This window comes from Cajanus cajan, chromosome 2, assembly GCF_000230855.2.
Source record: "Cajanus cajan strain Asha chromosome 2, NIPB_CcT2T_4, whole genome shotgun sequence".
NCBI classification, from domain to species: Eukaryota; Viridiplantae; Streptophyta; class Magnoliopsida; order Fabales; family Fabaceae; genus Cajanus; species Cajanus cajan.
This window is the reverse complement of record NC_138518.1, coordinates 57,705,300-57,777,388: the sequence shown is the minus strand read 5'-3', so window position 1 is coordinate 57,777,388 and position 72,089 is coordinate 57,705,300. Positions and strand designations below refer to the sequence as shown.

The 72,089-nt window shown below is 33.9% G+C and overlaps 3 protein-coding genes across 7 annotated transcripts; 1 reads left to right on the top strand and 2 right to left on the bottom strand.

Moving 5' to 3' along the window:
* Positions 1 to 88: 88 nt before the first annotated feature.
* On the bottom strand, positions 89 to 1,674 carry LOC145955069 (cyanidin 3-O-galactoside 2''-O-xylosyltransferase FGGT1-like). The gene is made up of 2 exons (XM_083069775.1): positions 1,520 to 1,674; positions 89 to 479 (listed from the first exon to the last, which is right to left on the bottom strand). Exons 1-2 carry the CDS (start codon positions 1,672 to 1,674, stop codon positions 89 to 91), a joined length of 546 nt encoding a protein of 181 aa, XP_082925901.1.
* Positions 1,675 to 17,371: 15,697 nt separating this feature from the next.
* On the bottom strand, positions 17,372 to 21,663 carry LOC109817197 (uncharacterized). Of its 2 annotated transcripts, none has more exons than XM_083068504.1 (6): positions 21,177 to 21,663; positions 20,171 to 20,282; positions 19,898 to 20,069; positions 19,629 to 19,810; positions 18,926 to 19,070; positions 17,372 to 17,778 (listed from the first exon to the last, which is right to left on the bottom strand). In XM_083068504.1, exons 1-5 carry the CDS (start codon positions 21,524 to 21,526, stop codon positions 18,945 to 18,947), a joined length of 942 nt encoding a protein of 313 aa, XP_082924630.1. In that variant the 5' UTR covers positions 21,527 to 21,663; the 3' UTR covers positions 17,372 to 17,778; positions 18,926 to 18,944. The 2 variants fall into 2 exon arrangements, with proteins under 2 accessions (XP_082924630.1, XP_020238006.1); XM_020382417.3 differs by having other exon boundaries at positions 17,372 to 17,730; positions 21,177 to 21,662.
* A 12,674-nt stretch (positions 21,664 to 34,337) lies between these two features.
* On the top strand, positions 34,338 to 61,184 carry EDM2 (ENHANCED DOWNY MILDEW 2). 4 transcript variants are annotated; one of them, XM_020366934.3, is made up of 19 exons: positions 34,339 to 34,540; positions 34,854 to 35,312; positions 35,408 to 35,504; positions 40,176 to 40,235; positions 40,354 to 40,499; positions 40,682 to 40,778; positions 40,883 to 40,981; positions 45,028 to 45,275; positions 45,364 to 45,456; positions 45,543 to 46,070; positions 46,283 to 46,430; positions 46,517 to 46,618; positions 46,885 to 46,977; positions 56,320 to 56,361; positions 56,941 to 57,051; positions 59,156 to 59,227; positions 59,317 to 59,435; positions 59,596 to 59,659; positions 59,777 to 61,184. In XM_020366934.3, exons 2-19 carry the CDS (start codon positions 34,897 to 34,899, stop codon positions 60,905 to 60,907), a joined length of 3,666 nt encoding a protein of 1,221 aa, XP_020222523.1. In that variant the 5' UTR covers positions 34,339 to 34,540; positions 34,854 to 34,896; the 3' UTR covers positions 60,908 to 61,184. The 4 variants fall into 4 exon arrangements, with proteins under 4 accessions (XP_082924627.1, XP_020222523.1, XP_082924629.1 ...); XM_083068501.1 differs by lacking the exon at positions 46,885 to 46,977 and having other exon boundaries at positions 34,338 to 34,540; XM_083068503.1 differs by lacking the exons at positions 34,339 to 34,540; positions 34,854 to 35,312; positions 35,408 to 35,504 and adding an exon at positions 36,040 to 36,062.
* Positions 61,185 to 72,089: the final 10,905 nt, after the last annotated feature.

The window sequence follows — 72,089 nt, the reverse complement described above, 5'->3', positions numbered from 1 at the left end:
GAACCTTTTCTTTAAACCCTTTTTGGAAAAGTTGATTCCACACACTCAAAACCTTTAAGGGGTTTAAGTGTTGCCATAAAAGGTATACCTAATAACTTAAGAAATTAAGAAATTGGTATGATTCCAATTTGCACTCACTACTACCAAAAGCACAATAAACCATAGATCCAACTTCAAATTTTCCTGGCCATTTAGCCAAATTTTCATGCAAATGAGGTGCTGTTGCATTTGGTTTAACATGCCCTACAAGCAACACATGCTTCCTATAATAATCAACATAAATCTTTCTCCAAACTTTGAGTCCTATTGCATAAGATTGAGTTAGACTATTAGTACAACATTCAATGCAAATAGTGCCTTTAACATACTCATTTTTTGGTTCATGGGCATGAAGCATGAGGTTATGTTCAGTTATGTTGCACCATTCTTTGGACATCCTTAAAGGGTAGTATGACAACTCATAAGCCAAGGATGAAGGGCTTATAACATAATAAACTAAGGATTTAATTCCTAAGCATTGCGATAATTATGGTGATAGAGAACCATCTTTAAAGATCATAGGACCTTTGACAAGGTATATGGTTAAGAGGTTAGAATAAGCTACAAGAGAGGATGTGCTTCTTAAACTTGTATTTATCATAAGTATAGAGTATGTGTTTTCTTCCTAGTTGCTCAGTCTTTTATTGTATATTCCTTGTATACTTTGTTTTCCATTCTCTTGTATGTATAGTAGTTAAATGCATAGGTTTTTTTTTACCTTTGTATTTAGGGGTGTGTGTTTCTTTGTTTGTAGGTCATGTCTTTAGGATTTAGAGGCATGTTCCTTATTGAAATGTATTCCTATTGACCATGCATTCACGGTCATCATTTTTTTTTTTTTTAGTTTAGTAGTTGGAATGGAAATAGTCATTTTAGTGGTGTGACAATAGCCACTCTAGATGGTGTGGAAGTAGTAAAAGTGTGGAAATAGCCAAAAGAGATCTTGGGCTTGTTTTTCTTCTCTTGGCCCAAGGAATTGATTTGGCTTAGTTTAACCTTCATTTGGTTAACCAAAGCAAACCAATTCCTTGGTTTTTGGTTTGGCCAAGACAAGTCAAAAGCCACCTTGGCCGCCCATTTTGGCTACTCTTCGCCTTGGAACTACTTCTCCAACCACCTAGAGATAAGAGGACACTTGGCACTTGTTCATTGGTTCTTCTTGTAACGCCTAATTGTATTAATCTTAACCTCAGTAATATATGTATATATATATAGATGTAGCTAAAAGAACACATGTATGATAATATTATACATTATACCATATCATAAGTATTTATCATTACAATATTTTACAAAACGCGCGTAGTTGCTTTTCTTACCTATATACATCGTACAGATTATAGCAAGCCTATTTACACATCATATTTTTATTTTTCTACTTCTATACTAACTACATGGGTGGCTGGAACAAATTTACGATCGGGTTCACGTGATTAGCTGGAGGTAAGTAAAAAGTCATAACGATGGATCCATCTATCACCTGGGAACTTCCTGGTATGGAGAAAAAGTGAACGACGACACTGCGACCCCGTTGAAAGTTACAGAGTTAGCGAGAGCATCGAGGCTCCAGGTGGTTCCAGAGAAAACAGCAGATATGACTGCAGGGAAAGGGGCAGGTATCGCTGGCACATCCATCTATATTTATTTAATTTTTACATTTTCAAAAACAATAAACATAAGGAATAAGAACATTTTTCAAAGAAATATTTATAATCATAAAGCATGCGTAACAATAGTTAATATTAAACAATATATGTAAAATTTGAATTACAATTGTAGAGACTAGTCAGGATAAATGAGCATTATAATATCAATCAGTGCAAGAATTTTTAATCATGATTTCTTACTCATTTAAATCCCTAAGGTCAAACCTCCAGCTACAAATAATTCAAACTTTATCTTCTATGGTCATAGAGCAATATTTATTTTTTTAAAAACGAGTCAAATATATTTTAACAACATTATATTATAATCAATTTAAAAATAATAACGCTAAATAAATTTGAGAATTTATTATTATTTAATCTTTAATTAAATAACATATACGTAATTAAAATATATTAAGAGCACCAATTAATTAAATAATAATGATAATTATTACAGAATAAATAAACAATATAAAATATGGACATATTAATAATTATTATGAATAACAATAAGCATAGAATAAACAAATAAATGAGGTTAGGGGCACCTCACTAGATAAAAATAACATAAATAAATAAATATAGGAGTATATAAAAAAATTAAAGAGATAAAGTTCTCCTAGCCCTTACCTCGAAATGTAGGTTTATAGAAAAACAGTAGCGGTGTAAAAGTGTTTCCTTTCTGCTCTCTTTCTTTACTTCTTTCTCCTACTTCTCTGTTCTCTTTCTTTCTCCTTATTTTTTCTCTCTTTTCTTACGTTTCTCTCTTGCTCTAGTTTTGATATCTCCAATTTTTACCAAGTGAACCTATTTATAGCATTCCCGGTAATGATTATTTTAGTTAAAATAGAATGGTGATTTAATTATACTTAACCAAGTTTCATATAGATATATAAGCATTCAATTTTTGCACTCAGAGAAGAGAAGATTCTTCAATTGAAGAATTATCCGTTGCCACGTAACCCACTGCAGATACATATATATTTACGTTCCTTTTCTTTTCCTTTTAATTATATGTATAAAAAAATATATGACCATGTAGGATTTGAACCCAATACCATGCACTTGAAGTCCCTAAGCACAAGGAGTGAAACCACTGAACTATTTTATTTTATATTTCTATAACATCATGTAAATTTATAATAAGTTATTTCTCATGAACAATATTTATAATGTAATTAGTTAGTATATATATATATATATATATGTATATGTATATATATATATATATATATATGTATATGTATATATATATATATGTATATGTATATATATATATATATATATATATATATATATATTAATTTTAATAAACATCAAATAAAACATTTATTTATACTGATTAATTTAATTATTTATTTAATATATATGTAATTATATTAAATAGTTTGTTATAATATTATAAATATCTATAATATCATTGAATATATATATATATTTATATATATTTAATAATTAAAATATTATTCTAAAAATATGAATTATAACTAATTTTAAAAATAATAATACAACCATTTTATTTATTTTAAATAAGGTAATTGAAATTTAAAAGAAGTATTATTTTAAGAATATATATATATATATATATATATATAATATTAATAATGTTGTATCAAAAATTTAGAATATTACAATTCTTCCCCCCTTACAGAAATTTCGTCCTCGAAATTTTTATTACTTAGAAATAAATAAGGATAGTTTTTCCTGATTTTCTCTTCCAATTCCCACGTAGCATCTCCAATAACATCATTCCAGATGACCTTTACCAGTGAAATCTGTTTGCCTCTCAACTGCTTGATCCTCCTGTCTGTGATCTGTACAGGCATTGTTTCAAATGTAAGGTTATCCTTTAACTGTACTGTATCAGGCATTATTACATGAGATGTATCAGAAATATATTTTCTTAATTGAGACACATGAAAAACATTGTGAAGATTAGAAAGAAACGGAGGTAGAGAAATTTGGTAAGCAACAAGACCTATTTTTCTGAGGATTTGATAAGGACCAATAAATCGAGGTGTGAGTTTCTTTGATTTCATTACTCTACCAATTCCAGTTGTTGGTGTAACTTTCAAAAATACATGATCACCTTCCTGAAATTCAAGAGGTCGTCTTCTTTTATCAGCATAACTTTTCTGTCTGCTTTGAGTCTTCTCAATTTTTCTTGAATCATTTTGATCTTTTTCGTGGTTTGTTGTACCAATTCAGGTCCTAAGATTAAATTTTCTCCTATCTCAAACCAACACAAAGGAGTTCTACACTTTCTTCCATATAGAGCTTCATAGGGTGTCATACCTATGCTAGAATGAAAACTATTGTTATAAGTGAATTCAATCAGAGGCAGATACTTATCCCAACTACCTGAATCCTCAAGCACACAAGCTCTCAATAAATCTTCTAAAGATTGTATGGTTCTTTCTGATTGTCCATCTGTTTGAGGATGATATGCAGAGCTAAGGCGAAGCTTAGTTCCTAATGCTTGATGTAAACTTTCCCAAAATTTTGAAGTAAACCTAGGATCTCTGTCAGATATGATACTAGATGGTACACCATGCAATCGTACAATTTCCCTTATGTATAGTTCAGTCAATTTCTCTAGGGAATACCTAATGTTAATGGGTAAGAAGTGAGCAGATTTTGTCAGCCTATCCACGATAACCCATATGGAATCAAACTTATGAATTGTTCGTGGTAAACCAACTACAAAATCCATTGCTATACTATCCCATTTCCACTCAGGTATATCTAAGGGTTGTAACATTCCTGCTGGTTTTTGGTGTTCTATTTTGGCCTTCTGACAAATCAAACATGTAGCCACATATTGTGCTATTTCCTTTTTCATTTTGGGCCACCAAAACATTCTTTTGAGATCTTGATACATCTTTGTGGCCCCAAGGTGTATACTCAACTTGTTCTTATGTGCCTCACCTAAAATTATTTTCTTAATTTCAGAATCGTTAGGCACACATATCCTATCATTAAATCTCAAAACTCCTCTTTGATCTATATTAAATTTTCCACCATTCTTTTTACCCAACAATTTCTTTTTCTTTTGAATGAATTTATCAACTGCCTGAGCCTCACCAATTTGTCCATGTAAGTCACTAGTAATTTGAACCGCATGCAGTTGTATTCTATCCTGACTTACTGTAGTTGATAAATTCATATCTCTAAATTTTTCTATCAAATTCATCTCATGAATCATTAATGAAGAGATATGTAAAGATTTTCTACTTAGCGCATCAGCCACAACATTGGCTTTCCCTGGGTGGTAATGTAATTCAAAATCATAATCTTTCAAAAATTCCATCCACCTTCTTTGTCTCATATTCAGTTCCTTTTGATCAAACAAATATTTTAAACTCTTATGATCACTAAATACATCAAACTTACTACCATACACATAATGTCTCCATATCTTGAGTGCAAAAACAATGGCAGCTAGTTCTAAGTCATGAGTTGGGTAATTCTTTTCATGAGCTCTCAATTGTCTAGAAGCATATGCTACTACCCTTTTATCTTGCATAAGAACACACCCTAATCCTATTTTTGAGGCATCACAAAATATGACAAATTGTCCATTAGGATTGGGTAAGGCTAAAACTGGTGCAGTAGTTAATCTTTTCTTAAGCTCTTGAAAACTATTCTCACATTTTTCTGTCCATTCAAAGGGTTGCCCTTTCTTGGTGAGTTGAGTTAAAGGCATAGCTATTTTAGAAAATCCCTCAATGAATCTCCTATAATATCCTGCCAAACCTAAAAAATTACGGATTTCTGTTACTGTCTTTGGAGGTTCCCATAGTAGAACTGCTTCTACTTTAGACTGATCCACAGACACTCCGTCTTTCGAGATCACATGACCTAAAAACTTAACCTCCTCTAACCAAAATTCACACTTAGAAAGTTTGGCATACAATTGTTTATCTTTTAGGATTTGGAGAACAGTTTGAAGGTGTTCTCCATGCTCTTCATGAGTTCGAGAATATATGAGGATATCATCTATAAAGACCACCACAAAATGGTCTAAATATGGACGAAAAATCCTATTCATATAATCCATGAACACTGCAGGTGCATTGGTTACTCCAAAAGGCATCACTTGATATTCATAATGACCATACCTTGTTCTAAATGCAGTTTTCTGTATGTCTTCTGCTTTTACTTTGATTTGATGGTATCCTGATCTTAAATCTATCTTAGAAAACACAGTGGCTCCTCTCAATTGATCCATCAGATCATCTATCCTAGGAAGAGGGTATTTATTCTTTATGCTAAACTTATTTAATTGCCGATAATCCACACACAGCCTAAAGCTTCCATCTTTCTTTTTAACTAACAAAACAGAAGCCCCCCAAGGTGATACACTAGGGCGTATGAATTGTTTTTCAAGTAACTCTTCTAATTATTTCTTCAACTCCGCTAATTCAGAAGGTGACATCCTATAAGGTGCCATTGAAATTGGTCCAGTTCCAGGTACTAAATCAATCGAAAATTCAATCTCTCTGTCAGGTGGCAAACCAGGTATATCATTAGAAAAAACTTCAGGAAAATTTTGAACAACGGCTATGTTTTTCAAGTTGACTTCCTCTTTAGCTTCCATAGAAGATAAGATGAGAAGGACATGATTGGAAGATAACCAATCCATACCTAAAATCACATCTATTTGTGATAAAGGTAAGCAGATCAAATTTACAAGAAATTTTCTGTCACTAATAAAAATAGGACAGTCTGAACAGACTTTGTTGGCAATTACAGATTTGTTCGTAGGGGTTGAAACAATTAGATTATTTCCTAAAGAAGAAATTGGTAATTGGAGGTGTTGAACACAATCATTGGAGATAAAAGAATGAGTTGCGCCTGAATCATACAGTACATTTAAAGTTTTGCCTTTAATGAAACATTTACCTTGTATTATATCGTTGTTTTGAGCAGCTTCCGTTCCGGTCATGGTATAAACTCTTCCAGTTGTAGGAGGTCTCGGCTTGGGTCCAGAAGCATTTGCGTGCGCCTTTGGTTGTCCACACTCAGAAAACACATGACCAGGTTTTCCACACTTGAAACAAACAGGTCCTTTGAGATGACAGTCCTTAGTGTAATGACCCTGTCCACACTTAAGACACTTAGCTTGATTATTCATGGGTCTACTAGAATTTCCTGCAAATTGAGAAGATTGGGGTTTCTATTGTGGTCGATCATAAGGTTTTCCTTCATTATTCTTTTTCTTATTAAACTGATGGCCAAAGGATTTTGGTCTGTTATCCTTATTATGATCAAAACCTTCCAAAAATCGACACTTGTGTATTAATGTGGGAAAATCATAGATTTCTAATATTCCCACTGCCTTTCTTAATTCTGGTCTAAGTCCATCTTCAAATTTAATACACTTCATTCTCTCATCAGGGTGATAAAAGAAAGTAGAGTATTTTCCCAATTCCTCAAACTTAGAAGCATATTCCCCCACTGTCATGTTTCCTTGTTTTAACTGCATATATTCTATTTCTTTATCCCTCCTAACATCATTAGGAAAATATTTTTCAAAAAATTTGGCTCTAAATACTTCCCATGTAATGATTATTCCCCCTCCTTGTAATAATCTCCTGGTACTATCCCACCAATATTCTGCTTCTCCTACTAACATAAATACTGCATAGTTTACTTTTTGGTTATCGGGACAGTTCATAGCTCGAAATATTTTTTCTATTTATTTAATCCATAATTCAGCTTTTTCAGGATTATATCCTCCATCGAATTGGGAAGGTTTATTGTTTCTAAATTCTATTAGTCCCTAGGACTCCCCCATTCTTTCCGGTTGTTGATTCCTTAACAAGGCGGCAGTCATGTCTCTAATAGCCTGCACAGCCTCCGTCAGTTCTGTATTTCTCCTTCCTGCCATCTGAAATTTATAGATTAGTTATTATACTAAAAACATGGTTAGCACATTTCCCCAAGTTACACATGGAACGTTGCTCTGATACCACTAAAATGTAACGCCTGATTGTATTAATCTTAACCTCAGTAATATATGTATATATATATATATATATATATATATATATATATAGATGTAGCTAAAAGAACACATGTATGATAATATTATACATTATACCATATCATAAGTACTTATCATTACAATATTTTACAAAACGCGCGTAGTTGCTTTTCTTACCTATATACATCGTACAGATTATAGCAAGCCTATTTACACATCATATTTTTATTTTTCTACTTCTATACTAACTACATGGGTGGCTGGAACAAATTTACGATCGGGTTCACGTGATTAACTGGAGGTAAGTAAAAAGTCACAACGATGGATCCATCTATCACCGTGGGAACTTCCTGGGATGGAGAAAAAGTGAACGACGACACTGCGACCCCGTTGAAAGTTACAGAGTTAGCGAGAGCATCGAGGCTCCAGGTGGTTCCAGAGAAAACAGCAGATATGACTGCAGGGAAAGGGGCAGGTATCGCTGGCACATCCATCTATATTTATTTAATTTTTACATTTTCAAAAACAATAAACATAAGGAGTAAGAACATTTTTCAAAGAAATATTTATAATCATAAAGCATGCGTAACAATAGTTAATATTAAACAATATATGTAAAATTTGAATTACAATTGTAGAGACTAGTCAGGATAAATGAGCATTATAATATCAATCAGTGCAAGATATTTTAATCATGATTTCTTACTCATTTAAATCCCCAAGGTCAAACCTCCAGCTACAAATAATTCAAACTTTATCTTCTATGGCAATAGAGCAATATTTATTTTTTTTAAAACGAGTCAAATATATTTTAACAACATTATATTATAATCAATTTAAAAATAATAACGCTAAATAAATTTGAGAATTTATCATTATTTAATCTTTAATTAAATAACATATACGTAATTAAAATATATTAAGAGCACCAATTAATTAAATAATAATGATAATTATTACAAAATAAATAAACAATATAAAATATGGACATATTAATAATTATTATGAATAACAATAAGCATAGAATAAACAAATAAATGAGGTTAGGGGCACCTCACTAGATAAAAATAACATAAATAAATAAATATAGGAGTATATAAAAAAATTAAAGAGATAAAGTTCTCCTAGCCCTTACCTCGAAATGTAGGTTTATAGAAAAACAGTAGCAGTGTAAAAGTGTGTGTTTCCTTTCTGCTCTCTTTCTTTACTTCTTTCTCCTACTTCTCTGTTCTCTTTCTTTCTCCTTATTTTTTCTCTCTTTTCTTACGTTTCTCTCTTGCTCATCTCCAATTTATTTACGTACTCAGAGAATATTTACGTAACCCACGTATGAGTTTCAAACTTGAATTTTGACTAATAAAGAATTTCAAAGAATCTCATCTTTTTTTAGTTTTATCTTTTCTCCTACCTTCAGAAAAAGGAAGAAAGCATTCGAATTAACACCCTCATTCTAATTTTCTGAAAAGTAACTATCTCGATTATATATATATCATATATTTTTCTATATGATATATCCATTTCTATAGAATCTTGGAAAAAGTATTTTCTTTCTTATAAAGAAAAGGCTTTCTATCTTTGGGATTTGATACTACACTGCTGCGAAAAAAATCAGGGGATCCACTTTATTACATAAGCGGCTGCATCTGTTGCCACGTACCTGATGCATATATACATAAATCTATTGCCACGTTCCTTTTCTTTTACTTTTAATTATATGTATAAAAAAATATATGACCATGTAGGATTTGAACCTAGTACCATGCACTTGAAGTCCCTAAGCACAAGGAGTGAAACCACTGAACCATTTTATTTTATATTTCTATAACATCATGTAAATTTATAATAAGTTATTTCTCATGAACAATATTTATAATGTAATTAGTTAGTATATATATATATATATATATATATATATATATATATGTATATATATATATATGTATATATATATATATATTTATTAATTTTAATAAACATCAAATAAAACATTATTTATTTATATTGATTAATTTAATTATTTATTTAATATATATGTAATTATATTAAATAGTTTGTTATAATATTATAAATATCTATAATATCATTGAATATATATATATTTATATATATTTATAATATTAATAATGTTGTATCACAAATTTAGAATATTACACTTCTAGATCTAGATGGCTCCTACATACCTCAAACATGTCTCCTAGAGTTTGTTTGTGATTGGTGGAACTAGATCTAAGTGTCTCCTTGTCTCTTAGATGTCTAGCTTCCTCTCCAAGCTATTTAAGCTCTATATATAGGTGTTTGGAACCATTTGTACATAATTTTGGAGCATCTGATTGAGTTAGCCGAAATTTTCTTTCTCAAAAGCTTAAATCTCTTTTTGATTTACTTTCAATTCTCTTATCCTTTTCCTAAGAGTGTGGTGAGATTTGAAGTGATTTATCTTCTTCCTTAAAGTGACATCACTTGAAGAGAGTTCTTCACCATTGAAGGTGATTTTAGAGGTTTCCACCTCTATTTGATACCTTAGAGAAGCTTGAGGAGTGTCAAGAAGGAAAAGATCTAGGACGAAACTTGAAGGAGATAGTTCTTCTTAAGGTTTCCATCATGTGGTGCTTGCACCAAATATGCATGATCCATGAACATAATGTTTGGTTTTATCTCAAGGAGGTGCACTTCAATGTCCTTCTCACATAGGTGCATTAGGTTCACCAAAAGTGGCACATTGTGTAACACTATGGTTTTGATGTTTTCATGTTATGATATTTATGATCATATTATTATGTATGTGATTTTACATGCACGTTGTAGATTATTTAGTTGTGGGTAAGAGTCTGGTTAGACTATAATTTTGATTGTTTGCTGTGCAATAATTTTTATTGTTGGTGGTGATAAAAAGTGTTTTGAAGGTGTTCTTACTTTTTGTTGTTTTAGAGCTCTAGGGGTTATAAATATCCTTAAGAGTTTGGTTATTTGGAACTATAGGAGTTAAGGTTCAATTTGGTCAAAAATGGGAAAGGGCTATATGTAGGGGTGGGCAAAATGAACTGAACTGAACTGAACTTATAAAAACTATACTGAACTTAAAAATAGTTCTTATGAACTGAACTAAACTAAATATTAGTTCAGACTAACTGAACTGAACTATTTTTTTGTGTCATTGAACTGAACTGAACTATACTATAAAAACTTGAACTGAACTGCAGTTTAAACTGCACTGAACTGTTATGATATTTTGAATTGAACAATTTTGACTCATTGATCTATCAAAATAAGACACATTTGCCAATATTACTTTATTTTCCATTTTATTTAAATTTTTCAAAATATATATATATATAATTAAGTCAAACAAACTCATTGAATTTTAAGCCTAAAAATAAGTAGTCCAACATAGCTCAATTGATCCGTTAGATTCAACAAAATTGATACAATTTTTTTTGGATCACTTTTTTTTTTTAAGTTTTGGTTATTAGACTATCGAGTTAATCCATTAAGACATAACATGTTAGACACATTTAATTTTTATCCTTTTATAAAAATAGTTCAATTTTTATAATTCAGTTCAGTTTTATAGTTCAATACAGTTAACTATCCAACAGTTCAGTTCAGTTCAGTTTTTTTTTAAACAGTTCAGTTCAGTTTTTTTACAAACAGTTCAGTTTTTTATAGTACAGTACAGTTCAGTTCACCACCAGTTCAGTTCAGTTCAGTTTTTTTTTGCCCACCCCTAGCTATATGAGAAAATTTAGCGTAGAGAAATTTCATAAGTTAAGAAATATCAGTTTTTAGAAAGAGAAAGTAGAGAGAGAGTTTGGATTTTTGGTGGTTGATAATTTGATCTGAGTTCATAGATAGATTCATCTTAATTTCCTAAGGAATAGTTGTGAAGGAAGTTTGTCAAATTTAAACTTTAAGAGCTTTGAAATTTAGGGAGAAGGTTACCTTCAAGTTGTGTGGCTATGCTCTATTTTCTAAGAAAGATCCATTTTCTGAGGTATTTGAGGTAAGCGAAGTTCTTGTAATTAGATTATCTTATGTTGTTGGTGTTGTCTTGCCCATTGATGGCAAATTATGTCAAAAATTTGAGTTTATTGGAGATTTTGAGGTATTTGGGGTTTGTGGGGAAAAATCTTGATTTTGTATCCAAATTCTTGTTATGATTTGTTTTTGTCATTGGGATTGGTATATTCATGTTGTTTAGATGATTTTTAATGGTTTGGATTTGAGTATTAGAGCTTGTAGGTGAGTTGGAATGGATTAGAAAGGATTAGAAACCCCAAAATCGCAAAAAACCAATGATGGTCGATTGAGCGATTTATAAAAAACTGAGTGGATTTTGGGACTCGAATCAGGGGTTTCTTTGGAGGCAAAAGGCTAAGAAAAATTGAAAAGGTTGAGTGAATTTAAAAAGGTTGAGCAATTTTTAAAGGGCTGAGTCGATTTGAGACAGAACTATATGATTCAAAATTTGTTGAGCAGATTTGAATGTGATGAGTGGATCAATTTCCTTCTGATTAGGTTTTCTGATTTTCATAAAAATTGTAGCTTTAGATGTTAGCTTTCTAATGACACTAAAAACACCTAAAAAGGAGGTCTAGAACTCAAGTTATAACCTTTTTAGTGAGCAAAGATCAAATTGTTAATATAAGGCTAAAATGTTGCGACTTTTATAATTTTAAGTACAGTAGATGTTAGATTTAGAACTTGAAGTCTTCTTATATTTCATATGAGATAAATTTTAGCTTGATAGGATTATTAAGACTCCTTATATGTTGATTTTTGTCGAGGTTGCTTGTTGTAAAATTGTTGAATTTCTTGTGATGAGCTCTCTCGATGAAACCCTTGTTTCAGAAATTGATTCTTTTGTGTTGTTTATATTGAGATGTTGTAATACATTTGATATATGTGTGATTTACATTGTATTGGTATGTATTATAGTGAATGAATATGCTATGTCATGTAGTGAACATGTATGTGAAGCATGTTGATTGTGATAGGTTGTTATTATAAGTTGAGATGTTATGATGTGAATGCATGAGGTATGATTTTTGTGATATGTGATACTTAGAACTGGAGGAAAATATTTTAATTTGATAGATCTCGGTGTGAGGATAAAGGATATGGTGCTTTGAGAGACCATGGATGAAAAACCCTTCAGGTAAACAAGTAATCCCTAAAGTGGAAGGTTTTGTAAGATGACTCTTCTAGATTCTTAGTTTAATTTATACAGTATGGGGCCAAGATCGAGTTATATTGTTGTGGTGAAGTAACCAATATATCACTGAAATACATGATGACATATTTTAAATTTGTGTACACCCATATATAAAGAGATATGCATAATTATATATATAGATGATATACATAGTATATATACACAATAATGTATAGAGATGTATACACCATTTTGTAAAGAGATGTATATAGTTTATATATATGTGCGTGTGTGTGTATAGTTTATATATAGTTTATATATATGTCTATGTGTGTATAGTTTATATGTGTGGTGTGTGGTGTGTGTGTGGGGGGGGGGGGGGGAATATATAGATGTGATGATTTGCATATTGGGATGTTAATATGCAAGGTAATTGATTTGCATATCGATCTAATAATATGCAAGTTATTGATTTGCAATTTATTTCAAATTGTATGGATGTTGATATATATGGTTATATACATTAATTGAATGATGTTAATATAATTAGCTTTTGCTTTTTATGTTATTTTGTTGTTGGTTCTCTTTTTACATCTTACCCTTTACTTTCCATGATGTGGATTGTGATAATCATACTTTGTATAGGAGCAGATCAGGATTAGGTGGAAGATGTATTTCTGGTGGAGAACTTTTTGTGGTGTAGTTGTTTTAACGCAACTAGTATATAGAGTTTGAGCAATACCTACAGTTTATGCTTTTAGTTTTTGGGTTGTTTAGTAATTATTGTATATACATATTCTGGGTGATTATAACCTTAGGAGGGAACTTATGATTATACAAAAGTTTTATACTTGTGAACAAGTTTTAATTTTAAGTTTTCATGTACTGATTATATATATATAATTGTTGAATGAATATCTAGGAACTGATGCATGCAATCTTAATGTAGCTGATTGTATGTATGTATGTATGTGTTTCACCAGTGTGACGGCTTAACGAATGGGTCATTACACTTTGGATTGTGAAGTGATGCTAGCAACAAAATGGGAAAGGCCATTATTATCATTCTGAGAAACAAAGATTGGAACAAGGTGATGAGATTGGGGTGGTGACTTAGGTGTTGTAAGTTTGGTTGTGTCTTTTGGGATGAAGAAAGAGATTTTGTGTTCTATTTGTGCTAGATTGTTGGAGAGGTAGATAAATGGGGTGATGTGTCCCATTGCAAACATTGGGAGAATTATAATGTGCAAAGAAGGTGAAGCCATAGTGGCAAAAATTGGAGTAGGAAATCTAGGAGGGGTAGCTAGTTTTCTATGTGAGAATCAACTTGTCTACAACAATTTCTATTAATATTGTACTTCTAAGTTTTCTTGTTTTTATTTCCACTCCAACTTTTTTTCTATACTTCTTTTTATTTATAATTTTTTTTTCTCTAATTTTTTTCTTTCATCATCTCTCTTTTCATTCATAAACTCCAAAATATAATGAATATATTAATATAAATATGATGACACATATTAATTGAGCATTTTCTATCACAAATTAATTAATTCAACGTTAAAATTATTGATATCGTGTGTACTATTATGCATAATTACTTTTTACTTTTTATCATTTTTATATACATACATTTAAAAAATATTTTCTAAAACAGGATTCTTTTTTCTTATCTTATTTGAATGCTGACAAAAAAAAATTTTCCCATAAGTTATGTTGGACGCATTTCACAAATTATCCCTTCTATCCAATATTTTTAAATATTTGATGGGAAAAATACAAGTAGGGAGAGCTCAAAAAATTATTTTTAAACCTATTTACTTTATTTAATAGCTTACTTTTTACATCAAATTTTAATTATTTATTGTTGAATTAAAAGTTCATAGATTAAATTTATAAATTTAAAAAAAAAAAAATATTTAATATTTTGTTATATAAATTCAAATTAACATATAAAATATTTTATAATTATCCATTGATTTTAATTAATCAAAATACAGTTTTTAAATTTTTTAAAAATAATATATTTAATTTATTAATTTAATAGTTAGATTGTTAAAATTTAATGTAAAATATAAGTCATTAGATAAAGTAAATCTATTAAAATTTATTTTTAGAATAAGTAAATCCTTTCAAATATAAATATATATATATATATATATATATATATATATTAGTAAGAAAAATTATAATGATGATAATGTTTCTAACGTTATCATATGTAATTGAATTGTTTGTAAGGTTTATTTCATTTGTTTAATATATTTTTTTTTACAAGTTTAACAAAATTGGTTTGCAAAAAGATTTTTAAAAATCTCAATTTTTATTTGATTGATAAAGTATAACTCTTTTTCACAAAATCTATTCGATAAAATGTATTTCTAATCACGACTTCATAAATAGGATAGAAACCAAACCTCGATTCTTAATTAAAAATGTAAGTAATTTGCGTATTTAATTAAAGAGTAAAAATATCAAAATCACTTCTTGTTTAAAAAAAAAAAAACTCAATTTTAACCAACTATTTGACAACATCTTTATATCTACAATTTTTGTAACAAGTAAGCCTTCTTTAACTCCAATTGTTCTCCCTAAATATGGGGCTAAGTACATGTCTACTCATTTATTTATTTGGTGAAACTCATCCTTATGCAATTGTTAAGATATTTTAAACTCAAAAAAGTTAATTTTTATGTGCAAAGAAAGTGAACCCATAACAATTGGGGCTAGAAATTGCAGTTACGTGAAGTTGAACCACTGGAGAGCTAGCTAGCTCAGTATGTGCTACTGCTAAGCAACCTCTTTCCAACAAATTTATAGATAAAGAGTGCAACTACCTCTCGTAAAGGACATGTCCCCCTAAGCTGTCTTTTTGCAACACACCACAAGTTCCATGAAGTATCCCTTAGTTAAAAGAATATATATATATATAAAAAGACATGCAATAGATATATACCACACTATTCATTCTTTCTTAAATCAGTTAAAATTATTATAGATAATGTAATTACATATTTAGGACTTGAACTAGAGATACTAGCTAAACTAAACTAATATTTGCTTGTATTATTTTAATATATATATATATATATAATTTAAGTTAAATTATATTTTTAGTCTTTATTTTTTATCAATCCGTAATTTTGATCCTTTATTTTTAAATAGGTACAATTTAATACTCATTGATCGTTAATTTTTTATGTTGATCAATAATCTATCATTACTTAAACAACATAATATTTAATGATGTGATGTATATAAATAAAAATTAAAAATAACATACAAAATATTTATATTTATATATATATATATATATATATATATATATATATATTAACGATTGATTAATATTTATTTTATTAATAAGTCTTATTTACATTATTTTTATCTCCAAATGTCATTCTAGTAAATGATATATTACTTAACTATGAAATAATAATTTAATAGATTGACCAAAATTTTATATTTTAAAAATTAAATGAACTAAATATTTCTATTTTAAAATGAAAAGACTAAAATTGTAAATTGACAAAAATAAAAAGACCAAAAATACAATATATTAAATATTTCTTTTGAAAAAACAAGTATATATCAATAATTATGAATGTTATCATGCTAATTGCTAACATATATCTACTTAATTTGCAAAAATATAAAATAGCATTACACTTTAATTTAGTTTATTGAAACAAAATTCAAAGGGATTTCTTCTGATTTTGTTTTGTTTTGTTTTATTATTTGTGTTGTTTTTTTTTTTACGAGCATTTGGGATATTGACCCAAAATATTTTTTTATATTTGTTGCTTGACTTTTACTTTCTTTGCACCTCTATTAATTTTTTATAATTGTTTTTAAAAATACACTTTTTAAAAAAAATTACTTATGAAACATTTTTTATTGATTTTAGATGTTTCAAAATTTAATTTTAAAAAGTATTTAATACATTGCTAAATTTGAATTCAGAGAACATTAAACGCCCAAAATTTTGCCAAGGTATCTTCTTTGCTGGTGGTGTCACCGCAATGCAACAAGTCATTGCCCAAAGACCAGAATTTGTATCAACATCCAAAAAATATTCCGGAAACTAGTGTAGAGAAACGAGAATTTTTAGCATATTTAATATTTAATGACGTGTCATTAAAAATTCAAGTTAATTGTTTCAATGACATATCATCAAGTTTTATATCATGAAATTGATACTCAAATTAAAGAAAATGATATCTGATTTATTTGGTCTGATTTAAACCAAACAAATTAAACTCAACCAACTAAATTTAATTTTTAAATTTTATCAAGTAGGTCCAAACTAATAGACACTCAAAATCAAGTGCAATCAAATTCAAGCCCTTTCTGGTTAAATAGTACCACAGATAGAAATCTAGCGCTTAGATAAAGTTCTCTCTGCTAGTTCTCTCTGCATGTATTACTTTTTAAGCACCACATTCTCCTTTTTGAAGTTCTCTCTCTGAGTTGAGATATAAAAAATAGTATTGGGAACGTTACCCATAAGCACAAATGTTATCTAAGTTTTCTCCAAAATCATACATGTACATCTGGAAAGCTGCATTTCATTAACTACACATAAATGGCATGAGTCATGTTTGAAGGAAGATACCTTGTACATCATTTTCTTTCCTATTGTCAGAGCATTTTGCAGGTGTCAGAATACCCACAGGTCATTCTAACCTAAGTGCCAAGTTTAGACAAACAACACAACCTTAGGACCTAGAAACACATAGCCACTCCCAAACTATTAGTTTAGTTGTCCCTATTACATCTTCATTATGCTAATAACTTATAAACATGAACTAAGAACACAAATCTGATCAGTCAAATTACATAACCATATCAACATGTGGTCAATATCAGCTTGAGCTATACTGGAATTAACACCATGCAATCTGTCACTGCAGACAAAAGACGATATTTCATCAAGTTCTATGCATAAATATCATCTGAAAAAGCAAAAAAGAAATACATGAATCTGGAAAACAAAACAATCCGATCCTAACTAGGATAACTCATTGTTTTCAAAAGTATTGCATACATAATTACATATAAAAGGCAGCATAAGTGTCTTTTAAAAGTGAGTGAGGTTTTATAAAACTGGCACGGGAGTTATTAGAAGCTGGACTTCTTTAAAGCAACTGGACTATTGGGCTGACTTAACTTAAAAGCCCAATAGTCATTTACAAAATTTGATTTCCCTCGATCTCTTTTTTTTTTAGTTTCATTCTTCAGAAGATAAAGAGTCAGGTAACTTCTTCTCCTTCAAACTCTCCATTCTTTCTCCCATCAACTTTGTATAATAATTTGAGATAAATAAGATTGCTTTTTCTTTTTTCCTTATCTATACTCTGTTCTTCCTTTTCAATCTTTTTTTTAATCTCTTTTTCCTTTTCTTTTTTTTTTTTTGTCTTCTAAATCTTCAAGTTCTTTTCTAAAATTTTCTTCTATTAAAAAATTATTCATTTCAATTTTTTTTCTATATATTTGTAATTTTTTGCTGCTTTTTTCCTTTTCTTTAATCTTTCTTTTTTTAATTATATTATATTAAGTATTAAACAATTTAACTTTTGAATTAATATCATGTTATGTATGTCCAACTTATTTTTATTTGTATATGTCTTAATTATTTGTGTATATATATTATATATACACAAATAGATGTATATCATATAGCGGATTTTTAGCTCGCAATCGACAGCATTTTAATGGTATATTTAAATGCTCTTATGATGGAAAAAAATGAGAGAAAAAAATAATAGTCTTTTTTCCTACTCTTGTGATTACAAAGGAAACCAATAAAACTAAGACTATAAAACTAAATTTCAGTTTACTTTTAGTTTATAATTTCTGAATTATCATGCTGAGATAATAACCAAATCCTTTCTATGAGATAATATTACACCTAAATAAAAACAAATCATGGAAGCAGATATTCAACACCAGCAGATAACATGTTGAAACATCACATGATACAATTTGACTAAACAGTTAAATACCATCAGTAGGTATGGTGAAACTTGAAAGAAGTTAGAAAAAAGAAGTGCACGGATGGTTTTGGAAAACAAAATTGCTATGCTTTTAAATTCTACTAACCATAGAAATGTTGTCAGCATCATGAACTCCTAAAAATATGATGACGGCCCAAAACTTCAGGTATCCCCAATGCCGAAATGCTTTCACAGCCAAAGATCTCCTGAAGTTTTGCATCACATACAATTGCCATAGGATTCACAGGATCCTGGGAATACATAGAACTGTAAGTCAACAAGTCATGTCCCAACAAATTTTATCGTACAGAATTTGTTAATCAAAAAATCAAACTATATTTTATCTTCTTCTTGCAATAACCATGTTAGCCTTCAATGGTCCATTGGAATAGAAGCTTGAGCACCTATGTGCTTGTGCTATAAAAAACACGGTACTACGAGTCTGGTACTAAGACTAAAACTTAAAGTTTAGATACTGTATTCAATTATACTAGGTAAACAGAAAATAATCGCAACATAAGATGTATAAAAATACTAGTAATGAATTACAAAATGCAAAAAACAAAAAATTAATAAACAAGGAAAGAAAACCCCATAAAATTAAAAGACAAAGATGCTAAAGTGGGGTAGAGCTGCAAGAAGAAAAAGCATGGAACTGTTATAGAGTTTAGTAGTTCACAAATCAGCATTAGTCAGCAAAACTATCAATTATCAATAGTTACTATTATTATCATGATATTAAACTTTAATGCACCAATGCCACTGTCAAGTTAGTACAAGTTTTAGGCTTTTAGCTCTCCATTGCTTACCTCTAGCTGATTGACTTTTATGTACTCCCAGATACGTCTCAAAACCTCAGACTGTAGCATCTCCCTTCCAGTAATGCCAAAAAAGTTAGCAAGTGCATCAGATATTATCACAGAGGGAGTAGGTGTAGCACTTTTTGTTCCCGATTCCACGTCTACCTTCTGTTTCTTTGGAACACGCGGTTCTAGAAGTGCACAAACATGAAGAATTTAAAGTTTAAACAACACATTAAACCAAAACTTCATATAAATACCATAATCAAGATACCTACTGGATGGTTCAAGGGGGATAATGTGCTTAGCTAGCAACTTGTTCATCTTAAACATATCAGTACAATCCGTCTCAAACACCACGCGCAGCTCATCATTACAAATTATTTTCCTTTTGTTGCTGGAGTCTTGGAGATTGTTTTTCTTAATGTAAGCCCACAGTTGCTTCACAATCTAAACCACGGTTATCCTAAATTTTAGAAATCTTGCTGGAAAATATATCATATACAAAATACATAAAGCAAATGACAAGCTTCAAGAATATTGGTACAAACCTGTGTCCTTGGCAATACCGGCTGGCCAACAATGACCTGAAGTTCAGGCGAAACACCACAAAGTTTGATGAGACCTCCAGGGCCACCTCTTCTCTTCACCTTAGTTTCAGCACTACATGGCACAAGAAAAATAGCATTACTTACCTGTTGCCATAACCAAACATCAAATTTAATCCTAATGGTAATTAACAACAGAAAAGTAAATTTAGCATGACACAGATCTAATATTTGGTTTAATATTCGGTTTAAAAATACGATACAAACAAATTTGAATTCAAACACAAGCAACCTCATTGACCCTTGTTATATCAAATTATAACAACTACATTGTTGACATCATATGCATCAGTTCTTGAGCTTAATCTTCGGACAAAGTCAAGTTCGGTCTAAAAAAATCACTGTTTTCATTTTTTATTTTGACATATCGCAAAAATGCCTCTTTATTTTCACTGTTTCCACTAAACAGTGAAAAACAACACTGAAATCATATTTTCATGTGCAAGTGACACTTTCGCCAAGTATATTGCGGAAAATAAAACAAACACAAAAGAATATTCTCTGCTTCCAACAATTAATTTAGTAGTATTCAAAACTGTAAGTCCAAAGTATAAATATTTTTCGAATACATAAATTATATTTTAAATTTCCAATCATCATTTTAAATTGTAAAATAATATTATTTTTAACTTTATAAAAATTTATTTTAAAAAAATATTAAAACTCTATTTAAAGAAACAGATAAAAAGAAACAGACGCTTAAAACAACTAAATATACAAATTTAAAAAAAAAAAAGATAATATGAGATGTGTGAAATTAAATCTTAAAGAGAATCGAGAGATTCTTAAGAATGTATATAATTCACAAAATTTAGGGAGCCAGAACATCACTCTCCCAAAAACTCACTGTCCATTGTTCACAGTTCAAGCAGCACTAACTACTCCAATCCTCTTCCACTAACCCTAATTTTCCAAAATTTTCAACAAAACATCTTCAATTTCATCTAACCTTTCCTTGGGAGCCACGCTGCCTTCAGCAGCGGGAGCAGGGGGAGGAGCCTCGGAAGCGAAGCTCCGAGACTGAAACTCAGCACTGACAGGAGCAGGGCGGAAATTAGGGTTTTCCGGAAGGGCAAAATGGTCCTTCGGCAGCGGCGGAGTGTGCGGCGGCGGCGGCTGGGAGGCGAAGAGGAGGTTGATCTGCGCGGCGATGTAGTCGACCTTGTGAGTGAGGTCGTGGCCGAGCTTGGCCTGAAGCTCCTCCACCACCTCCTTCAGCGTCGTGAAGCTTCGGCTCCTAGGGTTCGATTCGCGGAACAACCACGAAACCGCTTCGGATATTTCTTCGTCTGAAACCATAGCGAAGTTTTTTTCTTAAATAAAAATAATAAACTCTCTCTTTCTCTTTCTTTCTTTCTTTCACTCTGGTGTTGTTTTTTCTCTCTCTACGCCACAGTGCTTTCTCTCTCTTCACTCTGTGGTGTTGTTTTGAATTGAGACGGAAAATGACAGAATTTAGTTGGGGTTGTTCGAGTGTAGGTTGCCACGTCATCTTCTGCCAGGTTTTGGTAAATCTGAGTAAATATTTAAATAAAGTGTCAAACTACAGTACTTTTGGTTTTGTGTTTTGTGTTTTGTCTATGCCATTAAATTAATTGATTTTGAACTTTGGAGAGTTTTTTTTTTCATTCTTTTTAATAACTATTTTTGAAGTGTGTATTTAATTTGTGCCCAAAAAATATTACTACCCAAAAAAATAAAATAGATATATCATTGATCTTATTAAACTCGACTAGCTAGTGGATTTCAACAAAATGAGTTACTAGTATTAATTATATTAATGGAATGTCCATTTTTGGATTTTTTTATAGGCAAAAAAAAATCAATTACATAAAATACAAGAAATACTATGACCCATTATAAAAAACATAACTACCAAAATTTTAAAAAAGTCAACTCAATAATAACAACTTTATCAATTTAATATAACAAAAACCAAGTACAATCAATGCACTCCTACTACATTATAATGAGTCATTTAAATCCCAAAAACATGCACAATAGCACCATGTAACCGTAAAATAAACCAACACAATAAGAAGAAAATGCCTCCCACTAAAGGAAACAACCTTATCAAGGAATAGAGCTCATCAATTAAAAAAGTTGTCAAGTTAGACGAAGTAATTTTCAGTAAGGTTTTGAATATGACAAATATAATACATATTATTATTATTAACTTGTGTAGTAGCATTTCAGATATATGTAAGAACAGGCAAAACCAGAGCATGAAGCTTGGTCGAACAAAACAAGGGTTAGACAAATCAAGTCAAATGATAGAAGGATCATGAATTGTGCACCAGACGATAACGAATATCAAACGAATATATGTCAAGGACAACCTAGAGCGCATCATAAACAAGAGCAAAACTAGACCAAGTCAAAGTTGGTTCAACACCAAATAAACATCAGATGAAGCTCAGTGGTCAACCACACAAGGTCAACAAAACAAGCATCAGTCGTTGTATAACACAAGACGAAGAAATATTCCAGACGGAATAAAAGTCATTCACCTTCGCGACTGACCACACGAAATGAAAAAGTCAAAGTCTAAACTCTTAGACAGAGACTTAAAATTCCAGATGCAAATGAAGCATGTTGAAAAGTGTTTGAAGTCCACTACTCACATCGAAAAAGATCATAGATCGTCTCCATTCATAAGAAAAGCACACGGAGTTATCAAAGAAATAAAAAGAAAGAAGAAAAGTTGAAGAGCGCGAATTCACAAGTCAAAGCTACGTGTGTCAGGGTAAGTACATCTACTTTTCAAAAAAAGGCAACACCTTTGCAGCTACAATGACGGAAAAAGGACAAACATACATAAGTCATGATTGAAGTCAAAAATAAAAGGGAACAAATTATGCAAAGGACTTCACGTAACACAGATTTAACAAGCAAAGCATTTAATGCAAAATCAAACGCATTAAATGAAAAAGATCTATGTAGTCATGAACGAGCGATCATCTGCACCAATAGAAAGCTCTGCCTCAACAAACACATTCAAATTCAAACAACGGGCTGATTTATTACAAGGCTATAAATATCAAGACCTGAGAAGAAAAGAAAAAGAGGAAGAGAAGTAACAAGCAATAAGAAAAAGCAAGCGTCAAAACAATCACACATCTCTTCTTGTTCAGATTTGAATATCCGTGTAAAGCTAAGATAGTTTATCTTAGTGAGTGTAGAAACTACCTCATCCTCTCTGTGAGAGTTACATACACACTTTAAAAACATTCTTGTAAAACTAAGGTTGAATACCTTAGTGAGTGTAGAAACCATTCTATCCTCTTTGTGAGAGTCACATACACACTCAAATATCCATCGTCTGTAAAGCCTGAAGAGGCTAAGTAAAAGAATACTTGAAGAATCAGAAGTGGTTTAAGAATACTAGCGTCAACAAGTAAAGTTGACGAACTAGGAGTGGTTGAGAATACTCAAGTAACCATAAGTGGTTTAAAAATATTACAGTCAGCAAGTGAATTTGACGAACCAGAAGTGGTTAAGAATACTTGTAACCCGTTGTGATTAGTGGAACTATGACACCCTTACTACCCCAACACATATATTGTAATAATGTAAATAAACTAAGGAAATAAATTTTTCTACATCGGTAAAAGGGTTCACATATAAACCTTTAGAAACATTCTTCAATATCCAAAATATTTTGAAAATGAAACTTGAAAAATAAAATATAAGAGGTCACAAAATGTTTTCAAAATAATAAGTTCAACTCCATATACAAATAAAATTCATGTCCTAAAAATTCTCTACCCCAATGTCATAATATCATAGCATACCCATAATTCAACTGTTGACATACTAGATGTCACTCAAAGCCAGATCTTCCTCACCTAAAACATCCATCAATTGTACGATGAGAAAAGAAAACATCTATATATAAAGCACATAAGGAAAACACAACATAATATCATCATTACTCATTACTTAATGAAATATTCACAAGCATTTATATATATCATAATTTATCAATCATTCATCATCTTCACATCTCAATTCACAATTACATCAATCTATCAAAATCCGCACAAATCTTACAATTAACATTATGCCAAGGCCACGCCACATCTGACATAAGTGATACGAGTTAATTGCCTCACTCATCCCACAGCATGTCAAGGTCATGCCGTCATTGTAGCATCACTTACCCAAGGGTCGTGCCATCCCTAGTCATTAGTGTGAGGAACCACAATCACAATCAATCCACACAAATCTTGCAATTAACCTTATGCCAAGGCTACGCCACATCTGACATAAGTGATACGTATTAATTGCCTCACTCATCCCACACCATGTCAAGGTCACGCCATCCTTGTAGAATCACTTACCCAAGGGTCGTGCCATTCCTAGTCATTAGTGTGAGGAACCACAATCATATCACATCAACATCTCATTTCATGTCAACATACTCACATCATGTTATCAATTCAATATTAAAACAGTAGATCTTAACTCAAAATAATAAAACCCCCAATTTTTCCAAAACCTAACTCACAAGCATTTTTCTACAATTTCGTTCTTTCTCCCAGATCATCATTCTTACAAATTAAATATATATTTCTAATCCTCAACACATACAAAATCTAATGGGATCATCAATTCCTCAAACAGAAATAATTATAAAATTACTCATAATCTTAAGAGACTCTTCTTCTACCCAATTTCCTCATGTAACTCTACATACAAATAATCTCATTTTCCCCTGTACCTGGATAAACAGTAGCTGAAACTAAAACAAAGATCTCCTTTGTCTCCTCCTCTGAGTGCCCCTCGATCTTTAGAGAGTGTAGAAGAAAAAGAAGAGAATGTAGAAGAAAGGAGTCAAAATTGAAAGAAGTCAGAACTGAAAGGTGTGCTTTTTGGGAGTGTCAGAGCTCTCTATTTATAGGCATCAAGCATCGCCGGAATGACCCATTTTAAATCTGGAACGGCCCGTTCTGGACCCTGACGGCATGTGGAAAATTCATATCCAGAACGGCCTGTTCTCAAACCAGAATGGCCCGTTCTAGGGTTACATTTAACCCATAACGTCCATATTTGGAACGGCTCATTCCTAATTAGGGTTATAGCCATTTTTGGTGGTTTGGAACGCCCCGCTCCAATTTCGAAACGCCCCGTTCCCATGTAGAATTTGTGGGCCATTTTAGTAGTATGGAACGACCCGTTCCAGTTTGGGAACGGCCCGTTTTGGGCTACTAAATCACTCTCATTTTAGTAGTTTGGAACGACCCGTTCCAATTTGAGAACGGTCCATTCTAGGCTACTAAATTACCCCTATTGGGCTTTGGACCCTCGTACAATCTATTAAAATCGGGCTGTTACAGGAATCCTTTAGTTGAAGGAGACTGGACGTAGCTCAGGACGAGTGAACCAGTATAAAACTCTGTGCATTGTTATTTGATTCACAAATGTCGTTTTACTTATATTAATATATTACACTGAAAACCATCGTCTACTACTACTTATTTTTCTAAACAATATTGAGACGAAATTATATTTGTTTAACTTAAGAAACTACTTTCAAGCAGACAATAGATCTTCAGACGCAAAGTTTCTTTTAACCAATCTTGCACATCCTTCGTTCACACACATTTAACCCTCCCTTTTGTGTGTTTTCTACTAAAATTCAAAAGTAACCTCCTAAACAAGAGCAAAGGATATTAGGAACTAACATCACTAGCAAAGATCAGATTAAGATAAATTTAAACAGACAGAAGGTTGCTTAGTCTAAGCGCAAAAGTGATAAAAAAACTTATGATCTTTCACTTTTAACCATTTACATGAACGGAGTTTTACTAGCTTAAACACATCTAATATAGATAGAACATGTCCTGAAAAAATTATTGCATTTCGAGCTAACCAGATACTCCATAGAGTAGACAACCAAATCACAAACCACCTATATCTCATTTTTTAATTACAAAGAGGCATCCACAAAAACTAGTCAAGATGAGTGATAATGTTAGTTGACAACACAGATTGGAAACCACACCACTCCAAACAGAGCATCCACACATGATAGGAAAACTGACATTCAAAAAATAAATGTGAAGAAGTCTCCACCCTTTGATTGCACCATACACATGAAGCATGAGAATCATGAAGCACTTGTCTCTTGGCAAGATTTACTTTAGTAGGAATTCTGTCTAACATTACCCTGCAAGTAAAGCAAGAGACCTTAGAGGACACCAAACGACACCAAATAAACATATTCAATGGTATTTATGCAAATAATGAGTTATTAATAATAACACAATAAGCTTATTTGACACAAAACATGCTGCTTGGATTAGCTTTCCAACACCAAGTATCCTTAGTCCTCTCTTGAATCCAAAACCTACTTAGTTCCAACACTTACAAATCTAATTGTGTCAATTCGCACTAAAATAAAGGTCTTCTCTACCCTCAATTCCACTCAACTCCACCGACACTACTAATATACATATATGCAACAGTTGCCTCTTGATTAATAGCAATAGTGAAGAGCCTACTATACCTCATTGAAAAAGAAGTTTACTACACTAAGAATCTCTCTAGAATGAAGTGTTTTCCCTATTACCCACAACTCTAATACACCTTGTTGAAAACCACTCCCAAGAAATACAATCACATTCATCAATGCTCCACAAATCTAATCACACCTGGACACACTACCCCTGCTGCCAACCTTAGTCAAAGATGACACATTATAAATATAAGTTAACACTCTATTCCATAAACTACCTCTCTCAACTAATAATCGCTATCTCCATTTCCCCAATAAAGCAAAATTGAAAGCCCTCAAACCTACACCCCCAAATTGTTTTTCTCTACACACATTAACCCAAGAAATCTAAGCTATTTTCTTGTGTTCATCATCCCTAACCCAAAGAAAGTTTCTAAATAAAGATTTAAGATGAGAAATGATACCTTTAGGAGCCTTGAAGAAGGAAAAAAAAAAAGATAGATCAAGATGGAATGAAGGACAGATTTCAGTAGGACAAGTCTACCACCAAAGGATAACAATTTACTCTTCCATTTTGAAAGCCTTTTCTCCACCTTTTGCACCACAGGCTGCCAAGTCTTCAAGCATGTGGGATTTGCACCAATTGGTAGCCCCAAATAATTACAAGGGAAAGACCCGACTTTATAATTTAGAAACTGGGTCATATACTCCAACCAAAGTAAATCAACATTAACTCCCAAGAATTGGCTTTTGTGGAAATTTTCTTAGGCCAGCTACTAACTCAAACATTAGTAAAGTAGCTTTAATAGCCCAAACATTAGTGGAGGAAACATCATCCAAAATAACGGTGCCATCAGCATATTGAAGATGGGAGACTAAAATTACATCTCGTCCGGCAAAGTATCATGCAAACACACCCTCCTACATTTATTTAACCATCAAAGAATTCAACCCTTCGGTAGCAATCAAAAATAAAAAAGGAGCTAAATGATTTCCTTGCCTCAATCCTCTACCAACCTTAAATTCCTTAAATGGACTACCATTAATTAGAACAAAAACACTAGTTGTGGTTAAACGCTCTGCAATCCATCTCCTTCACAATGTAGGAAACCCCATTTTCTTCATAACAAATAATAAATAGTCCCAATTAACAAAGTCGTAAGCCTTCTCAAAATCAGCCTTAAACATCATACAAGGTTTTCTCATTCTCTTAGTCTCTTCAAGAATTTCATTAACGATCACCACATTATCAAAAATTAATCTACCTTTTAAGAAAGCAGATTTACACTCAGAAATCACCTTCCCAATGACTTCTTAATCTATTTTCTAGCAATTTTGCCAACACCTTATACATACACCCAATTAAAGAAATAGGTTGGTATTCCTCCACTTTTTGGGGATTGTCTATTTTAGGCACAAGAACAACAAATAAACTGTTTGAGCCTTTAACTAGCTTACCGTTAACATGAAACTCATTAATGAAAGCCAAAAAAAATTAGATTTAATATCATCCCAAAAATCCTTGATAAAAGTGAAATTGAACCCATTTGGACCCGAACTTTTGGCTCCCTCACAATCCCAAACAACAATCTTCATTTCCTCACTAGAGAAAGGTAAAATTAAGGTCGCAACATCTATTTCCGACAATGTTTTAAAGATTGAATTATGGAGGACAGGTATACATTGATCCTTCTCATGGAAATGATCCTCAAAAAATACCTTGACTACATCTTTTATTGATGTTGGCTCATTAAATCTTTCATTAGACACCTTTAAACTCTGAATTTCATTTCTGATCCTTCTCTACTTGATACAAGCATGGAAGAATTGTGAGTTAGCATCCCCACCCTATCCACTTTATCCTAGACTTTTGAAATAATAATTTATCATTCAAGGACATAGATGCACACAACTTAGCTTTCCACTCCTTCCTTTTTAAAAACTTCAACTTCCAACAAGGCAAACTCTTCACTTTTTAGATCCAACAAATTAACATTATCCATTGCTTCAACTATTTTGCTATCTAAATACCAAATGTGTCTTTATTCCATTTACGCAAGCTAGATTTTAAAAGTTCAATTTTCTCCTTCAATACAAACACAACTCTACCCTCCATATTTAATTCCTTCCATTGAGATTTCACAAAATCAACATATCTTGCATCACCCCTCCAACAATCGAGAACTCTAAAAGGATTTGGGCCCCAATTAATGACTTCATCTTTCAACAAAAGTGCACAATGATCAGATACATCACTACTAAGACTCCATTGTGGTATGAGGCCAAAGAGACAGCCAAGCAAGTGATACTAAAAATCTATCCAATCTACTCATACATTTTCCACCAACTTTGTACCAAGTATATTTTCGTCCAAGTAAAGGTAAATCCACTAGCTCAGCCTTATTGATGAACCCATCAAAACACATCATATCATCTTCTCTCCAAAAGGAAGTCACCCCTTTCTCTTACCCTTGGACCTTACAACATTAAAGTCACCTCCCAAGCACCACAAATTTCCACCACGGCACATCAAAACATCCAGTAGGCATCTCCACAACTCATTTTTCCTTTGTAATTCACAAGGTGCTTAAATGTTTATAAAAGAACACTCAATCTTTTGTTCACCTCACAACCTTTTCACGCCAATGAAATGATTCCCATAAAAAGTTTTAAGCAATGAAAATTTATCTTTCCTCCATAGAGATAATAAACCTTCAGACATACCAATAGTCGATTTACAAACCTAATCAAAATCAGTTCCACCCATTAAATTAACACAAAACCTATCCCCAATAACTTCCTTTTTAGTTTCTTATAAAAAAAATGACATCAACATTTTCAACATACACTAACTTCCTCACCTCCATCTTTTTTAGCCTCCCCCCTTATTTTCCTTATGTTCAAAGAAGCAACTATCATTCAATGTAGATCAACACCTTTATAGCAAATCTTTATCATCTAAATAACCTACTAACTTCCTCTACCAATAACCACCTGATCTCTACCCTCCATACTTTTTCAATTTTTGAATAATCTCATCATCTAAGCTTATACCTTTTATTTCAAACTGCTTCCCTATCGCCCAAACATGACCATCTATATTATCCACACCCAATTTTAACATCCTATCAGCATGTTGTAAATAAAAAATAAGACCAGGAACACTTACAGGTTCAGACCTTGTCTTACTCGGCCTTCCCCTTCTTTTTTGGTTCAAAGACTCAAATATCCACCATATTTGCTAACAGAATTGGAACCTTGCACAATCAATCTTCACATAGACCATCCCAACAAGATTTGGATCTAGGAAACTTAGAGCAAAAAGATTGAGTTTCCCCTTTTGTGCCCCTTTTACCACTTTCTGAATTTGCAAGTTCTGCTTGCAACTCACAAACCACCTTTCCCAAATTATCATTAAACACTACCTTGGGTCCCCTACCATCAGAGCCATGTCGAATAGCATTGTTACTTACATTACTTTGGGCCACTAAAGACAAACCAAGTCTCTCATCACCTTTCTTTGGCTCACGGCCCATGTGCTAACCACATAATACCTCAACGTCAATAAAAAAAGACGCACGTAGATAGACATCACAAGGAGACATTGCACGACCCAATGAAGAAGTGGATATGCCACCTGATTGCGCCTTATAACTTACAACACATTGGGCCATTGAAGTAGATTGTAAACCTGTGCCAATTTCCTCATGGGCCATAAAGGTTGCTTGACCTACAACTTGACACCTAGATACTTCTTCACCATTTTCGCATGAAGTATGGGCCAATGTACTTGTAGTAAAGCCAACATTTGTTGTGTTCACATCACTCCTCATGATATTTTCCCTAACATTAGAGTATAAACCAACCAAGGCCAAGTTACCATCATTATTAGTACACCCATTCAATGTCCCACCATCATATATATATATATATATATATATGGAGATACCAAATATATACTACCTTGTTTTATATTAGTGTTAACTCCCAAATCAGACCCCTTATATTGCGAGATTAATTCCCCATGATTATTGACCAAATTGAACTCCTCCACCTCCTTTTGAAATTCAAAAATATCACCATCCTGCAATTCTCCTTGACAAAAACTTGCCCACCCACTTCCTCCACTAGAATACTCACCAGAAGAACATTGGTTAGACCACTCTGATTGTGAATTAAAAATTTGGCCTTTAAGTGTCACTCTCCAAGGATGAACAAAAGGGCCTTCAACCATCTATTTACACTCTTTACTAAAGTAGTTTAAACCCACATCCATGCTACATCTAATTTTTCCATATTCTTTGTTCTACTATCAATGCACACATACCTCCCAAATGACATAGCTATTATTTTGAAAAAAACGCTTCAAACCAAACATGTGTTGGCACACCAAAACATCTTACCCATACATATCGAGCACGTGGTACATCTTCTTGACACCAATGGTGTATTGAATCAAACTACTAAGAGAAAACATCTTCCAGCTCCTTCAATAACTCATCAAAACTATCATCTTTATTTGGTTGAATTAAGACCAAATCACCACCCATAGGAATGACCTTGACAGTTTGAATTCCTTCTGCAATAATCTTGTCTTGGAGCATAAATACTTCATCAATTTGGTGCACTTGTCCAATATAGCACTTACTTAACCACTCCATTTCATCTTTCGCAAGATGAAATTCCATCCCATTTCAGGTATCGTCATTCTTTGAGATTTGACATGCATTTGGCTTCCACATCTTCCTTACATTCTCTCTAGCCACATCCAAATAAGACTTCCCAACTACAATACCTGTTACACACTTTTGGTGACTCATTTCCCCCTTTACCCTATCAATTTTTATTCAACGTAATTCATCACCCACCTCCTTCCTTGCATAACAAGATACATTTACATGGAGTTTGAATGTACCAATCCATATTTGACATAGCCTTTTCTCCAACCAACTCGGATTCGCATGCTCCACAAATTGGACAAAACCAAAACAACCTCCTCTTTTATCTCATTTTTTAGGAATATAAACATCAACAACCTTCCCTCCCCATTTCATGAAGACTTCCCACATATCTCAGTACCAATCTTCTGGAAAATTTGAGAAAAAGTAAGTAACACAACCAGAATACTTTTGTTTTACCTATGTCCAATCCCGATCGCAAATCATTCCATCTTCTTGATCTCACCAAGGTCCACTCTCTCTTTTTATCTCTCTCGCCCTCTCTCACCCATCTTTTTCTTCCATTTTTGGATTTGGCATTAAGTTTAATAAGAATTTTTTTTTTCATTTAATAAAAGGTAGTTTCAACATTTATAAAATGTTTCAAAGGTATTTTTACTTTTTAATACATTAAAAGTAAGGTATTTATTGAGAGAATATATTATTTTAGTAAAATTGTATAAAAATGATATATTTTTTTTATTGTTATTTAATGGAGAACATATTTGATACATCCTTTTATATATTATATTAGGCTCATTTGACTTTTATGAGTGTTTTAAATTGGTAATTTGGTTGTGATTCACTTTAGTAAATCTTATTAGTTTTAATTTTAATATTTTGTCTTGCACAAGTCACATCTTGAGTCGTTAAACTCGAAATTAGATGCTTTTAATGACCGTAGAAAATTAAAACAGGTCTCTTTAGGTGTCTATCAATAAATGTTAATAGCTTGTGTAGTACACTTGATCATCATTTTTTTAGATTTTACACTTGTTTATCTTGTAAGTTTCTCTAGATTATCTCCGCCCTCCCGTCCTTTCTGATTTTTTTTTTCTCTTTCACAATCAACTAAATGTTTGTAGGGTAGTGCCCGGTGTAATCTAGATAGAGAGCACATGTTGCTTTCTGAAAGAATTAACACCCTAGGTGTGACTACATTCACGTTTGATAAAGAAGTACCGGGGAGCCCTTAGAGCTCCCACACTCAACATAGACCATCCCATGCTTAGCGTAAGTGGCATAGATAGCAGCCTATGCTCCTTGTCATTCCCACGCCTAACGACCCTTCACAGTGCTCGACGCCATATAAGAAATTTTGACATTGTAGAAATGCGAACATCATGTAATACATATGCAAGACTCAATTTATTAATTTCAATCAGTGCACACTTTCTAAAGTCCTACTCATGCATTAATAAATCATTAATCACATGTTTTATCGCACATGATTAATTATTTCTTACTAATTTAGTTTAATCTATCCTTAGGGTTCCTATAAGAACCTATTGACACCCTATGATCCACAATCACATAAATTAACATTAACTTAAACACTCATAACTATCAATCAAAATAATTAGATTGCATACAAAGGACACAAATCATTAATTTATAGATTACACAACATGATTGGGGTTTCTCCCTCACCACATACATATACAATCAACGGGATTAGGGGCTAACCTCACTACCCTACAAATATCTCACACTCAAGAGCAATTCTATTCACTCCCTTTTACCTCAATAAGCAATTGCAAATAATCGCATGCCTCTAGAGTAGTCGTCTTCTAGATCTCCTAATAGCTCCTTAGTTTCTTCAAAGCATAGAGGGCAGAGCATAAGCGTTAAAATAACAAGTGTAACCCTAACATACTTAAATCTAAATTTATAAATTTGCTCCTATCCTTATCTTTTTTTTTTAAGATAAAAAGATAAAATATTCTCAAATAACCTATAACCTAAATCATATATTTTCCCAATACAGTTAATTAGATAATTATTTAAAATACATACATAATTAAATAAATTAACTACATTATTCCTAAAAAAATCCTCTTAATTAATTAAAGCCTTTATTAATTATTTAGAAAAAATAAAAAACTCAGGTGTTACACCAAAGACATTAAAGATTGGCAATTCGAATTCAACAATAAATGTAAGTGAGATGGAGACCACATCACAAGATTGCTACAAACTTAAAACTAATGAGAGCTCCATGGACAACCCAGAAATATTAGGTTTTGATGGAGTTACAATGAATACATAATCTAATTGGGTAGTAGGTTTTGTTGGTTTTTGTGAATACAATAATAATGGATGATGAACTTCATGCTATTCACCAGGGTCTCCAACTTGCTTGAGATAGAGATATTCACAACCAAATATGCGAATCAGATTCTAAATCAGTTCTAGTATTAATCACTCAAGATTTGGTTTCATCTCAGTAATATGCTTCCTTATTGAAAATGATAAAGACTTTCACTGCTACAAAATGATCTTTAGTATTCCAACAAATTTTTAGAGAAGAGAATAATATTATAAATTCATTGACAAAACTTGACATATCTCAGGAGACTGTTTATTTAATTTTTAATATTTTTCCATAACATCTCACTATCCTTGTGTTTGCTATGCTTGTTTTTTTTATTAGAGTTTGCTAACTTTTTTTTTTCTTCCTTATTTGATGTAAAAAAAAAAAACTAATTTATAAAATGAAATTTTAATTATAATTAAAACTCAATAAAAAACACACGTAAAAACTACATCAAACTTGCTATTTTTTTACCCATCCACAAAATCAATTCTTTTGCACCCTATAATTTTTTTTGTCAAAATTAGAATAAATATCCATTTTGTCAAAATTAGTCCTGAAATTAAAAATTATAAAATCAAGAATCCACATAGATTTATACTTTGCTTTGCTTGCGATTCATTCGAATTTTCCGGAAGAGTTGAAGCATGGAATTTACGGTATCCAAAAGACAGGAAATGTTCCGGTGGAACGCTCCCACATATTAACAGTCGTACGCACGCGTCTCTTCCCTTCCCTTTTCTTTTGTCTGGTACTCGCACTAAAAACTAGAAGCCATCACCATAACCCTCGCAACGCTGTCTTGTTCATCATCACAGAAGGTACACAACTCCATCCTTCTCATGCAACGTTGCATTTCTTCCCGTCGTTTTTTCATTTTTCGTTCTTTTAAAACCCTCGCAAATTGCACTTTCTTAGGGTTCTATGTTGCATGGATATATCCCTCAGTTCCACGTTTTCTCATTATTACTCGTATCAGAATCATTAAATTTGATTTTCCTCGAGTTCATTTTTTGTCGCTCTTGATTATACAATTGAATATTCAAATCTTCAAATTGTGCATTTAGTTAGTGGTTATGTGAATTTGTTGCATGTGTTACGACATTACATATGTTTTGTGTTTTTGTTGCTTAGGTGTTGAGTGGTTAGGGTTTGGGGGGGTTGAAAAAGAAGAGAAATGGCTTCTTCAGATGATGAGGGAGAGGCTCAGCCATTATCTATAGTGAATTACCATTTTCAAGATGACGACGAAGGGCCTGTGTCTTTTTCTGTGTTGCCAATTCAGTGGAGTGAGTCTGAGAGTCCAGTTGGTAAAAAAAAGCAGGTGTTCTTGAACGGTTATGTGGATAACGGACTGAAGAAATTTTTCACTCAAGTTGTTGCGTGGAGGTTTGATCTTTCCTATGTAAGGCCGGAGATATCGGTGCTTTCTAAGGATGTGAAATGGATTAAACTTGAGAGGCCTAGGAAGAGCTATGAGGATATCATAAGGACTATTTTGATCACCATTCACTTCCTGAGTTATGTGAAGAAGTATCCTGACACATCTGCCAAATCTTTGTGGGATAACTTGAGCAAGAAAAAGGAGTTTAGGTAATTTTCAGTGTTCTGAAGTTCTTTCTCTCCTAATTGTTGTGGAAATTGTGGAAATATGTATCGTGACATTTTTTCAAATAAATTATTTGCAGATCTTATGAGGTTATGCCTTCACAAAAAGATTTATTAAATCATATGGTTTTAATGGGGGAAGCTGCCAAAAGAGATGATGTTTTAGCAAAGTCCAAGGTTTGTATTTACTTTAACAAATATGCTGTGGTGGAGAGCTAGGAAATTAGTATTTGATATATTTTTTTCATTCCTAAACATCCTCTAGGGAATATTGATTCAAAATATGGTTTGAAAATATACTGGTATATTTTTGTCTTTTTTACATTAAGTTTTTTTGTGATAGCTGATGGAATACCAAGAGGATTTAAATTTAATTAGACATGTTTGGAAATTATGTGTCTATTTTTTGCTCTTTCTTTTTAGTTTCAGGAAACAGGTAGTCTTATTATACTTTATTGTACTTTTTGATGAACTCTGATTAAAAATTTAGTATTAGAAAGTAGGATTACATTTTTGGAGTGGATTTTAAATGTTGTGGCATCTATTAAGGGATTCTATGAAGGATGAGGTTGTTAACTGGTTTAGTTCAGGAATGTAAATACGCTTGTTAATTGTGTTGATTACAATTTTACAGAATTTGTAGGAGAGGATGAATGAATAAAAACCAAGTAAATTGTACAACTCTTTCCCTTCATCCATTCCTCAGCAAATTATGTACTTCTCTCTGCCAGATATGTGAGTGCTATGGTTAAATTTTTAGGTTTCACTTTCACCTCCCCTCTGATGAGATGCCTAATTTCTTGGTGTGGGTATGTCCTTTTTTTTCACTCTTGTTTGTGAGCATTTCCTTGTTTCTGTCTTGAATTTGCAATGATGGGATGAATAGCCATCTAGAAATGCTGAATGAAAATAAAAAAGAAATATAAAAGTCTTAACATTCAGAAGGAATGCTGCTCTCAACAAAGAACTTTTTTTTTTTTGATGATATGCTGCTATAGACATTTTCTTTTATAACAAAACAAAAGATATTGAGAAACTTCTTTGACTCTGATTTGGATTAAATCTTTGTTGAATTTGAATCGATGAAGTACCATTTATGCTTATTGTTTCAATGGTTATATTTTGTTAATTTATAATTGTGACTGGAGGAATTACTATGAATTTTATACAATATTTTTTTGCCCATATAAATCTACATCGAAATATTTTATCAACGTGCTTTGATCCATCTCTATCATATATTTTTAGGAAATTGACATGTCTGTTATCTGGCATTATATAATCATCATATTAGATTAGAAGCTCGTACATATAACTGCTTAACATAGCTTATATTGTATTGACTCTTAAATTTCATTTAAATTGATTGGGAATACATGATCTTTCTTTGTTATTTGAATTAATTAATTTGTAAGATTTCTAGGCCAAGAATATGAAGTTCATGAAGTGGTTTGTATGCAACATAGAGCTAAATGAGTTGTATGATCTTAATACTGCTTTATAACATAGTAGTTAATAGCGGGCGGAGCGGCCGCTATCGCGGCGCTCTGGAGCGGAGCGGCCTGACCCCGCAATCTCGCTGCTGTCACGTGGCGGATTTGTGTCGCGGCCGGAGCGGCTATGTCGGTGGCGGAGCGGAGCGGCAAAAAATCGCGGAATCGCGACGCGATTTTGACATACCCTTCATTAAGGGTAAGTCAGTCTTTTCAATTGGGCTTTTTTTGCCCTAATGCTCCCTTCTCCTTCTCGCGGTTTCTCAGTTCTCGCACTCCCTCTCCTCTCTCTCTCTCAGATTGTTTCTTTCTTCTCTGGCGATCGTGGACGCGCAGTCCTCCATTTTGGCGACGAACTCCAGCTCTGACGCGCCTCCAGCTCCGACGCACCTCCAACTCTGCGTGCCTCCAGGTTCGACGTGCCTCTAGCTCCGACGTGCCTCCAGCTCCGACGCGCCTCTATCCGCTTAGTCTGTCTTCTGTTCTCATGTCTTCGACTCTTCTCTCTTTTATGCAACATAATTTTATTTTTAATTTTTTATTAAATTATTTCAGCTGATTTTATTTTTAATTTCTGATTAAATTTAATTCAGCAAATTTTATTTTTAATTTCTGATTAAATTTAATTCAGCAAATTTTATTTTTAATTTCTGATTAAATTTAATTCAGCTGATTTTATTTTTAATTTCTGATTAAATTTAATTCAGAAAATTTTATTTTTAATTTCTGATTAAATTTAATTCAGCTGATTTTATTTTTAATTTCTGATTAAATTTAATTCAGAAAATTTTATTTTTAATTTTTGATTAAATTTAATTTAGCAGATTTTTTTTTCTGATTAAATATAATTCAACAATGTTTTTTTAATTTTTTGATTAATTCAGCTGCTTTTCTATTTCTATTTCTAGTGGGGGTGATGAATTTGAGGGAGAGGAAGACTTTAATCTTGATGAGGAAGAAGATTAAACTATAATGTTTAATTTTTTTACTTAGAGCTTTAGCACTTTGTTTTGGAGACATTTTATATTATGTATTGTTTGAGTACTATGAACTTTTATTTATTAAAAATGTTTAATGCATGAATTTAGAGTTATTTTTTATATTTTTTAGCTTTTATATATATATATATATTATTAATTATTTAATATATATAAATTAATATTAAAATAGCGGTTATCCCGCTCCGCGTCATCCCGCTATCCCAGTTTTAGGGTCGACCGCTCCGCTCCGCTATTCGGGATTGACTACTATGCTTTATAATACTGTGTACTATAATGCAGTGGTAGTTGATTCATCTCTGTTTATATTTAAATCTTTCCTAGTTAAATATATAAATTGGTCCCTATATGTGTCACTAATTGTCAATTTGGCCCCTATACATGAAACTTATTGAATCGGTCCCTATATGTGCAAACAATACCGGTTTGGTCCTTGCTGTTACACATTGACATTTAACTCCCTTATGCATTCTTAATTTGGTCCCTATACATATATAGTAGTGTATTCTTAATTTGATCCCTTGTAATAAAATGTAGCGCATTCTTAATTTGGTTACATATAGGGACTATATTAAGAATGCACTACAATATAGACATGTTTGTGAAAATTGAGTTTTAACTGTAAGAACTATTGAGTTTACAAGTTCAAGGACACCAACCTCTATAACTCGGTTGCAAAATCGTTTTTGAGAGAAATTGTGCAAACTCGAGCAAGCTCAAGCTGACACGTACACATCGCGAGTGTATACGCTATTTAGTGTGTCTACATGGGTGACTAAAAGAGCCCACAAAAAACACAAAACAGGGTGTTTCATGATAGTTTTTTTCTCCCATGATGTGTGTTTCTCGCATAATCTGAAGTACTGAACGAATGAACCCCAAACACAAAGGTTGTAAGCTCTTGTGGAGTGCGATTTGTGTGTCTGTGCTGTGCTCGTCAGGCTTCTGTTTGGCGTTCTCTGTTCTGTTCGGCATTTGGGTCTCTGTTCTCATTGGTATTGGGGTTCACTGTTGCTGCTTTGTTGTGGTTCCGGGATTGTTTTCATGGTTTCATGGTTTCTGGGATCTAATGGTTTCAGGGTACACATTTAAAGACATTAGTTTTTTTTTTGTTTTTTTTTTATTTTATAGTTTTTTAAATGTTGTCATTTTAAGAACTTGTGTTTTATATGAATTTAAGTATTGATTTGGTGTAGTTTAAAGTAATGCACTACTAAATTTTGCTACTTTATTATTGTAATTTTCTATTTTGCTTTAATATGGTGTTGAAATGTTAATTTATTATGTTATTTCTATTTTCTAGATATTTTAATTTTTTTTTATATTAAGTAAACTCTTGCGAGTTTATAATTTGAGTTTACAATTCAAGATTACGAAGTGTCAAGGAGTTTATGTAAACTCTTGAATTTCACAACCTTGCATATGTAGACTAAATTAAGAATGCACTAAATTTATAGAGACCAAATTAAAAATGTTTTAAGGGGGTTAGCCGTGATAGGAATCTAACCAGCTACATTTACACATAAAGGGATTGATTTTACAAGTGTTTATGTATGTTCGAGATCCTATACCGACTAGAGATAAGGTTATAATAGTGTACATGAGTGGGGAGTAATCCTTATTTTACAAGTTAGTTTTGTAAGGTTAAGTTAGACCTATAATTTATTTTCTTAACGTGGTATCAAAGGCAATCCTTAGCGATTATTTGTTGTTGAACTTATTAGGCTACAAGATATCGGGCCGTTATCAGGCCATCCGTAGATGTCTGATGTCTAGTCCTACAAATCTTACACTTGAGATGTCTAGTCCTTGACATGAGCAAGTGTGTTGGAGATCCCACACTGATTACAATTAAGACCAACAAAGAATATAATATATAAGTAAAGATCAATTCTCACCTTATAAATTGGTTTTGTAAGGTTGAGTTAGGTTCAAATCCACTCCCTTAAGATCCTATAAGGAGCAAATTGAAAATTTATGACATGTACAAGGACTAAATTATGTGTTTAACCAATCCTTTCCTGCCTTCCTTCTCTCCTAATTATTCTTTTACTTGCGCTAAATATGTACTCCCTCATAAATTGTAATTAATTATTGGCTTATGCACCTATTTGGTGCCATTAAAATTTTTTTTGCTTGAGTTATGTTAGATTTAGTCTCTCGTTGGTTTTGTCATAAAGATAAGGATTTAATTATCCTTTGACTTGTTCTTTTATTTCCTTACAAAATTAAAATTTCAATTTCTTTTGATTAATCATTATCTTATTTTCTTAGAAAAAATGTTTAATTTCATTTCTTCTATTCTTATCAACATGTGTGCCTCACTCACTTCAATGACAAGTATTTGATTTTAACAGCTTTTGCTCATGGTTCTGGAAGATAAGGATAAGCCGAATATTAGGAAACTATCTGATGAGGTTTGTTAGATATTCAGTTTTCCTTTCTTGACGATAATTTTGCTCTTGATATATTTTCTCCCATTACTTGCTTTTATTCATGTCATGTATTATTTGTAACATAATTTGTTGATTTCAGGAAGTTAAAGATTTAGCACGACCTGGATTTATAATTGATGATATTGACAATGATATGATTGATGAAGCTGTTGAAGATTCAGATGGAGAGGAAGAGTTGTTTGATTCTGTTTGTGCAATTTGTGACAATGGTGGTGAACTTTTGTGGTATGATTTTTTCGTGTAGGTTAATTTAATGTGATGTGATTTCTCTGTGCGGTGTATTTAGTTTTGTTTGCATAATTTCTCCAGAGTATTGTATAATGTATATGTTTTTCCTGCTTTATTTTACAATTACAGTTTATTTTTTTTCTTTTTAAAATTTTGAAGTTATTAAATGATAAATGCAGTTGTGATGGAAAGTGCATGAGGTCTTTTCATGCTAATGAGGAGGATGGCGAAGAATCTGCTTGTGCCTCTCTTGGTTTTAGCCAGAAGGAAGTTGATGTATGTTGATTATGTTCTCATATTTATTTGACTTGTCTTTTTCCATTTACCATTTCATTGTATACTCGGATAGAAATTTAATTGCTTAAGACACTTTTTTGCAGGAGATCCAAAACTTTTACTGCAAGAATTGCGAATATAATCAACATCAGTGCTTTGCATGTGGCGCACTAGGCTGTTCTGATAAATTTTCAGGTGCTGAGGTATAACTATGTGCCACCCAATCCTTGGTTGTTTATCCGATACAAATATTATCAGTTCTGTTTTTGTGGAGAAATAGCTTTTGGCATATTTCACGCCGCTCCCACTTTTATGTATGATTTTGATGATGACGTGTCTAGTGTTTTTTGGTAACTGAATATCAAAATACCAAGGGAAATTGATATCCTTAGTCTGGTTCATGCTAGATTTCATTTGAAATAGAGCTCTCTGTACTGTGTAAAATAAGAGAAATTGGAAAATCATACCTATTGAACGGATAGAAAAGGAAAAATAATATTTCTGATTTTATTGAAATGAATTGGATGATTGAATCAGAATACAAACTGGTATTTATACAAGAGGAAAACTAACTCAACTGATGAGCTTGTACAGCAAGCTAGATCAGTCTTATACAAGAAGCTATTACAAATTGAAAGTCAGCTGTCTTGTAGACAGCTGAGATACAACAGGAGTAATATGCTCTTATACCCCCACATGCTCAAGGGGGTTCAATCAGCAGTAGAAGGTAGATTGAACACATTGAGCTTGGATTGAGATGCATAAACCGAGTAGGAGAGAGTGGCTTGGTGAGAGAATCAGCCCATTGATCTTGAGCAGGGATATGCATTACACAAAGTTATTTAGCAAGAACCTTTTCTCTAAAAAAACGTATATCTATCTCTATATGCTTAGTGCGAGCATGAAGAACTGGATTGTGAGCCAAAGAAACTGCACTTTGGTTGTCACAAAAAATTGTAGGTAGTGTGTGAGAAACTCCTAGCTCTTTAAACAGAGTTTGAACCCATAATAGGTCTGCAGTAACTTGTGTAAGCCTGTGATACTCAACCTCAGTGCTGGAGTGAGCAACAACTTGTTTGCGAGACCAGCAACATATTATATTAGGACCAAAATAAATAGCTGTACCAGAAGTGGACCTGGTCATCTGGGTCAGCAGCCTAGTTAGCATCACAAAAGGCTTTGGTACCGGCAAAAAGAGGAGAGAGAAAAGTGTGTACACGACAGCGGTGGCTGACATGGCAGTGACGGTGGCGGTCGTCGAAAATATTGTTGGAGTAGGGTTCTCACCAAATGGAAGCGAACCGGAAATTAACACAGTTCGAAAAAAAAATTGTTCTTCAGAACTAGTGGGTCTACCGGGCAAAAGAAGGTTTCAAAAGTGAATAGAGAAGAATCAGAGAATAGAGAAGAATAATTGACTGAAACAGTGTCTCAATATACACAGGATGAATGGTTATATAGATTTATTTCATAGATTACACATGAATATAAAAGATATGATTTTCTATAATGTCTAAGATATTATCTCTACATACTATATTTAATATCAAAGTAAGATAATATCAAGATAAGATGATATATAAGATTCTTATTAGTCTTGAATAGTGGTGGCGAAGAAGTGGGAGTCATCAAGGATCGAATGCTCTTGATACCATATTGAAGAGTGTGAAAAGTGAAAATAATATCTTTTATTTTATTGCAATGAATTTGATGTTTGAATCGGTATACAAACTGGTATGTATACAAGAGGTAAACTAACTCGATTAGCTTGAACAACAAGCAAGATCAGTCTTGTACAAGAAGCTTACACCAGAAGCTATTACAAAATGAAAGTCAGCTATCTGCCGAGATACAATAGGAGTGCTGAGATACAATAGGAGTAATATACTTCTAACATCCAATTTAGGCTAAGATCTTGTAATATATACACAATAAAATGTAGTATAGACAACAAAGTACTTATAGTAGTGCTAAATACATAAATTATGCATGAGGTTGTTAAAATTGAGATTTTTACCTAGGATTGGGAGGAGGATGAAAGATCGTAACTCGAATCATAAGATCCTACATCCCTACATAAGATACTTATATATATGTGTATGTGTGTGTGTATGTTTACACACATACATAAAAAACTACATTCATGATAGATAAGGAAAACCTATAAATAACAAAATTAAACAAATTCATCATCGTAGTAATAAGTCATAACTCATAAGTTCATAACAACATAATTTCCTAAATAGTGAAATACATAACAAAACACAACTCATAAATAAAGTTCAGAAGTCATAACATATTCCAAGTAGACTATTTACAAAAAAGTTCAATATAGTCCTCCTCCTATTAGTCCATCAATTTGTCATTATTGTGCATCCAAATTTCTTCCAATAAGCTTTGTGATATTTCAAAGAAAGATTTGTCTTTTCAATGTGGTGCTTCATGTATTTCACCCTAATCTCATGGTAGGTTGGTGTGCCAAATCTTGGATCTTGTCGGGCAATTGATTCAAATATGTGCTCTTAATTGTTGGCCACATTAAAAGGGTGAAATTCTTGTAGAAAAAGTAGAGTGATTTCTTGGCATGCTTCCTCCATCACATCCTTCTTGAAAATCTCGTTGATTGTCATTTGAAAGCTCGCCTTTCTCTTGAAAAGATTTTGAAGCAACAAAGCTACTACCTACTCCATCAATGTCACTTGATTGTTTTAGGGGCTTTTGTTGCAATGATAAAGCAATACCCAACATATTTTTCTTATCATCTTCACAGACAGCCTAGCAAACTCCAACATCTTTGGCCATTCCTTCCAAATGATGCTTCAAACGATAAGCTCCTCCTATTAACACCTAATAGTATTTGCACTTGACCTTTCTTGCATCCATCAATTGAAACAGTGTTTTTGTGCCTCAATAGTCCTCATTTCAACAACATTTTTATGTATTTTTGGTGGAGGTCCACTTGCACCACTTCCCCCACCTTCACCACTTGTGCTTTCGTTTGTAGACATTTTCTCCAACTCTTGAGCATTGACCAACATAGACACAAGAATAAAAGATTTGGAAACAAAAAGTAGAAACAAAGGCATAACAAGAGGCATCCCATGAAATTGCAAACAAGAATTGGAAACGAGAAAGAAAGGCGTAATAAAAGAGAGATCGAGATCTGGAGACAAGAAACACCAAATTGAACTAGGGAGAGAAGAAGATGCTAGAATAGGGTCTCACTTTGATGGCAACGAGCAACCAACTCACTTTTATGTTCAAATTGTTTTGTTCACATTTGCAAACAAAGGCATGTGCAAAAGCGATAGTGAGGTTTGGCGGTTGCAATGTGGTGGTGTCCAACAGTTGCAAGTAGTATTTTAAAAATTGGCTTTTTGTGAACCGATTGGATCAAGAACCGGTGAAGCAACTGGTTCAAGCCTCTTAATGTACTATATATGTCATTGAACCAGTGTAAACTGGGGTAACCCAATTGATTTTCCTAATGAACCAACAAACCATTGGTTTGTTGTGAGCCCGAATTTGTATTCTTTATACATGAGAAATATTTGAAGTGAAACATGATAAATAATTGAATTGAAACATGAGAAAAGCTTGAGATGAGAATTTAACCCAAGTACTTTGAATACTTAAAAGTTTAGTAACCACTGCACCATTGCATCCAATTGTCATATATATATATATATATATCTATAACTAACATAATTTTTCTAGAATATCTTTAATTTAACATTATATACACACACACACACACATATATATATATATAATAAGATATCAATTAATGCGGTTCTACCCAAATGACCCAGTGAGCCCAACAATACCTTGAATTGATCACCGGTTGGAGTTTTTGAACATTGGTTTTGTAGGGGTTGAGCTATGATTGAAAAGGGGGTTGCAATGCTTTGGGTTCTCAGTGCTTTTGAGTGACTCAAAAATGGAAGAAAATGATTAGGGTTTTTGAAATTGGGTCAATGTTATCCAACCTGGTTTTGGCCAAATAGATTGAAAGGGTTCCATATCTCAAATCCCACAATTTCGTGGGTAAAATTGCGATCTTACAACAATCCTATTGTTGCCGGATCCAAGCACGGAGATCTTGTCGTGGATCATAAAATCCCATGATCTTATGATTAAGATTGTGATTTTAACAATGCACAATAAATGTGAAGGTTTTCCTAGAAATAAGAATGTTTTCGTAGAGCTTTGTTTTGCATGAGACTAAGTTGTGGATTTTCTCCTTTAGGTCTTCAAATGTGCTTCTGCAACCTGTGGCTTCTTTTATCATCCACATTGTGTTGCAAAGTTACTTCACAAACTGGTTGAGGATGCCCCAAAGGAACTTGAGAGAAAAATTGCCGCGGGGGGACCTTTTACTTGTCCAACTCATTATTGCCGTGTTTGTAAAGAAATGGAAGACAAGAAGAAACATGACTCACAATTTGCTGTTTGTAGGCGTTGCCCCAAGTCTTATCACCGCAAATGTTTGCCAAGGTTATTTCACTCTTTTGGGTTTGTGTTGCTATTACTCATTTAAAGTTTCTAATGCATGGAGGGCTGATTCTAAAGTTGCATGTATCAGAACAATTGCTTTTGATGACATTGAGGATGAAGGTATTATAACAAGGGCTTGGGAAGGACTTCTACCAAACAATCGGATTCTTATATATTGTTTGTAAGTGTTATAGTATACTGATGTTTTTGTTCTCCAATTTTTATTTGTGAACTTCAAGAAATGTATTTTTCCACTCTTTGTACCAGAAAACATGAGATCGATGATGAACTTGGGACTCCTATAAGAGATCATATAAAGTTCCCCCAAGTTAAAGCTGCTACTGTTCGAGAAATTAATACTGAGGAGAATGTAAAGCCTGGTACGAAAGAGAGAGTTATATTGAACAAGAATGATATAGACTCAGAAAATTTATTTGGCAAAAGAACTATTGCTAAAGTTTCTAAACTGTCTGGTAAAATTTCTTCTGGGAAAGTTGGTGACAAGAAGTCTGTAAAGATTTCTGAATCAAATATATCAAGGAATAAAACAAATGAAGCATCAAGAAGGTCTTTGAATGAAAGTAAGAGGTTAATTTCAAAGGCAACCAGAAAGTCTGATGCTGTGGAAAACAGGCCCTCATTGGGTGAAAAATTATTTGCTTTCTATCAGAGCAGATCTGAGCAAATTAATTCTGCTAATCAGGTTGAGGATGTAGCTAATAGTACCCTGCCTATTAGGCCTGCTAAAAAGCTGAGTAGTACATTGCCCCCATTAGATGCAGATTCAGAGAAGAGGTGAATCTATTTTCTTGTCCTTCTTTTGAACTGGTTATTTTTCTGGTGTTGCTGTTCCCCTCCCTTCTGCCCCTGTCCCCCCTTTTATTCCTTAAAGGTCTTTTATAGTATTTAGCATAATAAATAAAATTCTGTTGGATATGTTTGAAACTTGGAAGTTATTTTTATGGTTATTTATGATGATATTGTTGAGATGCTTTCTTCTGATGTAGATTGTTGGCTTTGTTTAAAGAAGCTACTTCATCAATTACTTTGGAGAATGTTATAAAAGAGCACAAATTTGCTTCTACTCATACTCACTCATTGAAAAATGTTGTGGAAAAGACCATTACATTGGGGAAATTGGAAGGCTCAGTTGAGGTACGTATGTATCTATATTTATTACTCTATGATGTTTATATTAAGGAATTTGTTTTGAGTTCATGTATTCTGTCTTGTGTATATAGGCTGTTCGAACAGCCCTAAGGATGCTAGAGGATGGGCACAATATTCGGGATGCAGAAGCTGTATGTGGTCCTGATGTTCTAAACCAGATATTTAAGTGGAAGGTACTCTGCTATTCTTTTCAAAATAAAATCTAGGATTTTGGTTCTAAGTTCTAAATATTTATTTCTCTCTTGTATATTTTACACCATGATATTCTTTTATTGTTTTTTAAGTCTTAAATTGTTCTATGCCGTGTCTGGTTACATATCTAATAAATTATTTCCTAAACTTATTTTTTTCTTAATTTGCAATTCAAATAGTGCATTTATAAAGTTGTAGAAATGATTCAGTGTAGTTGTCACAGCTATATTAAATGAATTTTTTGTAGGACAAGCTGAAAGTATATCTTGCACCTTTTCTAATTGGTAACCGCTATTCATCATATGGCCGCCATTTTACACAAGTTGAAAAGCTGGAAGGGGTATTTATTCTTGCTCAACTTTTAGTGTTCTAATTTTAGTTATTCTGTCAGATTCCTGTATATATTATTTGTTAGAATAGCTTGTTTAGAAAGCTTCTTCTTATTTAAATATTTATTGTATTTTTCTGATTGGTCTTTTCTCCTGGTGTAATTGCTTAGGCTTCTAGGCTCTGTAGCCTACTCTGTAGCCTTTTTCTTCTTGTAACCCTAATCACTCTTTATATAAGGAAAATATAAAGATCAGTATGACTGATCCTTTTTGGCCATTCTGTTTCAATATCAAGTTGGTATCAGAGCGGGGTCGATCCCGCTCTGCCGTCCGCCGCTGTCCACTGCCATCCGCCGCCGTCCACTGCCGTCCGCCGCTGTCTGTTACTCCGGCGAACCTAGGGTTTGGTGCGCCTTGTCAAGCGCGACCTAACCCCATCAACTCCGGCGTTGTCAGAGTCCCCACGCGCTCTCACGCGCCGTTTCTCTCTCCGGTTTTGTCAAGCGCGTAATGTTCACGCGCCGTTTCTCTCTCCGGTTTTGTCTAGACTCAGTTTTGTGATTTGACCACTATTTAAGGTGTGGGCCTGCGTTTCTCTTCTTCGGTTCTTCTCTCTTAATTCCTGTTGCACGACCCATCTTTTTATGGCATCTCCAGGCCCTATTTTGTCTATCTCTGGCACTCCGACCATAACCACGGAGAAACTCAATGGAAAAAATTATTTATCATGGGCTGCCTCTGTGGAACTATGGTTCCTTGGTCAAGGGTACCACGATCACTTAGAAATGGAAAACGCTGAGGGTTCAGATGAAAGTTAGGCTAAATGGAAGAAGCTTTATTTTCAACTGTGCTGTGTTGTGGCAGTCGGTTGAGCCCAATATTTTAGGGACCCTTAGAGCCTTCAAAACTTGCTGTTCTTTCTGGAAAAAGGCTCAAAATATTTATGCAAACGATATTCAGCGATTATATGATGCTGCTCAGAAAATAGCATCCTTGAAACAAATTAATCATGAAATGACGTCTCATATTGCTGAAGCCCAAGCTGCTGTAGAAGAACTAAAAATGTTCGTGATAGATGATTCATTAGAGGGAATAAATAAGAAACTTGATAGGCTATATATGGTGCTGATCCTGAGAACATTGCACCCAGACTTCAATCATGTTCGTGACCAAATTCTGACCGGCCACGAGATTCCTTCAATGGACAACCTAATAACTAGACTTCTTCGTGTTCCTACAGAAGTGAAGAATGAAAACTCTGGTGGAATTGTTGAAGCTTCTGCAATGGTTTCAAGTCAGGGTAGAGGTGGTCGTGGAAATCGAGGAGGAAGAGGAGGTAGAAGTGGTCGTCCTCAATGCTCATACTGCAAGAGGATGGGTCATATCCAAGAGAAATGGTTTCCAGAGAAGATAGCAAATCTGTCCAAGTCTGAGAAATTAGGAAAATCTGAGATGAAGGTTCCTGAAGATGACTATCATGAATATCTTCAATGGAAATCTATGAATCAAGCTCAATCTTCCTCTACCACTACTGTTTCTACAGCTTGTATTTCTCATTCAACTGCAAATCAAAGTCCATGGATCATTGATTCAGGAGCCTCTGATCACATAACTGGTAATAATTCTGTTTTCTTCCATGTCCCCACTTAAATCACCTTACCTTATTACCTTAGCAGATGGATCCAGAATTGCTCCTAAAGGAATCGGTCAAGTCTCTATGTCTTCCTCATTAAATTTAAACTCTGTTTTGTTTATCCCTAATTGTCCTTTCAACTTAATCTCTTTAAGCCAGTTAACCAAATCCTTAAATTGTTCAGTAACCTTTAATGCTGAATCTTTTGTTATTCAGGAACGTGGTACGGGTCGGAAGATTGGCGCAGGACATGAATCTGGAGGTCTCTACTATTTTGAAATGCAACCACCTGTATCTTGTGTTGCTGTTTTGTCACCCAAGCTTTTGCATGATCGTTTGGGTCACCCATGTCTATCTAAGTTGAAACTTTTGGTCCCTAGTCTTAAAAAATTAGCTGAGTTAGGTTGTGAATCATGTCAATTAGGCAAACATGTTAGGTCGTCTTTTCCCAAGCAAACTGATAAAAGATGTAACTCGATTTTCACCACCATTCATTCTGATATTTGGGGTCCAAGTCGTGTAACATCTTTTGGTTTCAGATATTTTGTAACCTTTATTGATGAATTTTCTCGATGTACTTGGGTATATTTAATGAAAGATCGTACTGAGCTTTTGTCTATTTTTATGTCCTTCTTCAATGAGATCAAAAACCAATTTGGGAGACTAATTAAAATTTTTCGAAGTGACAATGCAAAAGAATATTTCTCTTATGAATTATCCTCTTTCCTATCCTCACAGGGTGTCTTGCATCAGTCTACATGTCCACATACACCCCAACAAAATGGAATAGCAGAAAGGAAAAATAGGCACCTTGTAGAGACTGTACGCACCCTAATGCTCAATACAAATGTTCCTGTACATCATTGGGGTGATGCAATTCTCACTTCTTGTTTTTTAATAAACAGGATGCCCTCTTCTTCTCTTGAAAATAAAACCCCTTACTCCATTATTTATCCAAAGGAACCCTTGTTTCATGTCTCACCTCGAGTCTTTGGGTGTACATGTTTTGTCCATAATGTCTCTCCTGGTTTGGATAAATTATCTGCTCGAGCAATTAAATGTGTTTTCTTAGGCTATTCTCGTCTTCAAAAAGGGTACAAATGTTATTCCCCAAAGACCAGAAAATTTTACATGTCTGCAGATGTCACCTTCTTTGAACAAACTCCTTTTTTCTACTGCACCACTCATGATTCTCTCTCAATACAACAAGTGCTACCAGATTGTTCTCATGATTCCTTTCCACCTTAACTTTCAATTCATGACCAAGAGGTTACTCAATCTGTTATTCCCACCACTACTCCTATTCCAGCTACCCCCCTCCTCTTGTTACATATCATCTTCGACCACGACAAATCGGCCCTCCATTACTTGAAGAGTCACCAGATTCTTGTCCTTCACCATCAGATGCCCCTACTGCAAATCCTAGTGAGGATAGCTCTGAATGGCCCATTGCTCTTCAAAAAGGTATCCGGTCTACTCGCAATCCTCATCCTATTTATAATTTTCTGAGTTATCATCGATTATCTCCCTTGTATTTCTTCTTTGTCACTTCTATATCTCCTCTTACTATTCCTAAAAATGTTCATGAGGCTCTTGGTCATCCTGGATGGAGACAAGCCATGCTTGCTGAAATGCAAGCTCTAGAGCATAGTGGTACATGGGAGCTAGTTCCCCTCCCTCCTGGGAAATGACCAGTTGGATGCAGATGGGTCTATGCTATTAAAGTTGGCCCTGATGGTATAGTTGTTCGGCTCAAAGCCAGATTGGTGGCCAAGGGGTATACTCAAATTTATGGGCTCAACTATAGTGACACTTTCTCTCCTGTGGCCAAGTTTCCTACTGTTCGTCTCTTTCTTGCTAGCCATTCGTCATTGGCCTCTCCACCAATTAGACATTAAAAATGCCTTTCTTCATGGTGAGTTGGAGGAGGAGATTTACATGGAGCAACCTCTTGGATTTGTTGCTTAGGGGGAGTCTGGTTTAGTTTGTAAATTGAGAAGATCTCTTTATGGCCTCAAACAATCTCCTCGAACTTGGTTTGGAAAATTTAGTCATGTTGTACAAGACTTTGGGCTTAAAAGAAGCGAAGCAGATCACTCAGTTTTCTATTGTCATACTTCTCCTGGGAGATGTGTTTATTTGATTGTTTATGTGGATGACATAGTGATTACAGGAAACGATGTAGCTACAATTTCTCAATTGAAGAAACATTTGTTTAGCCATTTTCAGACCAAAGATCTGGGACATCTAAAATATTTTCGTGGTATTGAAGTTGCCCAATCAAAGGAAGGCATTGTGATCTCTCAAAGGAAGTATGCTTTGGACATTTTGGAGGAAACAGGCATGACCCATTGATAGTCCTATGGATCCTAACCAAAAGTTAATGACTGATCAAGGTGAACCGTTCATAGAGCCAGAAAGGTATAGGAGATTGGTTGGGAAACTCATTTATCTTACAATCACGAGACCTGATCTCTCTTTTGCAGTAGGGGTTGTTAGTCAGTTCATGCAGGCTCCTCATATTGATCATTGGAATGCTGTTCTGCGTATTCTTAGATATATCAAAAAGGCTCCAGGACAAGGATTACTATATGAAGACAAAGGAGATAATTGAATTTCTGGATACTGTGATGCTGATTGGGCAGGATGTCCTATAGATAGGCGTTCTTCTACTGGATATTGTGTATTCCTTGGTGAAATCTCATTTCTTGGAAGAGTAAGAAACAAAATGTTGTTGCTCGATCTAGTGCTGAAGCTGAATATCGAGCTATGGCCTTGATTACTTGTGAATTTATATGGATTAAGCAACTCATTCAAGAGTTAAGATTTTGTGAGAATCATCCAATGAAATTGTATTGTGATAATCAAGCCGCTCTTCACATTGCTTCCAATCCAGTATTTCATGAGAGAACCAAGCACATAGAGGTTGATTGTCATTTTGTGAGAGAGAAGTTGCTGTCCAAGGAAATCATTACTGAATTTGTCAATTCCAGTGAACAACTTGCAGATGTTATGACTAAGTCATTAAGGGGGCCTCGAATTCAATTTTTATGTTCCAAGCTCGGTTCATACAATCTGTATGCACTAGCTTGAGGGGGAGTGTTAGAATAACTTTTTTAGAAAGCTTCTTCTTATTTAAATATTTATTGTATTTTTCTGATTGGTCTTTTCTCCTGATGTAATTGCTTAGGCTTCTAGACTTTGTAGCCTACTCTGTAGCCTTTTTCTCCTTGTAACCCTAATCACTCTTTATATAAGGAAAATATAAAGATCAGTATGACTGGTCCTTTTTGGCCATTCTGTTTCAATATTCAAGTTTATTTTTACATCTTCATGTGTTTCTGTGTTGGAAAGATACAAAGCTAGCTTCAATATCCTCCTTATTCATTGGAGATATTATAGATCTAGGAGCTAGGGAAGGCCTTGGATGTGGGTTATATAGATTTCTCAGTGAGGCTGATGTCACAGAATAGAAGAAATAGTTAAGCTGATGCTGTAATAAACAAAACAGATTAATGGTAATTTTGATGCTTTTGAATTTGATTATCTATTATTTACCAAGATGGTGACTTAAATGTGGCAAGTAGCTTAACAAAGAAGCATCTATATTGGTAGTTTGTAATTTTAGTTAATTTGATTATATATTATGTAGTAAGATGGTGGCTTAAAAGTGCCAATTAGCTTAACAAAGAAGCATCTATATTGGTTGCTTGTAATTTTAGTCCACAACTATTGGTTGTCACCTATTGGTCATTCTTGGTTTAATGGCTTGTCTTAGAATGTGGGTTATAAGCCTAACTCAATCCTATAAAACTAGCTTCTGAGGTGAGCGTTACCCCTCACTTATGTATTCTTTAATTGCTTTAGGTTTTTTCCAATATACCCTCTTATGTCCAACACTATTGGACATGGTACATGTATGCATCAATGGTAGATGATCCTTTAAGAATGAATCTAGATAGCTCTGATATGATCTTAGAATGTAGGTTATGTACTTTACTCAATCTTACAAAACTAACTTGTAAAGTGAGTGTTGCACCCTACTTATATATTCTTTAATTGTCTTATTTTTAGTCGATGTAGGATTTGAGTTTTTCCTAATAGCTTGAATGGTGACAATATGACAAACATTCACATAAATGATCTTATTAGGAGGCTTGAGAGTAAGGGTGGGTGGTCGGGGAGGCCATGTATTGCAAAAATTCCAATACCAACTTACATCTATTGTTGAAGAACAACTTCACTTAAAAGCCTACATGGTCTATCAAATGCCAACAAATGTCTTTGTAATCTTCATAAGCTTGTGTGGGTTTTTTTGGCTTTGAAGTAGAGGTGAAGTATTGGCATTACTATCTCATGGAATTTGATATTTTGTGGCACTTAAATATCTTAAATATTGGATGGAGTTGGTAAGGACAATGTTTACATCGTAAGTTTAATTGTGAAATTGCATGAGTATGCTATTTTTCTGCTGCCTTTCAAGCTAATTTGCAAGCATAATTGTCGGAATCTGAAATCATAGTGGAATTGCGGAGTTGGATCCCAAATTCATTGGATTGGAGCAGTTAGCATGATTACTCTAGATGTGGGTTACCTTTCATGTTTTTGACCTGGATGAAACCTGGAACTTTTAGTTTTTCTGAATCTAACTAAAAAGGTTTCAAACCCACCCTAACTCCATTTGCACATCTCTGCCTCTTCTCTCCACCCTCTTTCCTTCTCAAACAGAACATGACCCTAATCAGATCAGAGAACCTTTGCACATCACCTCGTTTTTTACTATGTTTTCTCATGCCTCACCCTTGCACAGAGAAAGCCATGCTCAGCAGAGCTTGCAACAAAGAAGAGAAGGTTCTCTTCTCTTGCATCAAGCCTTTTTTGTCTTTAAGATTTAGTCAAGGTAGTCAAAATCAAATTTCTAGTTAGACTTGAGAAAGGGTCATTAAATCGTAACATGAAGTGTAAGATTCTACAAGATTTATAAAATCCAAATTCACGCATATAAATTCTTATATATGCATGTGACATAGTATAAAGAAGAAGAAAAAAATAATAAGACATGGAATACTTAATTAAGCTGAAATTCATAATTATAGATTTATAATTTATAAGCATAATAAAGTCAATAATAAACTCCAAACGGAACTGAAGAAAACAACTAAAAATACTGCACTACTATAGCAAAACAGCTTAAAATATCTAGTTTAACTTTAAGTCTAAAATAGATCATCCAAATTTAAACTGTAATCACTCAAGATATCCTTGTTTCTTCCATTTTCTCCATCGTCTTGTTGTTCATTAACCATATTAGCAGTATGAGCCTTATCTAGAGGCGGCACACCAAAATTGTCATCCTCATTTAGATTTGGATTTGGAGGATCCAAATCTTCATTCATTTCAACTCATTCATCATCATTTTCTATAGTCCACTCATATTCGGATGGAATATCATCAAACAGCTCTTTAAATGAATCATATGATCTTTTTCTAGCTTGCTTTTGCTTAGCCAATTTTGAATTAGCCATGACAAAATCATCATTCATAGTCTTTTACTTCAAACGGTCTGGTTTTACATCTTTAATCACAGAGAACAGATAGTGAGATAGAACCAATGACTTGTGAGAAAAACAGAGTCAGAGGTAGAGGAAAAAAGCAGAGTCAGAGAACTGCAAGAGTGAGGAACTGTGAGTAGGAGCACAATGATTCTTTGCTTTGCGCAGCAGTGGTAGAGGAACAGAACAGAGAGTTAAAGAGTCAGAGATGAACTCAGACGTGGCAGAAGAGAGCTCTGGTCATGATATTTGTGCAGCAGTCTAGGGTGAGGGTTTGCAAAAGGTTGAAGAAGACACAAGAACATGGCAGTAAGTATCGTAGGAATCGCGATTCGTATCGTACGATACGAAACGATTCCGTGCTTCAGCGATTCGAATCGCATGGTGTATCGTTTTTGATCCTGAATCGTTTTTGAATCGTTTGTATCGGGTTTAGAATCGGAAAATCGCGATTCTGGAAGGTCTCGCACGATTCTGGGAAGAAACGGGTCGCGTCTGAAACCGGGTCGGGTCATGCGTGACCCGGTTCTGAAAACCCTAAAAAAATGATTTTTTTTAAATAAAAAAAGACGAAACTGAGACAGAAAATGCCGATACCCATTCCTGTACATGACCCACTTAGTGGGTTTCACTTTTAGTGGTCCCTTTGTCTCGTCCAGGTTCGCAGCTTCGTTTCGATGGCTGTTTGGGTTGCTGTTCTTCGTGTTAGTGGTCCACTTGTTGCTGAGTTTATGCAGCAACAACACTAATATTTTTTTTGGGTGGCTATATTGCTGATTAGAGTAGCAAACAGTCCCTTGTATATGTATATATTTAGCAACAACAATGATTTTTTTGGAGGCTTTGTTGTTGAACTGTACAGTCATTTCTTTTGGCTTTGAGACTGTTATTATTTGTATAATTCTATCTTTGTTTGTATTTTGAAGCTTATATATTACTATATATTTATGTATGACTTCATTTTGTCTGTTTCTTTATATTAAAATGTGCTTAGAGTGCTTTTATATGTCTTGTATGCATATATATACACTATGTTTTTATTGATCATGAATCTTACGATTCACGATACGATTCGATTCACGATTCAAAAAATAAGCTTTCCGATACATTATGTGTATCTCGATTCAACTACCATGCACAAGAATGCCAGCGGCGATGTTTTCTTCATTTTAGGGTTGGGTTAGAGTAAACTTAGGTTTTAGGGATTGAATTTTATGGGCTTAGGTTTTCGGAAGCACAAAACAATAAAAATGAAACTTGACCCAAAACTTGAAATTTGGCACAAAAAACACTGGACCAGAGAACATGAAAAAAAAATACGTTTCCACCATTTCTATGATCCTGCACGGAAATTTAACGATTCTGCTTTCCAAGATTCTAGCCATGGACAAACTTGTCCAAGCATGGAAGAAGCATAGAATTGCACTGCATAGAATCATGACTCTATGAGTCGAATCATGATTTTGACTATCATGATTTTAGTTAAACTTATGCTACTAATTATGACTCATGAGTTGTATTGGATGTTGTGGTTATGAATTTTCAGCTTAAGTTTAGTTTAATTATGTGATTTAGAGGTTATTTTCAATATGTATGTTATCTTTTATTATCTGTATTTGTTCAAGCATAATTGTGCATTTCAAGCAAAAGCTAAAGCTGAATTAAGAACCCAAGAATGAATTTGACCCTTAGGGATGAACTTATGTTTTCACCTTTAACTGTTTATTCGAAAGATTTTATGAAAATATATTTTCAGACTGCAATAGGTTGAAAGTGAGATATTGTCATATTGCTCAAAGTTATAGCAATTGAACATTAGTTTAAATAGCTTTTGTGAATAAGCTATCTGCTCAATTCTAAGTTTTTAATAATCATAAGTACACGTTCAAAACATACTTATCACTTAAACTTCACTGTAGCAACACTAGAAGTTGTAATAATTCTGAAATGCATTAGTAGTTGAATAATATTAGTATATTGCACTTAATGACAATGTAGCCACCTTATAGTTTGATTATTGGAAATTTGGAAGTCCATTCAGATAGTGATTATTTTCATTACATTTGATATGTTGGACTTTGTTGTTTTGGAATGAACTTCTTTCGTGGTTGTTCCACCATAATTACATCCATCAAGCATTGCTTGAATAATGGTTTTTACATTTGCAGATTGTTGATAAACTCCATTGGTATGTTCAGAATGGTGATACAGTAAGTACTGATATTGACCTACAATTATTTAATTTATTGTATTCGGATAGTGATACAATTTTTGGTCACAGTAAATACTCCTCCAAAAGCTTGTGCTTGCATGAAATTTACTATAATAATTTTCTCAAAGTATACTTCTATAAAACAGATCTGACGTTGGGTTGTTTTAGTTTTATAGATCCTTTTAACATTTTATTATTTAATTCTTTTATTTTTTTTGGTAAATATAGGGAACCAATGATGCAGTCTGACAATTCTATGTTTGCATGACTCGACTTTTGTTTAAGTATAGGAAAGATCTTTTTTAATTTCCATGTTGATTTCTTGCTTACCTGGAATTTTACGGAAGATACTTAAAACCTTTGTTTTCACAATTTTTATTCTGTTTTTGAAAATTACAACTTTTACAAGTCTGCCTGAATTTTTGTCATTTCTGTACAGCAAAACAGCGAATTTTCCTCATGGAATTCTGATATGCTATAATTTGTCTGGTGGTGGTGGATGGCATTCTTAACATGTTTAATCACCTACTAATTTTAATGTTGATTATCTGACCGGGGATTGTTACTTTCTGGTCAGATTGTGGACTTCTGTTGTGGTGCTAATGATTTTAGCATTCTTATGAAGAAAAAGCTGGACGAGACAGGGAAGAGATGCTCATACAAAAACTTTGATTTACTTCCAACAAAGGTAATTAAACGTTTTCAAGTTATAACTTATTACTCTAATTCCTGTAATTCAATTTTTGCTCATTGCCACTGCAATGCGTGGTTTCTGATTTTAAATTGAGATGTATTTAAATTTAAATGTTGAGACACAGAAAAATTATAGGTGAAACCATTGAGGGCTGCAGTCAATAGTTGTATCTAGAGACATGATTTACAATAGGATGTTATGGTGTTGTTTATTCTATGTAGCCTATCCCACCTAGTCGGTAATTGTTGGTTGCTGCTGTTAAATGTTGAAAGTATGGTATGATTTCTTTTAAGGTCCCATTTGGAAGAGTTTATGAATAACTTATTTTTACTTATCTTATTTGTAAGTATTTATGGGAGTGTTTGGACAAACTTATAAAATATTTTATGAATAGCCCATAAGATATTTTGAGTTTATTTTGATAAGCTGTTTAGTATATAACTTATTACTTATATTATGTGAGAACATATTGAAAAATACCCAAGTTTGAATCTTATCATTGATGTAAATTATTTTTATTTTTTTATTCTTTCACTAACAACCAATTATATATTTTTTTTCAATACTTCCTACAAAAGTTTCTGTTTCTTTTTATTATTTTTCTCTTCAAATATTTTTCCTATCTCTCCCTCCCCCCCAAAAAAATCCACATTCCACAATTATAAAAAAAACCTGGTAACTTTATTTTTTCTCTAAAATAGCACATCTAGAATGATTTTGTTGTTAATATCTATACAATAATTTTTTTAATCATTAATTATAAAATATATACAATTGATTTTAAATTTTTAAATTTGACTTAATTTTTAATCATGGTTATATTATATATATTTGATTTCTCATATTTTATTATTAGTTTTATTTTTTTATAAACTAAAATTATGTGAATGGTGACTAGTAATTTTTATATATCATTTTTAATATTATTGTGATGTATAATGTCTTTTTTAAAATCTATTTAGTTACTTTTTATATTTTTATTTTACTTTCAGTCAAAATTTAATTTGTAATATTCTTAATTTTTAAAATGAGACTTAAATAATGATACATCCAAACATTTTAAAATTGTGTAAGTACTTGTTAACATGTATATCTAAATGTAACAACTTGTTGAATTTTAAGTACTTATGATATAGGTTCATATTACATACGAGCTTATTATATAAGATTTTATATAAGTTGTTTCTCCAAACGGACCCTAAAGTGGGCAGAGGTTTCCAATATGCAACCAGTTGTATTTCAGTTTATCAATGATGTTTTTTCTGTATTATTTGCTATTGCGCCTTTGTATTAGAATACTCGAGCCCTGGATAACTAATGATTTGGTTAAAACTAAAGTGCTTACGAGTCTGTATTGACATATGCTTTTGGTTTCTTATTGGTGTATCATTGTATGATATTTTGGGTTCCCCTTTTTTTTTTATCATTTTTTTGTTTTTATTTTTTTATGTATGATCATCTTCTCATTGGGTGACAGGATAATTACCTGTTGCATATAAAAATGTTTAATCAGTCATTCATGGGTAGAATTTGATTTACTAAATATGGGAAGTAAAATAATTTGTCGAGATTTAGCTTTTGAGTGTCATATTGAAGTGTGTTTTATTGTGAAAATTCCTTGTTCATATCAATTCTTCACAACTCATGAGATTTTTCCTGTCATTTAAAACAACAAATGCATATTATTGAAGTTAAAAGTGTGGTGTGTGGGTGGCTGTGTAATACAGTTAATAGTAACTTGCCTCCATATTCTTCAGGAATATTTCAAAGCTATTGAAACCTCTCTCTCTCTACTATGTTATATAGCTGCTTACAGAATAGCAGTTTATTGAGGCGTTGTCTCATTTGAAGTTTGAAAGCTTTGGCGCTTTTCAAATAGTTTAAGGGAGCCTGATTGATGTTTAGTAATAATTGATAGGCCGATCTGTTACAGAATGGTTTAAAACGAATTACATGTTATCAGTTATGAGCATAATGGTTTTTATATGATGGTTTCAGCTAATTTTGATGAAGGAAAATACAGAATATACAAGTGTTCATTATAAGATTATCATATTATTTTTCTTTACCCGTTTACCAGAAATTTGCTTGTTTACAGAATGATTTTAATTTTGAGATGAGAGATTGGATGACTGTCCAACCAAATGAGTTGCCTTCAGGGTCACAGTTGGTAAGAATCATTTTCATGGTTGAGACGTGTGCATATCCACATGGCCAGTTCACATATTTCTTTTATTATTTTCTTGTCTGCTGGAACAGATCATGGGCCTCAACCCCCCCTTTGGACTTAAGGCAGCTTTGGCTAACAAGTTCATAGATAAAGCTCTACAGTTCAAGCCTAAGCTCCTGATTCTCATAGTACCATCAGAGACAAAGAGGTAATGTCCTTTTTCTTGTTATTTTTTTTTTCAAGAATAGGAGTGTTAAATAAACTTTCCCTTCACACCAATCTGCCAAGACCACGTTGGAGTTGTTGCTTCCTTGGTTGGAGTTCATTTTCTTGTCGTGTCTTTTCATGTTTGTTTCCTTATTATATAGGCTAGATGATAGACGGTCGACTTATGATCTTGTTTGGGAGGATGAGAGGTTTCTATCGGGCAAGGTAAATAAATATTTAATAAATATATTTTGTTAATGTATATTTTGATTGTTACATGCTCTTTATTGTTCCTACTGCTGTCTTTATTTATTTTTCCCTGTTGTCCTTTTTTGTCTTCAGTCATTTTATCTACCTGGATCAGTTGATACTAACGACAAGCAAATAGAACAATGGAATGTAAAGCCACCCCCACTCTATCTTTGGAGTCGTCCTGATTGGACTGATAAGCACAAGGCCATAGCTCGGGAGCATGGTCACCTCATCAGTCACCATGAGGTGTCTAAAATGGAAAGCTTTGATAAAGGAACATCACCTGCCAGTCATAATGTGGATGATAATTATGGTTTTGATATCACGCCAGGGCATGATATATTGAATTCAGCTGAGGCAGATATGAGTGATGGCCAGACAGGATGCTCATCGCATGGAAATGTTGATCGAGAGGGCCAAGAGAGACAGGAATATCGGGCGAGCAAGGCTGAGAAGACCTCATTAAAGAGGAAACGAACTGAGGAAAATGATGGAAGAGGACTAGGTGGGACCTCACCATCCAAAAGGCAGGTTGTAAATCAAATGCTTGAGGGAGTACTGGACCATAGCGAACCCAATCCAATTTGTGGGAGATCCTCAGTTGAACGTTTTCAGCCCAAACCTGACATGCCACCTCCAGATTTTGAGCTTGGTGATAAAGGTTATAGGCATTTGGAGCCTACCTCTTCTTCACGTTTGGGGGGGCTAAGAGCAGTCTATAGTGGGTCCCAGAATTGGTCGAGTGTTGCCAATCCCCATTATGATGCTGGGGTTACGGATGTAGATGAACACCATAGCAGCCTCGGCGGCAGTAACGTTGGATATAGACCTTATGTTAGAGAGGATGATAACTACATTAGGGAATTAGAGGCAAGGCAACAGACTCGCCATTATGGGCTTCTGAATCCTAATTCTGTGACGTCTAATTATCTATCTGGTCATGACCCAGCTCATAGCCGCCCCATGGGATCAAGTTATCCACTCCATGGTTCATTATCCGAGTCTTACACACCAGCCATGCAACGATATGCACCTCGCCTAGATGAGTTAAACCATGTCCGGATGGATCCTTTGGGGTCTGAACCTCCTATAGTTGGTAGAAACGGCACTTTTGAACGTAGCATGCCCCAACCTGGAAATGGAAGTTCGATGCCAGGTTTTGCCGCTGGTTATCACCATGTGTATTCACGCCAGAATTCATCAGACTGGTTCAATGGTTAGTTTGAATGCCCATTTTTTAGTTTTCCTCTTTTACTTTTTTTATTTTTTATTTTATAAAGATGCTGTATGTTGTATCCAGAAGATATCATTGGTTTGTTATGGTAATCTTCGGTTTATTTCCTTCTCAAAGAACATTTAGGGGTAATCATGTGTATATGGAGGCTCTAGTGGATAGATATGGTGTATTATCTAGTTTTATATTGTAAATTACAATATATACAATCTGGAATCTGAGACTTGCTTTCAATTGGATATTTTAAATATTCTTTCTTCTCTACTTTGAATGTGTATTTGATGATGGATGCTTTGGTGGACCACTTAGTTAACTGGTGTATGATGGATTAATAGCAAAATTGAAATTAAACTTTAACGACATTTAGATATTTTACGCTCGTGACATCTCACCGGCTACTGCCTGTAACATCGTCACCATGGGCATCTCAATAGCCATTGCAACCTCTGGTTCTTGACCTCTAATGACTTTTCCTCTGTTACAAACACATGTCATATCCAAAAAGTTGAAAAGCTTTTTCAGAGGAATTTGGTACTTTTAAATGTGGTGAATGCTTCAGGTGATCGAGAAGTCGGTAAGCAACAATCTTCTGAGAGGCAAAATTTACTAACATTTGTAAAGATACTACAGTGCCAAATCAATGAGTGTAGCTGTAAAAAAATGAGTATAGTTAGTTTTATACCTGTCTGAAAAATCTTATATAATATTCTCTCCTGTCTCTTTTATAATAAACGATTTCATAAAATACATTACTATTTGTTCCTATAAAAAAAAATCGGAGGGAGTTATAATTAAACATTTATTGGGCCACATATCAGGGTCCAAAAGAGTAAAGATCTCCATTTTTTTATTATTAAAGTTTTAAAAGTAGAAATGTAACTCTTTCAAAAGTGAGTGCTTCTAATATGAAGTAGTTGAACACGTTTCATCCATGAGGTAGTAAAATGACTGACAATAGCAAGTTTTTTAACTTGTTTATATTAGTAAAATAGTCTTTATATTATATGTGGAGACACGGTAGAGGCGCGGTGGCGGTGGAGGCATGGTGGCAGCGGAGGTGTCGTCTCCTTCCAAGGTGGTGGCAACGCAGTGGTAGTGGAGGCGCGACTTCTTTCGGGTGGTGTAGTTAAAGCGCGGCCTCGTTTGCGTACTGGCAGCGGAGCTGCGACTTCTTTCAAGCGGTGGCAGCGGAAGCACGGCTTCATTCGCGTAGTGGAGCGGAGGTGCTGTCTTCTTCCATGGTGGTGGCAATGGAGGCGTGACCTTCTTCGCGCCTGGCTCGCCTTTGACAGCCTCGGCGTCGCACTCCTCTATAGAACATCTCTATTGGCCTTTTCTTCGGCCTCCCCATGCCCCTCCAGCCCATAAAGTCCATCATCGCCGTTGCATCTCCGCCTCCCTGCCCCTCACATTCCCCCAAATCTCCACCACAGGCCTCTCTGTTCCTACCGTCCTCCTCCTCCTCGGCACCACCAGCCTCACCGCTACCTCCCCTTCCCTGTCGTCCACGACGTTCAACTCTCCCAAGGCCTCTCCTTTGCCTTCTCCGCCATCAACTACATCCGCTACGACCAAAACCTCACCACCTCCAAATCCGGCCCTTCCCACCCCTGGCTTGCCCTTGACGGCCTCGCCGTTGTCATCTTTCTCGTCCTCACCACTGGCGCCAGCGACCAACTTCCACCCTCACCACCACAAGAAAACGAAAACAGGGACTAATATGTAAAATACACAAATTTTCTTTTCCAAGTTACAGGTAACAATATATGAACCGTTGATTATTATATTATTAAATCTAATGGTTAAAAGTAGTGCTTCATCCATGTACCACATTTCATACTGCTTTATGTTAGAATTTTCTTTCAAAAGTATGTATTATCAACTTCATTTTGTTAATTTTTTCAAAAGTTTATGAAATGAAAGTAAAAAGAAATGGAGAGGATCTGTTAAAAGGTCCAAACAAATCGTAGTTGCATTGGTAAAAGTAACATTGACATATGGTTTAGATATTATCTATTTGGTACGAAGCGGTGTTAAGTGCTCAAGGCGTGAAGCCTAGCTGAGTTTAAGGCACGAAGCTGAGATGAGGGCTCAAGGCCTAAAGTCAAATTGACTGCTTAAGGTGAAAAACTTAGTCGAAAATAAATGGTTGTCAGTGAGCCAATGTAAGTCAGGTTATATTTCGATAAGATGTAAGTAAAGTTCTATATCATTTAAACAAGAGGATAAACATGAATTTATATACACATAATTGTTTTGATTAGTAAAAAGTGTTTTTGGTGATGTCCAAAAGTAGAATCATAAGGGCTCAAATCAAAAGTAGATAATATCATACCATTGTGGAGATATGTGTGTGCTTGAAATTCTTTAGTACATAACAAGTAGTATCAGAGCGAATGGTCGATCAGTTGACTGACTCGTTGATAAGTGAATTTGGGTATATGATCTCTTATATAGAGGAATGTTCTCCTGATAAAATGGAGGGTTAGAAGATGTGTTCCACTATCGTGAATTAACATGATGGAGTGGTGGTGTAAGTACTTAAAACATAATTGAACTTTATGGGCTACCATTGGATATACTTGTCTTCCTAATGGTGGGTCATATATGGAGGAATATCCTCTTGGTAATATAAAAGATTAGGAGGGTGTTCCACTATCGTGAGTTAACACGATGGAGTGGTGGTATGAGTACTTAGAGTGTGATTGAGCTCTGAACCACCATTGGATATACTTGTGTTGTCTCCATTAGTTAGAAATTTTTTGATTGATGTTTAAAAGCAAAATCGTAAGAACTTAAGTCTAAATTAGATAATATCTTACCAATATAAAATCGTGTGTATATGATAACCTCCAATGTAGAACATATCTTGAGTGTGAAGCGATGTCACATGAATCATGTATTACCATATTAATTTCCTATCATGACAATTAACATATTGATTTTGTAAAGTTAAGTCATAATTTCGTATTTTATGAAAACCCAACCATCTTATACTTGACATGGTGAAACCTGCATTACGGGAAATGACAAATGAACCCAACCATCTCAAACCTGAGCATGTTGAAAACTTGCTCTGCGAGCGTGGCAAATGAACTCCATCTTGTACCCAGGCATGGTGAAAACTTGCTTCGTGGGCGGTGGCTATTAAGTATAAACCCATGGACAACTTAGTGTTGCGTGACCTTCAAAATAGTTAAGACTTTGTTAATAATAATGTGTAGAGAAACCATGAGGGACACGAGGTTGGCCATGCTTGGCAATATTCGTAAGCTGAAAAAGAACCACCTGCAAGTCAAAATATTACAAATAAATTAAGCAAGACTATGTAAGTTTTGAACAACAACAACATAATGATAATAATAATAAGCAAAATGAACAGAGTGAATTAACTATAGTGTTAACCTTGTTGAGATCCCAATGAGGTCTTATCCAAGTTACAAGTTTTTTTTATTTTTTATTTTTTTCAATTTCTCCCAAATCCCAAAGTCTGTCACACAGTGGGTGATAGTGGACGCAAGTCATTTGGAGGGCTATGTTTTGCTCTTGCAAAATCTTTCGTGCGAATAGAAAAAAAAAAAAAGATATAACGCAAGTCATGCAATTGCAAACTATATCGACTACTTCACATTTAAGCTGTGTAAAGTACTTAGAGGAATGTGTTGCCCCTGATCTTGCTATTTCATTTCAAACAAATATAATGTAATTAGTTTTGATGTCCAAATCTTATGAGGACTAAGCCAAGGGATAAAAGTATGGTAAATTGGTAATGACTTTTTTCATATATACATATGATATTGTACGAGCATATACTGTAAATGTATTTTATGCATGTCATATAACACTCCACTATGCAATTATTATAATGCTATGATGTAATTTTGCAACGTCAATTCAAAACTTGATTTTGCTTGTGTAACGCCTCTAATTCTCAAAGGTTAAAATTTTAGTTTAACGGTCGATTTTAATTAATCAAATACTTTAATATGTCATAATCGAGGAAAAGTTTCTAACTTATTTTATTTTATTTTAACTGTGCAAACCTTTTGAATTTGTAAATATTCATCTCATACACATAGGAATAATAATTTAAATCATATACATGTTTTAATAGTTATACATCATGTCATAGTGTTAGTGCTAGATTGGAAGTCATATTTATTTATATAACACAACAAAAGTTAAGCGGTACATGTGTGATGCAACTTGATTATGTCTATGTTATCTCTCTTGGCAAGTGTACTAAATTGTATAAGTAGTTCAATGAAAGTATGAGTATCGTCTTCTAAAGGATTTGTGCAACACTTTACAAATTCACTTGTTATACTAAGCTACCAAAAAATAATAAGAGTTTAATTTGTTGTAATAAATAACGTAAACAAACAATAAGAATTCTTTTTGGTATTTCTGTAAACACTTAGGATGCAAAACTTGATTCCAAAACAATATTAATAAATGTAAGCAAACAATAACAATTCTTTATCACTAAGCTCACAATAGTTATCATTCAGAATTTATTAATCACTCTAAAAAATAACCAACTCTAATTTCTTACAAGTTGGCATCTAAGTTGCTAGATTAAACTATCAATCTCTTGCATAGTCTAACCAAGAAACCAACTTTAAAAACCAAAGCTTAAGAAAGACTAATGACATTTACTCTATCTCTAGCAATAAGCACCATTAGCTGCTCTATTTCTATTCAAAGGTTTAAAATCATTTCTCAATCTCTTAAAAACCTCAAGTTCAAGTTAAGGGTGATCAAGCCATAACAAGTATTATGCACAGGAAACAAAGCAATAAAACTGAATAACAACTAACATTGATCACTTAGAGTTTACACATGAGAATGGGTTTAGTTACACCAAACTTCAACAAGGGTGAGATTAGCTACACATAGACATGTAGAACTCTACAAAATGATGAAGAAAGGAATAAGCTTGATCTTGAAGGTTCCAAAGCTCTCCAGCCGCCACACAGACTCCAAGACTGATTCTTCCCCTTCTATCCTCGAAAATCTCTCTTTTAAGTAATAAAAGCTTTTGTCTTATCTAAGTAATGACATGTTAGCACAATTCACGCTAAGCGTGAGATGCCACACTAAGCGTGAAGGATGGGTCTAGAAGGAAGTAACTTTCTGGAACACTGACGCTTAACACCAATTGCCACGCTCAACTTGAGGATTAAAGTTTGTTCCATAACTCTCTGCCAAGCTGAGGCTAAGCGTGGATCTGAAGCTTAGCGCGGAGACTTAGCCAAAAATTCCTTTTGCTTTGAGTTCATCACTTTGTCCTTTACTTCTTTCCTTATTTCCTAACTTTCTCCTAAACTACAAAATAACAACCAAATCTTGTAAGCCACCTAAAAACATGATTTAAAGATAAAATGTGATTACCTACAAATTTAGATATGTTTTGAGTTAATAAAAAAGATCTCAAGCTATTAGAAATTGATATAAGCGCTCCAAATTGGGCCATAAACTTAATGAAAACATAGCACTTGTCAGTTCAACTGATCTCACTCTCAACTCTGATGAGTTGAGTTGGCACGAGCTCATGCATGTTGGGTTCATCGGTTTGTCAATATCACAAAAAATCTTGGACAAAATTATCTTTGACATTTATAAGAGTATCCCCATTTATTAAGGAAGTATCTCTCAAGATACCTTGCAACATCATTCCAACGTATCATATCCCCCAAAATTAGCTAGGATCATATTATCAAGAACAATACCACTCTCATAAAAGTATCTCCTAAAATCAAGCAACATCATCTCCAAGCATAGGGATAAGATCAAATAACATATATACAGGCTACTAAGTATCATTATGACCTAACACTACTTTTACTAGACTTTCATCTAACTTGAGTGTTTGAGTTCTTTGCAAGTGCCTCCATTTCCCAATGGAGCAACAATGACATCACTCTCGCATTTGGAGCACTTGCAAAATTTGGTAAGAAGATTTGGTGCCCATCGTGGGTTTGAAGTGAAAGTATCTTCCGACCACACATGGTTTCCATTCAAAACCAGACAATGAACAACAACATAGTAGGGACCCCGCAATAAGAAGCAACCCTAGCTCCATCTTGGGGCAACAACCTCTAGTTTCTGTCGTTATTGCAACTCCTCTGTGGAACTTGTAGTAGCCACCACCACCACAACCCCACTTATTGCAACACGAAATGTTGAATCATCACCATGTAGACAATGGGAAGAGGGAAACCAATGCTAGAAAAACAACCATGGTCAAGGTCCTTTTATAGATGTGATCAACCTATCGAACAATGATAGTAACAACGACAAAACCTTCATACGTACCATTGATTGTGGCTTTGTAAGCAATGGTCTCACTAACTCGTCACGCAAGAATCACCTCAGGGCCATCAATAACATCACAATCTCACACGGTAGGTCACCCAAATAGTTGTCCCCCCCATCACCTTTATTGATGAGGATTTCTTAGGCATGGATCTAAATCAAGATGACCCCATGGTTATCTTTGTTTAGATCATCAACTGGGAAGAACAAAAAACCCTTGTGGATCAAGGCAGCTTAGTTGATATATTATACTAGCACACTTTCTTTCAAATGCAATTGTCTCATGACGACATTAAACCATACCACAAACCCCTAATAGGGTTCACAGGAAAAATAATCAACATGAGAGGCTATGTTTAGCTTTTAATCAAGTTCGGGGATGACATACACACTAAATCATTAGGTGTAAGATATTTACTAGTAGATGTAACCACTTCCTACAATGTCATTATAGTATGACCCACTCTTAACACCCCAAGTGTGGTGATATCCACACACCACTTGACGATGAAGTTCTTGGCCATTGGTGGCAAAGTAACCACAATCTAAGTTGACCAACACACAACAAGACGATGTTATACTAAGGGCCTCAAAATTGCCCCTAGTAAACAAATCACCACAACTCCTATTGAATGCACCACAATGTTGAAAATGTGACACCCTCTACCCCATTATTAATATACAACAAATGTAACAATAAAATATTTCTTTTCTTCTTTTTGGGTAAATAAAATCTTTCATAGTTGACAAATATTTCAAATATCACAAGGTAGAAGATTCACATTCGTAACTCATAAATCATAACTCCAGTGTAGAAATTATAAAAGAAAAGAAGTTAAGATTTTCAATACAATTTAGTGAAAAACAAGAAATCATATATATACAAATAATAATAAAGGAAATATAAATTAACTCCAGTAAAGGTGGCAGTGCCTCCTAGTTAGGAATCAATTTATATTTTCCAAATCATGTAATAAAATATAACAAAGATATTCATTCTGGTCTTTTATCAAGAACGTTCAAATTACAATTCTTAACATACAATTTCCTTGAATTATAAACTTTATCTACGTTATCTCTTCGTTAGAAATTACAAAGAAAAGAAACTAAAGTTATTAAAACAATAACATATTAAACTAAAAATAACTATGCCCCGATGTCACATCCTATCAGAGCATGCCCCACTGAAGCCTTAAGCCTCATCACCAACATCCCCATGATGCTGATCATCTGCAACACAATTTAAAACATATACAAAAACAACAAGGGAGTGAGAAACATCTCACTCAGTTTCAGGTGCAGAAATAAAGGTTAAATAGCACCCACACACACACAACAAATATAAGTCACATGTAAATAACCTACATACATAAATAATCAAATATCACATATATATTCATTTATCATGCTATGATGTCATGGACTCAACTCATAAATGCATGCATGTGGCGCCATACGGAAGATTCACAATTCATCGTTGGTGACCCTAAGGTACACCTGGTTACATCACTGGTGACCCTAAGGTACACCTTGTTAGCATGTTACATCGTGGGTGACCCTAAGGTACACCTTGTTAGTCGTGGGTGTCCCTAAGGTACACCTTGTTAGTCGTGGGTGACCATAAGGTACACCTTGTTAGTCGTGGGTATGCGGCCTCAGCGGCACACCTGGAGTAATATATGCATATGATGCATGTCATACATTCATAATCTCATGGACTCAACATTTAACTTATTACATAATTTCATTTAGTACATCATATCATTATTTGTCATAGTATCATAATCATAGTTTGTCTCAATAGTCCATTCTTAGGTCTCATGTCATTTGTCCATATTTCACATGGTCATGTCATTCATACTCCTCATAAGGTCCGCACAGGAATTCACAGAGAGCATTCTTGTTCATATTAAAACTCATTTATTATTAACATTAATTTCATACTCATTTATTACTTTCAACAAAGAACAAAGTATAATAAATAGAAAATCGGACAGAACAACGGCACCTTTAACAAAAACAGAGTAGAGTAAATAGAAAATCAAACAGAACAACGGCACCTTCAACAAAGAACAAAGTAAAGTAAATAGAAAATCAAACAGAACAACGGCATCCTCAACAAGGAACAAAATAGAGTAAATAGAAAATCAGACAGAACAACGTCAAGGGATTGGGGGCCAATCCGACAAACAACTATCCAACAATTATCCCCACACCCCTGAGCGAGGTTCTCACTCCCCCCCTTACCTGGATAGGCGGAGTTGGAACTTGGGCAGGGCCTCCTCTGGATTCTCTCTTTCTTCCCTCTCTTTCTTTCTTTCTTTCTCTCTCTTTTTCTCTCTCTCTCTCCTCTTTCTCTCTCTAAGATTACCACTTCTTGCTCAATATAAATTTTTCACCCCCCCTTGGCCCTATTTATAGGCCTCCTGGCGCAACCGGAACGGCCGTACTGATTTCGGAACGGCCCGTTCCGGATCCTTCAAACGTGGGCAAATTTCTCAACTGGAACGGCCCGTTCCAAAATCGGAACGGCCCGTTCTCAAAAAGCAGAACGGCCCGTTCTGAAACCAGAACGGCCCGTTCTCAAACCCAGCAGAACGGCCCGTTCTCCCTCCGGAACGGCCCGTTCTCCTTAATGGAACGGCCCGTTCTGGGCCCGTTCCCAACCTAAAATTTTAGCTTATTTTAAATGCTCAGAACGGCCCGTTCCACTTTCGGAACAGCCCGTTCCGAGTTACTCAAATGCCCCTAATACCTTTATAAAATTACGAAAATGCCATCAATAATTACGAAAATGCCATTATTAATAAAAATATCCTTTTAAGGAAATTGGGGTGTTACAGAAAACCCCATTGCCTATCATTGGTGTCAATCTTAAACCCTAATTTGAGTACAAAGACAACCATCCAATACCCATCGATGAGTTGGAAAGCTTCCAAATTGACCCTCACTCCATCAAGTACCCAAAGTTGGCAAATACCTATCGCTTGAGATTCGCTCAAGAATTACTCAAATTCTCTTTGACAACGCCGACCTATTCGCTTGTAGAAATGTTGACATGCTAGGGATTGATCCCAACTACATATGCCACAAACTCTTCATTTGTCGAAAAGCCAAGCCAATTGTCCAAAGAAGGTGGAAGCTAGATGACGAGAGATGCATCACCTCTTAGTAGGAAGCAAGAAAATTGGAAGTTGCTATTTTCACCAGAGAGGTCACATATACCATGTGGAAAAACCAAGTGGCAAGTGATGCATGTGTGTCAATTACAACGACTTGAAAAGGCTTACTCAAAGGATGCTTACCCATTCTACAACATTGATTGCTTCTTCAATGGTGCCTCAAGCCACCAACTACTCAACTTTCTTGATGCATACTCTAGATACAACCAAATCATGATGTATCCTCCAGATTGATTGGAGCGTACAATAATAAGTCCATAAGATGCATGACAATTCACTAAGGTATACATATTTGGTTGTGCCTATCCTTTTCTTCATCTCATCTAAAATTACATTATTTGTTGCTTCAACTTGGCCAATGCTTTGAGGGTGCTCAACTAATGAGATGTAGTGTTTGATTCTAATCTTTGTTACAAGAAATATTCAAAAACAAATAAATAAATTATCAATGAATTGTCACCAATGGTTAGTCACCAATATGTAAGGGAGGTTATAAATGTTGGTGTAACACCCTCTTATCCGAATAAATAAATAAAGAATTTAATAAATAAAAATTTTTAATCCAAAAAATTTATATAACAATAAAATTCTTAAACATCATTTAGTAAAAGAGTTCACAACTCTTCTTAATATCTTTTTTAAGTAAAGGATAATATAATAAAATAATGTGTAAAATTTAAGCAAGGCATAAACCGCCTAATTAAACAAAACTTCAACGATAAAACATGATTCAATAAAACTTAAATAATTCTAATGAAATACTAAAAGTATAAGCTCCACCCCGATGTCACACTAATCATAGCAAAATTTCAAATAAGTGAAGCTCTAAGCCTCTCCTTCATTAAATACATTACCTGATGTATTCCTTCCACCATGGGAGAGACCAAAACGTCCAAGGTGGGAGAGAGACTCCTTGCCACGGCCAAGGTGATGGCTTTAGGAGCTGGAATTTCCTTCAAGGGTGGAGAAACAAGGAAGGTGGGCGTGAAGGGTGGTGGTTGGGCGAATATGAGAAAAAAGGAGGAGGAAGGTGTCTAGGTGGTTCTAGGTTGGCTCACTTCACCAAGTAGAAGGTATGCTAGGCTAAGGGTATTTATAGGGGTGGAAGGCATCTAGGGTTGCATTTAGGGTTGCATGGCTGTGTAATGCAAGTCAAATGAAACCTAAATGAACCCTAGATGATGTGTGGGTTCCTTCCTACCAAAAAACCAAAATACCCTTTGACCTAAAAAATAGAAAAAAATGGACTTTAACCTCACAAGTCAAGGTTAAAGCCCTAAAATAAATCCTAAACTAATTTGCCTTATAATACAAAGGCTAAATGAAAATACATAATAAAATCCTATTATCTAAAGTACCCCAATACAAGGGTAAAAAATGAAATAAAGCAATAAAATCCTATACTACTCAAAATGGGCCTAGGAGATGGATCAATACTCCACACTCATGATGAGTATGGCTCTAGGCATGGTATCTCCTTCATCTTCCTCCATTCTCCTAGCCATGGACTTAGTAATGGGTCCAACATGAAGGTCCAAGGGTGGCCCTCCATCACTCTCCTTCATTAAATACATTACCTGATTTATTCGTACAAATGGCGGTCAATCCAAACACAAACATAAATTACATATATGGAGTATAAGAATAGACACACACATCTACAATATAA

Excerpts from the sequence above, each read along its gene's own strand:
- LOC145955069 (XM_083069775.1), bottom strand. The coding sequence starts at position 1,674 with ATGGATGTGCCAGCGATACCTGCCCCTTTCCCTGCAGTCATATCTGCT. Across the intron at positions 480-1,519 it reads CCATACCAGGAAGTTCCCAG|CCCTTCATCCTTGGCTTATG; the intron begins GTGATAGATGGA and ends TTATGTTATAAG.
- LOC109817197 (XM_083068504.1), bottom strand. The coding sequence starts at position 21,526 with ATGGTTTCAGACGAAGAAATATCCGAAGCGGTTTCGTGGTTGTTCCGC. Across the intron at positions 19,811-19,897 it reads TATCCCCCTTGAACCATCCA|AACCGCGTGTTCCAAAGAAA; the intron begins GTAGGTATCTTG and ends GTGCACTTCTAG. Across the intron at positions 19,071-19,628 it reads TAAAAGTCAATCAGCTAGAG|GATCCTGTGAATCCTATGGC; the intron begins GTAAGCAATGGA and ends ATGTATTCCCAG.
- EDM2 (XM_020366934.3), top strand. The coding sequence starts at position 34,897 with ATGGCTTCTTCAGATGATGAGGGAGAGGCTCAGCCATTATCTATAGTG. Across the intron at positions 45,276-45,363 it reads CACCGCAAATGTTTGCCAAG|AACAATTGCTTTTGATGACA; the intron begins GTTATTTCACTC and ends TGCATGTATCAG. Across the intron at positions 56,362-56,940 it reads ATGTTCAGAATGGTGATACA|ATTGTGGACTTCTGTTGTGG; the intron begins GTAAGTACTGAT and ends CTTTCTGGTCAG.